The following is a 72089-nucleotide window of genomic DNA, read 5'->3' as shown; positions in this document are numbered from 1 at the left end:
GAACCTCAGGCTTAGACAGAACACGTGAATTGACCAAGTTACTAAGTGTCAGAGTCACTGAAATGAAGCTACTTTCTCCGTAGAGGAAGTCAGGCATCATGGAGGCCCTACCACCCACCAGAGCTCCATCCTGGATGGAGAAGCATCTTTGGGGGATCCAGAGTGAGAGCCCCAGCTGAGTTCCCAGCCAACAGTCGCTCTCCAGTGCAGCCACCTGAATGACCTCTGGGACACCTGGTGCAACTGGGCCCCTGATAACTGTGGCCCCAGCTCATATCTCGGCCACAACTGCATGGGTGGTCCCCAGGGAGACCTGCCCAGCCCAGCCCTTCCCAGGCTCCTGATCCAGAAAGTCATGAGAAAAATGAAATGAAACACATTTAAGACCGGGGATCAGCCCTGCTGGCGTGGCTCAGTGGTTGAGCATTGACCTATGAACCAGGAGGTCAGGGTTTGATTCCCATTCAGGGCACATGCCCAGGTTGTGGGCTTGATCCCCAGTGTAGAGGGTGCAGGAGGCAGCCAATCAACGATTCTCTGTCATAATTGATGTTTCTAATTCTCTCTCCCTCTCCCTCTCTGAAATCAATAAAAATATATTAAAACAACAACAACATTAGGGATCAGTTTTTACACAATATTGCCAGAACAGTAACTCCAAAATTAATTTATGGGAATCTTAGTAAGGCTAATGTACGATTTTCAAACAATCAGAGTTTCTGTTCCTAGTTGTCCCTTTCATTAACCTGTGGGCTAGCCAAGAGTTGTGGTGATGTGTTTTTCCTTTGTCTACACCATAGGATTATCCATTTTTAGAGTTATTATAAACTTTAGGTGAAAATTCCTCTCAGAAGGAAACATGTGTAAAGCTTTACCATTATCCTAGCCTTAACTACTAAATAAATGTTATATAAATACTAGCGTTCCCGTTGCAGGAAAAATCCTGCAATAGGGTTTCCTGCTGCACTCTACCTTGCCCCGTCTCTGCTCCTCCCTTCTCCCCCCGGCCCGCCTTCTCCGCCAGCCCACCCCGCTCTCCTTCCTTCTCCTCCGGCCCCACCTCCGCTCCTCCCTTCTCCTCCCCCTGGCTTGCTTGCTTCTCCGCAGCTTTGCTCCCTTCAGCATCTCTTGGCTTCTTTCTAAGCTGTCTTGATATGCAAATTAGCTGTCATCTTTGTTGGGGTATTTTGCATACTCGTCCTGATTGGTTGGTGGGCGTGGCTTGGGTGTAGCAAAGGTGCGGTCATTTTGCATATTTGTCTATTATTAGGTAGGATCTTATAAGATGGTATATTCGTTTGTTGTTGTTTTTTGCATATCTATTTTTCAAGGAGATATTTAAGATATTTTCTTATTTCCTATAATATTATTTTTAAAATATCTTTTTAAAGATTTCAAAGAGGAAGAGAGAGAGAGAGAGAGAGAGAGAGAGAAACACCAATGATGAGAGAGTCATTGATCAGCTGCCTCCTGCACACCCCACACTGGGGATCAAGCCTGCAACCTGGGATGTGCCCTGACTGGGAATCAAACTGTGACCTCCTGGTTCATAGGTTGATGCTCAACCACTGAGCCATGCCGGCCAGGCTCCTATAATACTATTTATTGTTGGATTGAGGGCATAGTAGAAAGAACACAAATTCAAGTCAAAGTTTCATTTAAAATTTCATTTCCTTTTCCCTCCTTATTGTGACACTGCTCAGCAGGAGGTATGATGGACTTTAGAGGTGATTTGTACTCAACATAAAATTCCCCTTCAGAGTCATGAGAGCCCATTGCGGGCTGTGCAGGGCTGTCTGGCAGTCCTTTATCACTCAGAATGCATGATAAGCCCACAGTGAGACAGCTCTAGACACTCAGTCATGTTTACACTTCCGGAGAGCTCCTAGCGAGGCACATGTGGAAGTGGCCTTGGTGCTCTGAGTGTGCTGTCGTGATAAATACCACGGATACTGGAGCTTTTTACCATCCATCTTCTCGAGAAGCAGCTGCTAAGATGTCTTAAAAGCTACACTCCCACGTTTCATTTCTGACGAGTTCCCCTGGATAACGAATGAGCCGTGTCTGGTGAGTGTGGTCCTTGGCGAGGCCTTGGACATCATTGGTGTTTAAGGAGGTCTTTCCGGATGAAGGCTGCATGCTTCAGCCATGTTTCTGGGGATTGGAATAGTGAGCCTGGACTTGCTTTCCTGAGGGAGGCAGAGCCGTGCCAGGCAGAGAACCAGGCTGCCCTGGGATAAGCCTTGCTGGTTAAAGAGCTGCTTGGAAAGGGAACTTGTGTTTCTCTGCCCAGATAGGTATTTAGAATTTTCTAGAGTCACAGATTGGGGCGAAGGAGAGATGCTCTGATCTCTCCTCATCCCAGGGATGTCACGTATGTTGTCTGAAGGGTTGATATCACAGTGATGCCCTGAAGTCACACAGAGACACGATGACACCATCCATAGGGCAGAGAACCCACATTTCATGCTCAGCAGCCACTTTCTGCATCGTCCATGTAAATCGTCACTGCGTTTCCTCGTTAATCTGACCTCTGTAAGCGGCCATTTCACCTTACAGAGCTTGGTGGGATGTATCCTGGCCTCAGAAATAGGAATAACATTGCCCGGCTGGTGTGGCTCAGCAGTTGAGTATCGACCCAGGAACCAAGAGGTCTTTGGTTTGATTCCCCATATGCTGGGGTTGCAAGCTGAACCCCAGTAGGGGGTGTGCAAGAGGCAGCCAATCGATGATTTCCTCTCTTATCGATGTTTCTATCTCTCTATCTCTCTTCCTTCCTCTCTCTCTAAAAATCAATAAAAAACACATTTTTAAAAAATAAGAATAACATTTTATATTTGAACTGTGATTCAGATTCTCTTGATGTGGTAAAAAGGCAAAGGTAATGCAGCAGGGAAAACAGAAAATGGTATACATTTATGAAATAATAATAAGTGATTGTGAAACAAATCCTATATAATAAAGATATAATATGCAAATAGTCCTTACACCGTGAAACGTAAAGACCGACTGTGTAACGACCAGATCACGGATCAGCAGGAGGGTGGGGCAGCGAGCCACAAGTGGGCGGCGGAGAGCTACAGGAGGGGACAGGGCAGCAAGCTATGAGGGGGACAGGGGAGCTACAGGAAGCTTCCCCTCTGTCATCACCTCCCAACATGGGACAGAAGCGCAGAGACGCGTTTTCAGCGGAGGTGACCCAACCCTGGTCTCAGGCCTCTCTCCCGGCGGCACAGGGATCTGGTCCTCCCAGGTGATGACCGACTGTCTGACAAAATGGAAAAGGGGGTTCAGGTGTCACGAGGAACCCCTCCAGTCTACTGAAATGTAGAATGAAATCAAGTAGAACACCCTGCCGACTATCTCAATTTACATCATCTTTTCTGAGAACAACAAGTTGACATGTGCATGGTAATCTTTCAGCAAATTGGGCCGGAAAAAAAGACATCCAACTCAAATATTTCAAAAGAATTCTGTCTTTTAAAAAAAAAGTTCTTGGAGACTCATCAATGACAAGAAATTCCTTTCAAGCCCTCCCTCAAACACTGTCACGTTTGCAGGTGACATTTCCTTCCACCTCCCATGATTTATCTGACACAGGCGCGTATCAGCAATATACCACCGGGAAGATAATTGGAATCAAGAAAGCTAATCCGCCTTTCTGCTTCAACTGTCAGAGGGGGGAAAAAAGTGAAGTCACAGCAAATACTTTTAAAAGCACAACAGTAGAATGTCAATGTCCTGACTCAGCAGCCCCGACGAAAACAGCAAGTCTATTCCCAAAGAACCCGCCGCATCCGGTGTCAGGGCAGACTGCGCTTCCACAGCTGATGGAATGGAAGCCTTAGGAAGGAAGGAGGGGGCAAAGCTCTCACTCCAAGGTCTAAGTGAGGGTGCTGTGCAGGCTTGAGAGTTGACTGTCCCCAGGTCCAGCAGACTTCCAGCCACGCCTCCTAAGGGTCTCTTGCTTAGGGTGGAAGTTTCAGAGAGGGGCTCTCAAGGGCAGCCAAGGAAAGTGACTTCCCAGGAAATCTTATAGGAAGCAGCACCACTAGGCCAGAAAGTTAACCAGGGAGCAAGGCAGACTCACGCCAAAACTTAACATGATGATATTCACAGGCCACACCTTCTTCTGCCCCGAAGCATAGAGTTTTGTCTAATTCCTGTGCGTTAGAAACAAACATGCTGATGATGGACATTTCCATATCTGGAAGAAAAAACACACACTGATGACCATATTCCCGTTTATGTCATGTCAAGAGTGAATCCTCACCCAACAGGTGTGGCTCAGTGGTTGAATGTTGACCTACGGACCAGGAAGTCACGGTCTAATTCCCAGTCAAGGCATATACCCAGGTTGTGGGCTCCATCCCCGGTGTTGAGCTTGCAGGAGGCAGCCCATCAATGATTCTCATCAACAATGTTTCTATCTCTCTCTCCCTTTCCCTTCCTCTCTCAAATCAATAAAAATATATTTTTTAAAAAAGAAGAGAATCCTCGAAGATATAATTACTTTGCCAAGGACAATTCCTAGAAGATTTTTTTCCCTCTTCTCTCCATGGACAGGAGGCCCCTGGCTTAGGAACATCTACTCACCTTACCAGGCCATGGGACATTCCATTCCAAAAGCTGAAGAATATTCTCTGACAGGAAAGAAAATACCTGAAGGTGCCCTGGGCCAGCAGCCAGTGTATGAAGAAATTCCTTCCCTAAAAGGATGCAGGAAGCTGGGGGTGGGCTGGGACCTACAGCCAGGTGCTAGGCAGCCGGAAACCCCCTCACATTCACCCCCTCCCACTGTCCTGCCTGGCCCAGGAAGAGAGAGGTAGTTGGATTCTGGAGTTGTTCATCAAAGTCCAGAAGTTAAATAAAAAAGAAAATTCAAATTCTTTATTTTATTTTATACTTCGATGCTACAGCACTTAAAAGGAAAATACCTGGGGAAAGGATTTTCACATGGAAAGTTGAAACTGAGTAGTACATTTTTAGAATCCTAGGCGGCACGTTATGACACTTGTACAAAGCACCGAGGGCCTGAGTTACTGCAGACAGATTCACAGCCTGCCTCATCTCACCACGTGACCGTCATATCCCAGTGGAAACAAAAGACCATTTTTCGTCACTAGTAAGTGGGCTTTTATTATGAAAGTTTCAATGTCATTAATTCTACCTCTAACTTTAAGCCCCAGAAAGCAAGATCTGTTTGCCTCCAGGCACCAGGACTGGTTAACAAGTCGGCCCTGTCCCGCCTTTAAGCTTGAAACCACCCTCATCGGTCTTAGCATCCTACACTTCTGCAGAATTCCCTTATGGCCAATTCCAGCATTACTCTCTGTAAGTTTTACTGCTTCTTTCCTTGCTTCTTTGATATGAAAATATCTATTGATTTCCTACTAAGGTCAAGGCATTTTGCTTGCAGCTGGGGAGATAGTATTTAACACAGAAATAGTTCCTGTCTTACCACGCAGGGAGGACAATGACACATTAGTGCAATAAACATTCTGATGAGAGTGATCCCATAGGAGAGACTCTATCTAGAGTAAAGGAGTGAGGAAGCACTTGTAAGAGTGGTGGAGGGTAGAAGGTGGGGGGGCGGGTACAAGAGAGAGTGGCAAATAAGTGGTAGCATTGGACAGAGTGTGAGGACTGGGGGTTGGGGTGGAGAGTGGGTCTGGTGAGGTCAGCAGGAACGTGTTAGAGATAAGCCCTCTATCCTAGTGCCAGTGTAATTGCTAAAAGTATGATATTTGTTATCACATTTGGGTTATCGTAAGATTGCTCTGGCTGGGTTCAGAGAGTGGATCAGAGAAGATCCATGAAGAGAAGTTAGAAGATCAGGTAGGTGGCTGCTGGAATAATCTCCATGAGAGAAAATGATAGGCAATCTACGGAACTGCTGGTGAGGGTGGTGAAAATACCAAGATTTGAAACACTTAGGAGGTGAAGTGGGCTCTGTGATCAATAGGCTGCTTGGTGGCAGACGAGAGAGTTCCAAGTTCTTAAACAACTGGATGGATGGTGTTGCCATCCCCTGAGACAGGAAACATGGCAGAAGGACCGTATTTAATGAGGGACTAAGTTCCGTTTGTATCTGATGAGTTTGGGGTGATTGTGGGATAGTCCAGTGGAGCTATCCAGCAGGGGTGTTGATCTAAGAGTCTAAGTTTGAGAGAGAGAGAAGGAAGGAAGGAGAGAGAGAAGAGGGAAGAAGAGAGAGAAGAGGAGGAAGAGGAGGAGGAAGAGGAGGAGAGAGGGAGAGAGAGAGAGAGAGAGAGAGAGAGAGAGAGAGAGAGAGAGAGAGAGGAGGAGGAGGAGAGCGAGCACTGGGAGCCATTACTTGTAGCTAAGACTTGGAGCTTTGGTGCCATGGGAGTGGCTGAGACAGCAGAGGGAGGGGAGTGTGGAAAAGGATGAAAGGGATCCTAGGGCCCGGGACGGAGCTGAGAAAGGCAGTCATTCAAGGTAGAGGCTCGGGGAGATCTGAGAAGTGTCAGAGGAGCAGCAGCAAACCAAGGGAGTCTCTCACGGACGCATCTGGGTCTGGCAGGTTCTCTTTGCTTCATATTTTAATGTTCCCCAAAGGAGACAGAGAGGAACCTCGAGTAAATTCAAGATTATAGATGTAATAAGAATCCATCTTTCCACTCCAGATACAGCCCAGTGAGAGCCTCCATGAAACTCACCAATGCCATCTGTGACCCGAAATTCAATGGATATCCTTCATTTCTCAGCAATACATCATTTTCCCCCTTAGTCAGGTGTAAGAAGGAAAACCAATTAAAAATAAGAGGCTTAATTCTCCCTGTTGAAGATGAGATTCGGCCCTTCTTTTCCTCAGAACATTTGCTTTAGGAAACTCGTAAGCACTTTCTCCTCGCTTGGAAATGGCTGTAAATCTTTTTGAAGAGCTTGATAGACCCTTTGTCAGCTTACTGACCCAGGAGTGCCTTTCTCGGTGCCGGAACCAGCTCTTTGAAATGTAAACATCTAGAGCAGATGGCAGCAGGTCTCCCAGTGCCGGGGGAGGTCGGGCCCTATGTCAGTGGGCTCCTTCCTCCAACTTGCAGGAGAGGAGAGGTTTGTTTTTCCTCCGGATAAAGCTAACCAGCTCGCCCAGGTGGCTGCCCCAGGGACCAGGTAAGGTAGGAGGAACTATGTGTGACCAGTGTGCACTCAAGCCCTCGGGAGCCTCGTGATTTGTCTTGGAAGCATGTGTGTAAGCGGTTACCAGGTTGGCCCCTGTTGGGAAAGACCGTCTCCTGGAGTCCTTCTGACCTCGCTCGGCAGGATAAGAATGGGCCTTGGGCCCGGACACTTGGTCACCAAGCGATGAGGAGCTCACACAGGCTGTGCTGGACTCGCCACCTCCTGTGAGAACCGCTTCCCTTGGCGTCGCCCCTTTTGTGTGTACATAACGCAGGTGCACCACGTTCACCCGGCCAAGCCCCCTGGGCAGCCTCCTGCCTCTGCTCCACACGGCGGGTGCACGTGGGCCAGGTGCCCTGTGGCCGCCACCCGGGCGCAGGGGGCAGCGGTGTGTGGGTGTGTGTTCCCGGTGGCCGGCACTGCGGTGACCTCGGTTCTCCTCTGTGGAGCTGGGACCCCCCTGGGGTGGGTGAACGGTGGGGGTTGCCCTGTTCTCTCGGGACTGGTGGCTGGTGCCCGGCACTCCGCTGCACGGTTGGACACCAGGGTGAGTCTCCTCCGTCTCCGCCGTCCCTTAGCGGGTGGTTCGTGATGGGCACCGCATTCGGGCTTAAGGCTCACTACGTGATGCAAGGATTCGGTCCTCGCTAGCCTCTGTGGACAGGACTTCTAGGTTGGAAGACGACTTTGTTTCTATTTCCCCAACAATGATGGGTTATTCCCAACCCTCTCCTTTCCCATTCTGTGTGGCCGCCTGCTGCCACCCATCGTCTGTTCCAGACCACGGAGTGGTTTTCCAAATGGGAATCTGATGCTGTGAGAGCCAGGGTCCTTCTCTCTCCCCAGCCCACCTCTTAAAATCCTTCGCGACTCTCACGATCCAAGCTTAATCAGTGAGACAGTTGACGAAGGCCCGCCTTCTCGGCCCTCAGCTTGTACTCGTAAGCGCTTTCCCCTCGCTTTGAAATGTCTGTAAATCTTTTTGAAGAACCTGATAGACCCTTTGTCAGATTATTGACCCAGAAGGTGCCTTTCTCGGGACCCGGAACCAGCTCTGTTCAGCCACACTGACCTTACAGGTTTGCAAATGGATCCTAGTCCCAAAGTCTGGAAAATTCTCCTCTCTTTGGCACCCCCACCCATTTTGCCTGGTTACCTCAGACCCACCATGGCCGGATTGACACGTATCGTGCAACGGGCCTCTAGTAAGTATATAAGTTCTTTGGTTAATCTCTTCTCATCCCCCAAACCCCATCAAGGTATTTCCGTCTGGTCCATGCTTCCCTGCTTTGGGTGTTATTTTATTGGCCAATTCATTTTGTTCAGTGAACAAGTATTGATTTGTTCCACAAATAAATGAAATCAGGTAATATTTGTCTTTCTCAGATTGGCTTATTTCACTGAGCATGATATTCTCCAGGTTCCTCCATGCTGTCCTGAAGGGTAAGAAATCCTTCTTTTTTTTTTACAGCAGCGTAGTATTCCTTTGTGTAAATGTCCCACAACGTTTTTATCCACTCATCTGCTGATGGGCACTTGGGCTGTTTCCAAATCTTAGCTATTGTGAATAACGCTGCTATGAACATAGGGGTGCATATATTCGTTCTGATTGGTGTTTCGGGATTTTTAGGATATATTCCCAGAAGTGGGATCGCTGGGCTCTATTTTTAATTTTTTGAGGAAACGCCATACTGTTCTCCACGGTGGCTGCACCGGTCTGCATTCCCACCAGCAGTGCACGCGGCTTCCCTTCTCCTGCGTCCCTGCCAGCGCTTGCTGTGGCTGAGTTTGGGATGATGGCCTTTTGATGTTCCCTGCGTTCCCTGGGAAGCACTCGCTTTTGGACGTGCGGGGCCAGAGGGCCGGAGGGCTGCATTCAGAGGCCTGGCACCTTGGCGGGGATGCCGGGAGGGCCGGGCCCTGCTGAGACAGTGACCACAATCGCTGACCTGGCTCTCAGAGGGATTCAGATTTGCCCACACACACTGTGAGAAAGGGAAGGCCTTTTCCTCGGGGACAGTGAGTGTGGGCTCGGGCGGAAGAAGGGTGCTGGGCAGCGGGAAGGGGCACCGGGGTGCCAGTTTCCCAGCTTCCGCGTAAGAAGGTGCTTCTGCTAATGCAGACCGTCAGGTTCGGTGCACCTGCTCGCTTTTCATCGGATCGTTTTACTTTCCTTCATCCTTTAATTGCCTTCCCCTTTCAGTCCCAAAGCAGCCTGCGGGGGGCACGCCGAAGCGTCATCCTGTATTAATTTATGGGCCGTGGTGTGGCTTCCCAGAAATAAAAGGCGCCGGTCCCGTGAAATCCCAATCGCTTTCCCAGCCGGCAGGAGCCAGAGTTAAAGCACTTCCAGCGAAGTGAAAAGAACATTAAATAAAGCGAGTGAGGGACCGTGGATGCATTTAAGTTCAGAGAGAGGAAAGCGCCCGCCACCCATCAAAGCCGGGCCGGGGAAGCAATTCTCTTTGGCCTGAACGCAGTGAGAAAGGCAGTCACTTCAAACCCGTGGTCAGTTCAGTTCAATCTATGAGACTTGCCCCATGGCGTCTGCATTGCATTCCAAGCAGAGAGCTCCCGCGCAGGCTTGCGAGAGATCCCCTGGCGAAGGAGACACTTAGTACGTAGACAGCGTCCCCTATGCTAGTTCCTGACCCCTTTGAGCCATTCTCCCAAAGCAGGTCAGCATCGCAAAAGCAGGGAGCGGGAGGCCTGGGGGGCCTCTGTGTACAGAGTGCCCAGCGCCGGCCCCAGGCCTGAGGCGAATTTCTCTCTGATGTACAGAGTGTTGGGAAAGTCCCTCCCACCCCCCTTAACTACTGACCAGGAGGTGCCTGAATCAAAGCAGGTTTGGGAAAAATGCAAATCTTTGTGCACTGAGATTAATGAATTTCCTGAATCTATAAATGACTGGGAATGATTTTCTTCTAAAAATCTAAGAACAATAAACTTAAGGACGTCTTCAAATACGTTGCAAATCCAAAACTGGTGGACCCTGACATTTGAATGAAGTGATACAATTAAGTTTGGTTGTGATGATCAGTCATGCCAATGCAAGACAGCTTCTCAAAGCTGGCTAAACGTGTGCATGTATTCTAAACAACAGAGGGTGTCGCGTCTGATAGAATGACGGAGAGAAATAGAACAGGAAACGGACGAAAATAGATGATGAAAGCTTTGCCGATGCAGTGGTAGGCGCGGAGAGCCTGCTAGGAACACTCTGGCAGGAAATGTATCTTCTTAATGATGTTCCACTTACAGGGATATTAGAATTTGCTTCCCCTGAGTTCACCTTTTGGAGCCATGCAGAATATTGCCCATGGGGTAATTTTTTTTTTTGTTTCATCTTGAGTTTGAATGCTAATTATAAAATGATTTTAAAAGCAATGTAAAATTAGCTCTGTTCATACGTAAGTACAATGGTGTAGAAATTTTAGAATGAAAATAAGCATCCTAACATTGATTGGATTACCACTTCTAAGTTTAATACCATATTTAGAGACACCTTTAATTGCAAATGCAGTGAGAGTCCTATTAGCCAGCCAGGGCCGTCCAAAGATATATACATCAAACCCAGGAATCACCCATGCGTGTTGTGATAGGAGCAGAGGAAGGATCGGGCAGATATTTGTGGGTTTGGGAGAGAAACGGAAGGAAGAGGGTGGGGGAAGGTTTTGAACGAGGTCCGTACATCGTCAAGCATGGGTTTGACAAGAACTCTCTGGGCTAGACAAGAACCCAAGGAGGAAGGAGAAGAGAGGAACTGGCATCCCTGAGATGTGTGTGTGTGTGTGTGTGTGTGTGTGTGTGTGTGTTCCTTCCCACTGGGTCATGAAATTATTGTCCAGATTTGCAAGATGACAGAGGCGACCCTTCAGAGTCCTTGGCATTTGACACCTTCTGTTAGCCTTCATGAAACAATAGCTACAAGAATGTTTTCTTAGCCGAGATCCCCAAACTCCTTCTTCTTTTTTTTTTTTTTTAAGCAGTTTTGTCAGAATCAGAGCACACACAACTCAGTTTCTGAAACAGAGCGGGGCTGGAATATGACGCTGACGGAGCCCTTGAAAGCGTTCCTTGTTTTGACAGGTCGGGTTCAAACAGCACCTGTGGGCCCGGGAGCGTGATTGGTTTTCATCTGCGTCCAGGCGGCTCATCTCAGGGAAAGTTTGGTGCCGTGACTTTTTGAAAGAAGTGCCGAGGGGAGTGTTGGAAGTGTTCTCTGTTGATAATCCTTAACCAATTAAAGAGGGCCCACCCGAGACCATGTTCCTGAAAGATTTACGGAAAAGTCACGAAGTGGCTGAATTCAGAATGAAGAGTGCTGAGGATAAGTGAGCGCTTTTGAAGAAGAACATATTCAGTAAAAGATAAAACACATCGCCTCAAAATGCAATGGAACAAACAGCATTAAAAAAGTTATTCTGGGAGACATTCCTGTCCCCGAACAACTCTTTGAAATAAACAAATTTCTTCATGGTTCCTCAGAAAGACTGAAAACACTTAATAGGTAATTGGGTCGACAGCAGCCCTGTTTTGAGACAACACTTCAGGGATACACGGCTTCTTGCCCCAAGCAACGGCATCGTTTTGATAATTTGTAAAACAAAAATGTTAGCTTGCTTGTCTCTAGTTGAACTGACACCTTGTAGAGGAAGAAGCTAGTTTATTTACTTCTCAGGGATATTGCACAGCAAGGTCTGCCTTCATTCTATTCACCGCCACCTGGCAATTACTAGTTTTTAGAATATGATGTTACTTCTGCAAGATTTGATACTTTACGTGTATTTTCTTCTCACTTCCTGGCAGTAGGAAATGAGACCCACAGATTCCGAGTACTCGTTCTGGAGAGAGACCAGGCAAGGGAGCGGAATTTGCAGACATCCAGGCCCCGCGGTGTGCCAGGCACTGCGGTGGGTGGTTCATAATGTAGGAGCACCACTACAGCCTGCTACAGCATGCATTCACACCGCAATCACCACCACAGCCTGCTACAGCATGCATTCACACCGCCATCACCACCACAGCCTGCTACAGCATGCATTCACACCGCCATCACCACCACAGCCTGCTACAGCATGCATTCACACCGCCATCACCACCACAGCCTGCTACAGCATGCATTCACACCGCAATCACCACCACAGCTTGCTACAGCATGCATTCACACCACCATCACCACCACAGCTTGCTACAGCATGCGTTCACACCGCAATCACCACCACAGCCTGCTACAGCATGCATTCACACCGCAATCACCACCACAGCTTGCTACAGCATGCATTCACACCGCAATCACCACCACAGCCTGCTACAGCATGCATTCACACCGCAATTACCACCACAGCCTGCTACAGCATGCATTCACACCACCATCACCACTTCAGCCTGCTACAGCATGCATTCACACCGCAATCACCACCACAGCCTGCTACAGCATGCATTCACACCGCAATCACCACCACAGCCTGCTACAGCATGCATTCACACCGCAATTACCACCACAGCCTGCTACAGCATGCATTCACACCGCAATCACCACCACAGCCTGCTGCAGCATGCATTCACACCGCACCTGGACACGTGGAAAAGGCGCAGAGAAGCTGAGCAATTTCTCCAGAGGTGCGTAGAGAACGTGGAAGCGGAAGAAGTCCAAGTTAGGGCTACCGAATTCCAAGGTCACGTGCTGTCGGGTTCACCAGGCTGACTCATCAGGGAGAGACCGGGGCATTATCTCGCTCACAGCTGCTCAGATGCCAGCCTGTGACTGAAGCTGCGGAGGATCTCGTGAAGGTGCAGGCTCAGTAGATCTGAGGTTCTGCTTCTTCTTCTTTTTTAAAAAAATATATTTTATTGATTTTTTTACAGAGAGGAAGGGAGAGGGATAGAGAGTTAGAAACATCGATGAGAGAGAAATATCAATCAGCTGCCTCCTGCACACCCCCTACTGGGGATATGCCCGCAACCAAGGTACATGCCCTTGACCGGAATCAAACCTGGGACCTTTCAGTCCACAGGCCAACGCTCTATCCACTGAGCCACACCGGTGAGGGCAGGGTTCTGCTTCTTAATTAGTGCCCAGATCACGGGCTGATGCTGGCTGGGGAGCACCCAGAGCAGCCGGTCTCCAGTTCCCCTCTGCGCTCTGTTGTGGGAACGAAGGGGTCAGCGATTAGGAGCCCAAGACGATGGAACCAGAAAGCAGAGAAGCTGAGTCTGAGTCAGTGTGAACCCCAAAGATGGTTTGGGAGCAGCCCCTTGCTGCTCCCCGTCAGCCCCGGGGTGGATGCGTATGCAGATGCAGGTACTTGCTGTGCACACTCGGTACCCGTACCACGCTGTCCCTCCCTTCCCTGAGGAATCTGGAGTCACCTTGCTGGGAGCCCTTGTGTCCCGACTGCCTCGTGTCACTCAGCTGTAACAGCTCCAAGTGCGACACACAGAGGAGGGATGGGAGGGCCCCCTTACACCCCCTCTACACCGGGGTCAGAAACTCAAAGGTCATGGCAAGCACAGGAAAGGAAGAGGCTGGCCGGGCAGGTGCCTGCACGCCGCCATCCTGAAGGCGGCCCAGGCACAGCTCCGGAAGGACAAGGAAGGAAGTGGGCCGGGCTGCTAGGCAGGTCAGCAAGGGCCTGGGCCACCCCATGGCGGCCTCCAAAGCCGGGATCACCGTGGCAGAATAGCTTGGTTTCCAAGCTTCTAATGCACCCAGAAAGGGTAGCGTAGCCCGGACTCTTCCACAGCTGGGTCTCAGCAAACAAACCTCCCTGCATCTTCTTTGCGTGATGGATTCCTCGGAGAACACGGGGATCTTGCAGGGCACGGGGGTGTGGGGTGTATCGGTGATCTGATAAGGAGGTGTTCCCGCTCTTCACATACATACCTCCGCGGTGACATCAGTGGCATACTATCCTCCCAGTTTACGTTTGCCCCAGAACTTCTCATTGGCCGGTGCACTGTGGCTTCACAATGCTCCACGGCATAGGCAATGGGCCTGTTGGCAGCAGACTGCCGGGGAGTCTTGTTAAATAACATAAGCTAGTGGCTCTTCCTGTACCAGCACGGCTCCGAAAGGCACCTGGGGGATTCCGATCTACTCCAACGTTTTCCTAAAATGAACCAAACCTAGGGAAAGAGCTTAAGTATTTTCATGGTGTTTGCACATGATTTTAACTGTCAAGGATATCAGCTAATTCAAACGCAGCGTCTTCTTAAGACAGAATGGAAAGTAACATTGTGGAAGCTCACATATTTGTGCAGATCATTATTTTAGCTCTTACTGGTGCTTGATAATTTAAAATTTTTGATCACTTCCCCCCCACCAGGGGATAAAATAATTGTCACATTGTTTCCCAGCATCCAGTGTTTGGTTAATGAGAGGGTGGGCACGAGGCTGATCTTAATTTCCCATATGCAAATATGATCTTTCTATGTGAGACAAGTCTCCCACCCCAATCCTGTAAGGTAGGTCTGTATTATCATCATCCCCATTTTAGAGCAGATAAAACTCAGGCACAAAGAAGGGGCGTTAATTGCTCCAGGGCTCAGAGCTAAGGGACAGAGCCAGGGTGTGAACCCAAACAGTTAAGTTCCAGAGTTCCTCTAAAATGTGTGTGTGTGTGTGTGTGTGTGTGTGTGAGAGAGAGAGAGAGAGAGAGAGAGAGAGAGAGAGAGAGAGAGATCTACTATATCTCAAAACACTTTTTGTCAGTGATGTGCTGGGAAACTCTCTCCAGGAGGAAAAACAAGCCCTAATTAGTAATGTTTGCTGACATGGGAGGCATAAATATTCCCACCATGGCTACCTTCAAGGTACTAATAATTTAACAATTGGCCTTGTTGGTAAAAGCAGGCTCTGTACAGCACTACCATAGTCTCGTTAGAACTAAATTGAGTGAACTTGGAACTTGGGTTGTCTGATATTGCTTTTATTCCGAACTTGCCTTTGGTTTAATTTTCTATTCGCCTTAATTACCATGAACAGAACAAGAAAGCAAGACACATGATCCTGGCTTTATTTAGGAAAGGAAAGACGCGTTTTGACATTTGTGGTGCTTGCGGGGGCCGCACGCCAGGAAGAGATAGATTGCTGGCCATTGGGAGAGACTGGCTTTTACACATTTACTCTAACATGATTTTCTAAAAACATGGCGTGTCAACACCCACTCCACAGAAAGCGAATTTTAATTAACGGGAATAAATGAGCAACCACATCTAGTGCACAGCCCAGAAAGTTCACAAGTTTAAATCAGCGATTCCTCAGTGCACGGTCCAGGCCTGAGCACTGTGAGTGGCTTCCTGCCCCTCTAACGCAGAAGCAAATAGGTTGATCATGGGAACTTTAGCCTCCGTTACAGCCATGTTACATGTGACAGTTATTTTATCCTCCCCATGGGCTGCTTTCTCCACATACTGAGAGATGGCGCTTCCTTCCGGCTGAGCTGGGCTGCACAGAAGCATCCATCGTGGAGCCCATGGGCCCACAAACAAACAGTTCGCATTTTTCCTAGACCTGATCGCCTCATCTTTTTAACTTCCTAAGCCAGGGGTTGGAAGTGTCCTGAGTAACATAAATTGCACAACACTCAAGAAAACAAGCAAAATTGTTAAATATGCCTTTTTAGAAGCTTTTCAAAGGATCCAGAAATCTTTTGCAAAAAATAAGTCAAGTGGCATAAATAGGCCTTAATTTATCTTTGTAATTAGCATGCAATTAGGACATATATTTATATTGCCATTTTTTTCAAATGAATTTAATTAAATGATTAAGATACTAAATGAGTTCAATTATGTGCTTAGCTCCAAATTCAATCACCAAGCATCTGATTTAATGACACTTTAAAAAGAAGTTTAACAATTAAAAACTATGGGATTTAACAATATACATATATATAGTCTGTGTGTAATATCTCAATTAAGAATACATTATAGCCCATTATTTGCCCTCTGTAACCAAAGGAATCACTTGCTGATATTGGAAATAGACATTTTTTTTTTTTTTTGTTTATGTGTATATAGAACACATGTATATTTCTAAAAACTTCTGGTCAGCTTTTTTTTTTTTTTATAAGAATGCTATTTATGCCATTAAAAAACCAATATGTTTTTATTGGTTTCAGAGAGGAAGGGAGAGGGAGAGAGAGAAACATCAATGATAGAGAATCATTGATCGGTTGCCTCCTGCACGCCCCCCTTACCTCCTACTGGGGATGGAGCCCACAACCTGGGCATGTGTCCTTGACCAGAATCAAACCTGGGACCCATCAGTCCACAGGCTGACCCTCTATCCACTGAGCCAAACCGGCTAGCGCAAGTCAGCATTCTTTAAGATTAAATCAAGATCTGTCAGACTGTCAAACCTCAGAGGGAAGGCAGGGGAGGGTGGAGGAAAGGGGAAGAGATCAACCAAAGGACTTGTATGCATGCATATCAGCCTAACCAGTGGTCACGGAAAACAGGGGGGTGGGGGCATACGTGGGGAGGGGTTTGGGATGGGAATAGGGGGATGAGGACAATTATGTGACACCATAACCAATAAAGAAATTAAAAAAAAAAAAGATCTGTTAAAAGTTTGAACAAGGGGAGGGAATTTTAAGTATCATTTGAGATTCCTATCCATTGTTTGGTATGCATTGTTTAGTAGTGCAACCTGGTAACATTTGAATTCTATTATCAAGCATGTCAAACTCAAAGGCTAACACGGGCCAAATAAACAAAGTTTAACTTCATGTGGGTCGCAAAATAAAAAAAAAAAAGCTGGCAGAAGACAAGAGATACCTGGGTGACATACAAAGCACTTCACTGCTCACAGCACAGCCAGCAGCATGCATCAGCCTTCTCCTAGTCCCCTGCGGGTAGAGAGGTGGACTCTGGGGAACCTCAAGCTTATGAAACCCAAACCTATTATAAGGAGGCTGCAAAGAAACCTTTGGCTCAAAAGGAGAGATTTTCTTTATTACACTGAACAGCAGCAAAGAAATTGCCCCGTGCCCAGGAGGAAGATGCTCTCTCAATCTTCAAGACTTCTATAGAAACATTCTTGGAAAGAGAGTCCAGAGAAAAAGCTAGCACCATACATGCCAGACAGGATCGCAGCTGCTCCGTGTGAAGTATCTGAACTGAGGGTACTATTACCTACCTCACTGGCTTTAGATGTAAATGAGATCATACATGCAAAAGTGCTTGGTACTAGTAAGTGCTCAATTAATGCAGACTATTATTATACTACTCCAGCACTCTTAACTTTCCTACCCAGGCATACCTTTAACCTTTGGTTAATTTCTAACCAACATCTTTCTAGGTCTCTTTGCCCGTTTTTTAAATTCCTTTTGTTCCGCAGAGAGTTCACTGTCATTAGGTCAACGACCTCCACAAAACTTTTAGACTATTGCGCGTATTTGGTACATCCATCGGGAGAGGGGAGTCTGTGCACTGTCAGGGGCACACTCGTTATGGTCACGTGGGGACTCAGGTGGATGGGGCATTCACATCACGTGGGAGTCGTGCTCAGAAAATGAAAGCCCGGAAGGTCTCACACTGTTGGAGACCAGGTGGAAGGTGACACGGTCCTTGCACCTGAAGGGGCTAGCAAGGCTGGGACCCTTACCCACACAGCTTTCCCAGACTTGTTTGGATGGCGGTTATCAGTAGAATAAGAGCAAGCATTCAGGCATGCCAAGAAGTCTGTAACTATTTTCTGAGATTTGCTGTACTAAGAATCTGCCTGATTTACTGTACCGAGAATTTGTCCTTCTACTCTATCCCTCCTTTAGAGATTAAGAGGAACAAAGAATACATTCCTCTACACAGACCTCCTATTCAGTATTTTGTGTATAAAAGGCATCGCGTAGTTAATAAAGCCGCCTCAATCTCTCGAAGATTCGCCGCCCTCCTGATTCCCGCTGTCCTGTCTTTCTTTCTTTTCTCAGTCTCACCTCCCTACCTCAGACCGGTTCAACCCCTCAGGCTGGACCTGACATCACATCCTTCTCTCTGCTTAACACTCCTATGAGGGCCAGTCGCGTGGCTGCCCCAAATCCCGGGGCCAGGAAGAGCAGTCCCACCGCGGGCAGGGCAGGCAGAGCCGCAGCTGCTGGGTGAACAGGGTTTACGACTCCAGGGCTTACACGTGGCTCGTAAAATATGACTCCTCCCATACTGAGTCACTGCTGCCCCGTGTAAATAAAGTGATTAAAAATCTTGTTCTAGGGATATGTACTAGTAAGAATATATGAATGTACTAAATGCTTCTTTTTTTAAATCCTCACCCAAAGATTTGTTTTTATTGATTTTCAAAGAGAGAGGAGGGGGGTAGAGAGAGCGAGCGAGAGAGGAGAAACATCCATCGGTTGCCTCCTGTAGGAGCCCTGACTGAGGACTGAACCTGCAACCTGGGTATGTGCCCTGACTGGGAATTGAACCTGAAATCTTTTGGTGTATGGGATGATGCTCCAATTAACTGAGCCACCCTGCCAGGGTGAAATTACCAAATTCTTTATTGCATAATTTGTGGTAAAGGTTTCTCCTTTTTGCCTATTGTGCTAAAAATCCCAAGCCCTTGAGTGCAGTTTGTCTCTGGAGGTGATAATAAATTTTGATACTTCTGATACCAGAGTCACTGCCTTTTCCCAAGTGTTGCTGTTAAACTGAGCTAAGATAATGCTCCAACTAAAGCCGCCCAACTTCGCTATGTGCGCCAGCCATGTTCCAGCTGGAAGGCGTGAGCTGGAGAGGCGAGAACTGAATCAGATGGCATGCACTGTGTGTGAATACATGTATTCAGGCGACATGTTGATGCTGTACGAATCTCTTAAACTTGGTTAATCTATCTGTGGGGTAGGGCCATTTATTTTATTTTTTAAATTGAGAGAGAGAGAGAGAGAGAGAGAGAAACATCCATTTGTTGTTCCACTTATTGATACACTAATTTGTTGATTCTTATATGTGCCCTGATGGGGATCAAACCCACAACCTGGCATATTGGAATGATGCTTTAACCAACTGAGCTACCCGGCCAGGGCTGCCAGGACAACTTAATTTCCCCTTAGTAGGCAAGTATAAAGAAAAACACATTTTCTATCACGTGAAAGAAAAAAACCCAAAAACCTGCACGATTGGGGCCAGGGAGGGACGAGGGAGGTTGGCCAACTGGGGAGGGACCAGGGGAGGGCTCCAGAGCGTGTCCGGCCCATCTTGCTCCATCCCAATCTGCCGGATCCCAGCAGCAAGCTAACATAATAGTCGGAGTGTCTGCCCCGTGCACATCATAGGGAGCGGTTGAGCGGCCTTAGCATATTACACTTTGATTGGTTGAATGGACGACCAGACACTTAGCATATTAGGCTTTTATTATATAGGATTAGTTTCTGGGCAACCATTAGTAGCTGCTAATTCCAGCTTTCAAGTTCTCATTCGTGAAGAATCTGACTGGGGATGGAGGAGAGGGCTCCCAGGCAGTGAGACACAGCAGGGTCTGAGAACAAGGGAGCTAACGCATCCTCAAAACCACAGCTTTCTAGCCCTACGTGAGAAAAAACATTAAATATTAAGATGAGTAAAGGAAAAAACATACGTTGATACACTGACGCCTGAGGACCATATTGGACATCCGGCTTCCTGACCGACTCCAGATGGTAAAGGTAATGACTCTGAAGGAACAGAAGGTGCTGAGAAAGCACACATACACCTCTGTATAGTTATCAGCCGGACAGGGACCAGCACTTAGGAAAACCAGACCGAGCTAGACGACTTACTTCTAATTGCAAACACCGACCTCAGCACAAGAGACTAGTGAAACCACGGGTGAGGTCCCATTCCCTAGATCGTTTTCAGAAGGAATTATTATAGTCCATCTTAGCAGCTGAAAGAGCAGACTTCTGTGGCTATGGAACCTCCCACATGAAGAACCTGCCTGCACTGAGCACGTCAGAGGAACAAGACCAGCAGGACTGCTCGCCCGAAGATGGCTGGACTGCCCTAACCGGTTTGGCTCATTGCATAGAGCGTCGGCCTGCGGACTGAAGGGTCCCAGGTTTGATTCTGGTCAAGGGCATGTACGTTGGTTGTGGGCACATTCCCAGTAGGGGGTGTGGAGGAGGCAGCTGATTGATGTTTCTTCTCATCGATGTTTCTAACTCTCTCTCCCTCTCCCTTCCTCTCAATAAATGTTCTGTTTTTACTTGCCTGCTGGGCTTTCTAACACGTGCAAAACAACAGCACCTTCATTACTAACGGCGTCCTTTTCTCTTCAGACGGGCAAGGGGCAGTGTGCAAAACTGAAAAGCACTGAGAAGAGACGCATGGCTGGGACACACTGAAATTCAGTCAGGACTCAAGCTTGGCCTCGTCCTTCCCTTTTCCTTTGGGTCTAAAAAACGTGGATACTCTAGTTACTTCAAGTCTCCAAATATAGATGATTTCTTTGGACTTTAAGAAATCACGATGGAAGGAACTCCTCAAAGTAACAAGGCCTTAAACCACTGAGGACAAATCCAAACATCACCTTCAATGTAAACATATAAAAGACACACATACGTGCATACTCATTTCCAGCAACACGCAAAGCTTAAATAAAGCGGAGAAGAGCAGTCTCACGTGTGAACAGTGAGGTGCGACTTCAGCACACGTTTATTTTGGAGCTTATGTCACAGAGAGCTTGGGACAGGAGGCCCACTGCGCAGCGGCGGTGAGCCACCTCCCGGCCTTCGCTTCCCTCCCCTCCGAATCCCGATGCTGACAGACGTGGCTCAGACGCAGTCCACCTTCTCCTCCACGGGCCGCTCCGCGAGAGCGTTATAGACCATGAAACTGAACTGAGCAAACGCTGGCAGCTTATTGCAAGCAGCACCTGTGGCCGAGAAAGGAGAAAGTCGCCTGGTTACAGATGGTCCTGTTTACCACGGTTACAGACCCGCCTGCTGTCCGACTAGGCCCCGCGGCGGGGTGCCGCCTCGTCTGCCTCAGCGCCCGGGACCCGACAGTCCCTGAGGAAGAGACCAGTGGGTGAGCCATCTCTTTGAACCTCAGAATATAGGCTGTTTTCCCCTCTATCCAAGTGCTGCCATGGCTATTACTTACTGTTTTCATATTCTTTCCTTAGCAAGGAAAGGTATTTTTGGGGATATCTAAAGATTTTATTCCCCAGCCACTAGCACGTGCCCATCTTTCACCCAGAACCCTCCCCTCCCGGCTCCCTGTTCTTTCCTGCTCTTGTAATCCCATAGAAAGTGCGGAGTTGTTGGTCAGACACTCTCAATCTCAAGTCCATCTCACTGACGTGGCTTCCAGCCGCCCTACCTACTGTGCAGACACGGAGGGTGTCCTCCTAACGCCCTCACTTTCACTGTAAGGGGCCAGACTCATCTACATTATATAATCATCACCTACAGTTTTAAAGTCAGCCATCATTATATAATCATCATTTTACATCCTATTAAATCCAACTCTGAGCCTTTTAAGGTTTACTTTTTAAGAGGAAATCAATGAAGCTGACTTATTTTATACATAAAGCCTTTCCCTCCCATAAGTTATATTGACTTTTGTAACTTAGTACTTAAGAAACGAGTAAGGAATTCTTCAAACACCTTTTTCAAATACAGAACTGTGGGAAGTAAAAGATCAAAGCACAGTAATAAGCAGTCTAACCTAATAAGTCATATTGATCAGTCAGCTGTGTATCTTCCCCATCGGAAAACGCACTAATGAGAAGCTGGGGCGCCTGATCCTGAAACGCTTTGAAAGCACGCTAGGCTCCGACAGAAATTAAATGAAGCAAAGGACCTGCTCAGTGCAAAAATAACTCCGCTAACTTCTTTGGCTTACTAATTAGTAATACGTTTTGTACCGTGGCGCCCCAAGAAGATCTAAATGACTAGGACATTTAAATAATGGATGGGGAAGAAGCAGGGAAGGTAAGTTACCCCCTTCTACTTCTAGTTAACAAAAGCATCGGACTCGATCCGCCCATCTCAGCATGGACTGAGCAGAAGGGCACTCAGGGCAGAGGGCAGAGGACAGAGGCGGACTCAGAGCGAAGACCGCAGCGCAGCCCCGTCGGCCACAGCGGGGCCCAGGTGTACTGCTCACACTGTGATCCTGACAGATCCTCCCTGAACATTTGCCCAGTGCCTCAACATCCTCCCCATTTCCACTGTCTAGGAATAAAATGCACCCGGATGTTCAAAAGGGTAGGTTTTCATCAACGTTTCCAAGTTCACACAAAGACCAATTCCAAATACGACTCACCATAACTCCCGCTCACGTTGGCACAGATGACAGCCCCAAAGAACTTTGGATAGTACTTCTGGATTCTAGAAATCACTTTCCGGCAAGCGGTGGTGGGACTTTCTCCTCCTCTCATGTATTCTACAGCTTGGTAGCTGAATGAAACAGAGGCAACACTTGAGAATCAAAAGTTAAACTGACTCTAAATGTAGTTACTTTAGGAGAGGACTCTAAAACTATCAAAATTGCCAAGTTTGATAGAATAAATGAACAGGCGTTGGTAGCAGCAGCGGAAAACACATGCAGACCTTGACACGCTGCCTGTCCATTCATTCGCCCATCAGTTTCGGGGGACTATTATTTTGGAGTAACTGTTACTCGATAGTAACAGCCAGAGGTCATAAAGGACAGAGGTCATCTGTAAGCAACAGGCCACGATCAACAGGAAAAACACTGGGCCTGCGCAAAGCACCTCCTGCTCATGATTATACTCCAGGGGTTGGACACAGCGACTGCATTTCTGTCTTTTATCATCAGTTACCACAGCTCCGGTATTCAGTGGCCTTACCTCATTTACACGGACCATGAGTACCCTCCTCTGTGAAGTCGAGTGAGAAATACTATTTTATTTCAAGAGGACCAGGGTTACTCAGTTTGAGTGATTATGCTGTCAACGAGAGAGGGACAGGGTTGCGAGCAGACTCTCTCAGAAGCTCCTGAACACACATTCGGGTTACGCGGCAGGAAGTTACGATCCACCTTGACAGACAACTGTCCTCTAAGGTGTCAGAAAGTCGCACCTGGGCAGGAAGCGCATCAGTATGTCCCCGTCCCCAGTGGCCGCGGCGGCGCCCGCAGTGTCGTCAGCATACGCGCCGGCTCCGGGAATTGGAGAATCTCCGATTCGACTGTGCGAGGACACAGCATAGTAATTTAGGACAGGAAATCAAGTGGAAAAATGAAATCATTTAATGAGCTGTTTCAATAATAGCAGATATTTCCACTTAGCCATGGGTAACTGTTGTAAGTAATTTCTTCATCAGAACACAGAGAAAAGGATTTTCGCAAGTTTCAACTTAGATTTCCACAAACCTCCGTTAATTCTATAAGAATTAGATACCAGCTTATTTATCAAGATGGCACAGACTTATAGCGACTATTCCATTATTCCCATCCTTGGTCATCTAATATCCGGATTACCTCAACAGGTTCAAAGTCATTTTCCTCACCTACTATCAATTTCTGCTTTCTAGCTAATGTGCCAAGACTGGACCGAAGTAGTTCTTTGTCATAAACTTTCAATGCTTTTCTATGACTCTGAAAAAAAAAATCCAGAAATCCTGCACTGACTTTAGACCCCTTGAAATCTGACTCCTCTTCCTCCCCTGCCCCCAACATACGCAGTTCCCCTTCCAGCCAGCAGAGCCCTGCACTGAGTGAAGGACTTCGGCCTTGTCAGTACCTTGACCTGGCTGTCCCCTGCCCTTCCTGAGGCTCAGGCTCAGCTCCCAGCATCTCCCTCCCTACTGGCCTCCCGGACTGCCCAGCCTAATCAGCTCACCCCCTTGCCCCCAGCTCTCAAGCTCCAACAGGGCCACCTTCTCCTTTGGCACTGAGCAGATACTAACTTCCTCTGTCACAACTGTTTATCTCAGCCGTGATAGGGCTAGGCTTTGCTTTTGCACCTCCCCAAGCAGCAAGCACATACGGGTTTGCACTCAATGTATGCTCGTGAGAGCTGTTCTCTTAGAAACACTGACCCATGTATTTTGAATTTTATACCATTAGTAGATGTACCGGCAGCAGTGTGTCCCATCTTATGGATTGCAATCATGCCTGGAATTAAAACAAAAAATTCTTTGTAGGTATCAACTATAAAGTTTACCTCAAATATAACCAAATATTGAACAGTTGGTGATATAAATTTCCTCTTTCGTGAATTTCAGGTAGAAGAAAATAGGACATTTGGGAATACTGCAAATGATACCAACTATAATTTGTGCTTTTAATGAGCTGGTTTCACAGCACCAGTTGGTAGACACCCCATATTCTTATTCTTCCATTTCCTCAGTTCCTTTCCAAGGCTTTTTCAAAAGTCATTCCAGAGAAAATCACTGACACAGACTAAGAGAATTTTTCAACATCATAGCCTGGAAAGATCACGTGAATGTGGCAAACGTCCAATTATCACAGAGCTAAATAGAAATAAACATTAAAAAGCCACAAGTGAATAGTCATTAGATATTAGGGTCTTGTATAAGGTAACTTGCCGAAATGTGTACAGATGCTAAGGAAAGAATGCTTGTGTGTGTGTGTGTCTGTGTCTATGTGTGTATGTGTGTGTGTGTGTGAGTGTGCTGTATGTAGGTAACATATCTTTAAAGTCTAACTTGCCAGTTAAAACAATCAAAATCACCTTCTGCCATGTGAATAGGGATGAAAAAGAACCACAGAAAGGCAATGAAAAATGGCTTAACTTTAACCACAAAACTGTATCAAAGGCAAATTACCGATAGTGTCATGACCGGAATGAGCTCCTGTCTCTCCATAAGCGCAGCCATCCTGCTTTAGGATACTGGGTGGCTTATAGGGTCCACAGTATTTTGAAGCATCTGGGATAACATTCTGTAAACAGATTTAAGTTTTCTTTCTTAGAAAGGGTGATTTTAGAAATCGGCAAGTAGTTACGTACAATCACGAACATTAGCAAGAACTCAAAAAGACATCTGGTACGTGAAAGATAAGAATTAAAAGCCAAAGATTAACTGAGCCTTCTGTGAACAGATGGATATAATTTTACGGAGTACCTCGTGGTCTCAGACGTACACTATGTGGGGAAAAATCTACTCAGTCTGGCAAAGATCCCCGGCTTTTCTCTTTCTGTGCCTAAAATTCTCAGCATAACGGCAGAAATAAGTGAAGACTTTGTGTTAGCTATTAACCCTCAACAGGATTAGGTCTGCAACCTGACCTCTAAATTTCATGATTTGTTCTCTGGGCCAAAGAAGAGTTATCAATTCAAAGCAAACTCAATTTTAAAACCATCTTTTTTTTTCAAAGCCAGGTTCAAGTGAACACAGTCTAAATTTTACTCTCTGATTCCTTTATGAACCTCAAAGGCTCAAGAAAATAACCCAAATTCATGACGTTGGTGGAACACGTGGATGAGCATTGCAGCGAGGAGCGTACTCCTCGTGTCTTATCATTAGTGCGCTCAGGGCCGCCCTGACCTGGTTTTACATAGCAGCCTCTTTCACGCACTAACCCCAGACGCTCCTGGGACCCTCAAAAGTAATTAGGATTTGGGGAAGAAACAGATGAGCGACTGGACAGCCCCCAGTAAAACCCTGAATGGCAAAGTTGGACTGATCCAGGCCCCGGTGCCACAGTGGAAAGATCAAGTTCGCCAACAGTAACATACCAGATATCTAAAAGTCTAGAGCCTCCAGCCCCACAAGGGCGAGACCCTGGGGAACTGCACAGGATACCAGCTAAGGAACATGTTAGACCAATGGTTTCCAAACTTTGACATTTTAGACTTGGAAAATGTTGTTCTAAGGCCGTGGTCGGCAAACTGCTGCTCGCGAACCACATGCAGCTCTTTGGCCCCTTGAGTGTGGCTCTTCCACAAAATACCACGGCCTGGGCGAGTCTGTTTTTTTGTTTTTTTATTATTATTATTATTATTTTTTTTTTTTTTACAGAGAGGAAGGGAAAGGGATAGAGAGCTAGAAACATCGATGAGAGAGAAACATCCACCAGCTGCCTCCTGCACACCCCCCACCGGGGATGTGCCTGCAACCAATGTACGTGCCCTTGACTGGAACCGAACCTGGGACCTTTCAGTCCGAAGACCGAGGCTCTATCCACTGAGCCAAACCGGTTTCGGCGAGTCTGTTTTGAAGAAGTGGCATTAGAAGAAGTTTAAGTTTAAAAAATTTGGCTCTCAAAAGAAATTTCAGTCGTTGTGCTGTTGGTATTTGGCTCTGTTGACTAATGAGTTTGCCGACCACTGGTCTAAGGAAATACAAGCAGAGCCGTTCCGACTGAGGCAGGTCCCTCTCCCCATAATGGAACCTTCCAAGTCTGACAACTACTCAGCTCTCTCCTGAGGACATGCCTTAGGCACAGCGAGAGGGCCTTTCAGGAACACAGCAGGGAGTAAACTTAAATCATCCATCGGTTCTAGGGTGTGACCAGGGTGCTAACCATCGCCTTACGCAACAGGTAGACAACAGGGAGCAAAAGGGAGGTCACTTCATACTTTGAAAGCATTTACTTTTTACACATATGTATACACACCCTCCAATAATTCGGCTGGCAATTCCGAGCAAGCCAATCTGAATGAAGCGCTCGAGACCTATTGGTAGACAAGTCCTCATTGACAAAGCCCATACTTTCCGCAAACTTGGTGGCTGGAGATTGGGAAGAAGAGAAAAAAATGCAAGTGAGTTAATGACTGTCTTCTACATAAAATCTACGTGCGGGAAGTGCTGTACGTCAGCCGTCTCTTACATGGGGCACACCATCCCAGAGTGCACAGAGGAGCATTCCGACACGAACAATCGTAAGGGCATCAGTTTCTCGACGAGCTTCTGAGTATCCTTCCCAAAAGTGATCGGCTTGAGGCCGCGGGGGTGTGTGTTATGACGGTGGTCCCCCCACCCCCTTTCCCCACAACCTCCCTTCTCCTACTTCCAGAAAAGAAGGCACGCCTCCCACCGATGAAGAACCCTATTGCTCTAGCTGGGGCGCAGTGCTCAGCGTGGGAAAGCTTGGAGACACGAGGATAACGGGAGCCCACGAGTGACACACCCTTCGCCTGTCAGGTAGTTTCAACCAAACTGGAGACCACCTGTTGGAGCGGTGAGCTGATGCTCAAAGTTAGTCTCGGTTGCATGAGTTTTGGTAAGAACTGGGAATGCCACAGCACAGCTCCTCCTGTTCCCGTCATCGCATGCTAATCATGCTCCCTGGCTCTTACGCCTCTAACAGGTGTTTCAGGGAGAGAACTGGGGCTGAGTCCTCTTTCAGGCCAGCAATGCCCCATCTACAGACAATACACTAACTTTTTAGAATCCCCTTTTAAAGGGGAAGAAAGTGAGAATTTAGAAGTAACGAAACCCAAAGTTAGGTATTAAGTAAACGAGCTGGAATTTGAACTTTGGTCAGCTTTCATCCAGTTTCATACTGAGCCCGTTTCCACAGTGAATACGGACAGAAGGCTAGATGCTTCAGTCGAGTGCAAACATACCTGACTCTCCTGCTAGAAGTGTGTGTGTGGTGTGTTCCAGGACCCTCCGGGCCACGCCAATAGCATTTTTAATGCGTCTGAGGTCGCCTACTGCTCCTACGTTCATGGTAGTGCTGCAAGAGAAAACAATGCAGTGGGAGTTATTCGGCATCTCTACAGATTCAGAGAGGACAAAAGCACTGCTTTACTTTAAGCCACGGTAATCTGCAGAATAAACACCAACTTAATGCGGAAGTCACGGCACATCCCTGAAGTTCACCCAAATGCCCACAACTAGACACATGAAGTCCATTTCCCATAAGCGCTTGCTCTCCCCTGGCTTGTTCTAACACGGCTGTGGAAGGGGTTTTAAGGCTTCAGGCCAGGCAAACCTCAGCGTTTGGGATGGCAGGAGGATGGCTGTTCGCCAGGTCAGGGACAGAACTCTGTAGCCCGGGGCTCTCCTGTGCTCCAGACTACCTTCCTCCACGGGATATTTCTATAATCATGGCTCTGCTTTAACTGAGAGGAAAACCCCTTGTTTGCAAAGGCCATGCCACAAGCGAGGCGTTGTTACTGGTGACAAAGCTTCTATAACCATCCGTCTTGCTCTCAGTGGAAGACTGGTCAGCTCTGGTGTTAGCGGCGCATGAAGCCAAGGTGCAGATACATGGGTCCTGGGAGCGTCCTCACCCGTCCATGATCATGGCGTCCAGCGTGGTCTCCCCAAACTCATCGGGACTTCCTCCAAAGCCCACGGTGCCGTCACACTGCTCGCTCTCACACACCGCACAGCCCCTCTCCACGGCATCCAGGGCGGATCCTCCGGATACTAACGTCCTCCAGGCTGCTCAGCAAATCCAACAGAGTTTGTTTGTTTCAATCCAAATGCAACAAACCAGAGATGTTTTGGAAATCATATTTTTAAAATTATTTTTCACATTTATCTTTAAGTTAAACTGAATTTTTAAATTAGTGTATCAAATGCTACAAAGGAATCAGAGTGGTATATACACAGTGGTATAGACAAAATTATTAATGCAACTACTTACTGTGCAGAATTCAAAGATTTTGGCTACTGATGAAAAGAGGGTTTTTTTCCCCCACTTATTAAAACGTATTTCTACTGAGTGCGAGAAAAGAAATATCCTCTCCTTCAATTTAAAGTTATAATGGAAGCTGTGAAAAACATTATCTGTACCTTGAAAATTAATTAAATCATAACCTTAAAAATGTCTGTATCATTAGATCATTAGTAGGGGAGGGGGGGGAAAGGAGGAGAGATCAATCAAAGGATTGTATGCCTGCATATAAGCCTAACCAATGGACACAGACACCAGGGGGGTGAGGGCATGAGCCAGGGGGAGGGGGGGCATGGTGGAGGGGACAAAGGGGGGATAAGGACACATATGTAATATCTGTTTTTTCAATAAAGAAAATTAAAAAAAAAACAAAACTACTACCATAGCAAGTCTCAATAACAATACCACAAGAGCACAGAATTACAGTGTGGGCTCCACACGGACTGATTCATTTAATCTTCACCACAGCTTTCCCGGTAAGTACTGGACAATTATCATCCTCATTTTAAACAGGAGGAACAGACCCAGAGAAGTTGTTACTTATTCCAGGTCACACAGATAGAAGGTAGCAAGCCAGGATTCAAAAGCAGCCATTTTGGCCTGCAGAGCCCATACCTTGAGCATTGAAAAGGAAACAAACACGTCTTCAAAGGTCCATTTCTTTACTAATTAAAAAAAAAAGTTCCTTAAAGGGTGGGTGCTACTTTGGGTAAATAATTTAAGTATCACTGCTGGCCATACTGACTTGAAAGCGTGTTTTGAGAAGCTACATGCGCCATACGCAGAATTGTCCCCTGCCTGGGCCACTGCACTTCCTCTTTCTCATCATCGCTGGCGATGTGCTTCTCTTGGCCTGTTTCCTCATTTTCTATGAATGTATTCTCTGCTTATGACACACAAGCCGAGCTCCACCAAATGCTGGAGCCAATTCTGCCCCCAGGAAGTCAAATTAGCAACCTCAGGAGGAAGGGGTCTGAGGTGACTCCGGGGGTATTAAGTCTTACAATGAAGGAAACACACAGTGCAGTAAGGAAATGGCAAGAGCATGGTCTGCACAGAAGATAGGCACCTATACTGGGCAGCACATCAGGGGAGGCTTCCTGGAAGCGGCAATCCTTTCGTGGCTCTCAATCCTGGCTGCAAATCAAAATTACTTGGGGAGCTTTAAACACACACACACAGACACACACACACACACAGACACGCCCTGGTTCTAGCAGTTAAAGCAAAACTCTCAGGAGATGGGGGACCAGGCACTGACATGTTTGACAAGCTCTGCAGATGGTGTCAACATGCAGCTGAGACCGGACCCTGCACCGCAGGTAGCAAGGACTCCTCCCTCCCCTACAAGCTGAAGTGGCAGAAGGGTGAAAAGAGTAACAGTCTTCCTTTGGGAAATCATCAGCCTTTCCCAAAGCAGGAGAACAGGGCGTTTCCGGGAGAAGGGAGGGCGGGGAGGGGTTAGAATGGCGAGGCGGAGAGGCAGACGGGAGGCGGCCCGTGAAGAACCCTGTATCCGGGCACACAGCACCGTCCGCAGCCTGGGGCAGGCTCCAGGCCGGGGCTCAGCAGGCAGTGCGCGCAGCGGTGGCAGGAGCGAGGGTGACCCCGCGGTGGGCGCGGCTGGAGGGGGAGCCTGGCCCGGGGGGGCCCCCGCCGGCCCCCGCCCCGCAGCAGTCCCGCCCCGGCCGCCGCCCCGCACCTGCGTCGGTCGCGTTCTTAAAGGGCCAGGTGTTGAGGACCAGCGGGAGCGGCCGCGGGCCGCGCGCCACAGCGGCGCCGAGCAGGAGCTGCACGCAGAGCAGCAGGAGCTGCACGCAGAGCAGCAGGGGCCACCTCCGCTCCATGGCTGCGGGACCCCGCCGGCGCTCGCGGACCACGTGACTCCCGCCCCCGCCCACCTGCCGGGCCGCTGCTTCCGGGCGCGGGCGGAGCTTCCGCAGTCTCGCGAGACCCGCTCCGGCCTCACTTATATCTGCCCGCGGGAGGCTCTGGGAGGCCGCCCGAAGCGTCCTGCTAACGCGCTTCGGTTCTGTGCTTTGCTCCTTGATAAGAGCAGATTGCGCTTCATATGGAACATCCCCAGGAAATTACGCAGCCCCGGGTGGCGTGACTCCAGGAACTTAAGTTTGATTTTAACTTTTCCGTTTCATTAAAAGTTGAGGCGGAAGCTTGACTCCTGGCCTGGGGTCCGGGATGGTGGTGGAGGGCATGGAGCTGTTGCCTGCAAGCCATTCGGTTCGGCTCTCCCTCCCGCCAGAGCTCTCTGTGGGCCGTTCTCCCTTACACAGGTCTGCCTGACGGGAAAGGAGGGGATGGACACGCAGAGGTTACCCCCACGGCCTCCTTCAAACCTCCTGGTCCGGTCCCGCACCTGGAGGCTGGGCCTCTGAGTTCTAAGTGAACGCCTGACCGTGTGCACCTGGATAGAGAAGAGGGAAGAGGCTCGGCCAGCCGAACCTGACTGTGTGCACCTGGATAGAGAAGAGGGAAGAGGCTCGGCCAGCCAAACCCTTTATTCAGGACGAGCAGAGGGACTGCAGTAAAGACTGGGAACCTGGAGAACCACGGGCAAGTCCACAAGACCCAGGAGCGCCCTTCCCGAGAGGAAAAGAGGACGTGGAGGGAAGTCGTTTTGAACAAAAGTTCTCCAGAGGAAGATGGGACTGCCACATGGCGGCAGCGGCTGCTGATTGGCTGGCACACCTGAAATTGCTCACTGCTGATTGGCTGCCACACCTGACTTTGCTCACTGCTGATTGGCTGGCACACCAGAAGTTGCTCACTGCTGATTGGCTGCCACACCTGAAGTTGTTCACTGCTGATTGGCTGGCACACCTGAAGTTGCTCACTGCTGATTGGCTGCCACACCTGACTTTGCTCACTGTTGCCGGGCAGAGAGGAAATCTTCCTTTTTGCTGCTGTACTGTGCAAGGTACCTACCTGCAAGAGTGCTTTCCTCTCCCGTCTTCCTGATTCCATTCTGAATGAGTTTTCCTTAATTATTCCCTTTCCCAGATACAAGGTGGAATGAAGATTTTAAATGTATGATAGAGCTAAACTTTGTGATAGTTCGGTTGTCTGGGCAGATGGGCAAGCATGAGCCAATCATCCATTATTGAGGCTCTGGAATGCCTGCCTGTGTTGCCAAGGGAAGATACGGAATCAATGTTGAAGAGCATCGATAAGTCTACCCAGACTAATAAAATATTAACTTGGTGGGAGTTGAGAGGTTTACAAAACCTCCGGATTATGAGAGTGCATGCACAATTTACATAGCATAATGCAGCCTATCCAAGGCAGGGAAAAAGTTAGAAGTTTTGTAAATTTCTACCATGGGATTTTGGAGAAACAAGTCATTTATGCTGGGTTAATCAGGATAAACTAATGCCAAGTGAAATTGACAAGAGGGGCAAAACAGGGTAAGGAATCAAGCAAAACATATTGTACTTTGATTTCATTGTCATTAACACCTGAACTAAGCCTTAGTACTCTTGATACAACCGCAGGAGCCAGGCAAACAGCTGTGCAAAACAATACATCAAAAGTTAGTCTCAGCGCCCACTGCTCTCTAGGTAGCCGCTTCCTGTTTCTTAAAGCATTTGCATTTCTTCCGGCTAAAAAGAGCCTGGACTTTGTTAGCCTACTATTGACCCTAACAAATGGCCAGAAATTTCTCTAGCAAAATGGGTTTATTCAGGAACAACAAAGAATTGCTGTTTTGAAGTTCAGGAAAACCAAGGAGAGGAACCCATTTTGGTGGCCTGGGGCAGGGCTCCTGGAAACCAATTCCCTTGGAGGAGATGTAGAATTGGAGGTATACTGGTTTCTCGTTCCCTGAGTTCTGGCAGCCTCCCATTGGCTGACCGTTCCTGGGCTAGGAGGAATCTTTGCTTCCTGCTGAGTAGTGATGTACCACTTCCTGTCAGAGATGTAAGGTGTATCTCTTCCTCTTGGGGTCAGTAGTGTGTGTTGAGTGGCATGTGCATGAGAGTTCTTTCCTGGAGCCTCTGGACTTTGTTTTAAATGAGGTTTCTGATTATTAATTTTTATACTAATAAGTCCACTCTTTTCTCTAAAATTCTGCTCTCCTTACTTGGAATCAAAATTCCTATCAGAGAAGTTTAACTCATCTGCTGGTTAGAAGAAAATAGGCAAATTGTACTAGAGTAGAAATGTTTGAGTAAAGTTCAATATGTCAGTTTCCTCAAGGGTATCTCCTATCCTATCTAATAAAAGAGTAATATGCAAATTGACCATCACTCCAACACACAAGATGGCCACCCCCATGTGATCAAAGATGGCTGCCCCCATGTGGACACAAGATGGTGACCAACAGGGGAGGGCAGTTGTGGGTGATCAGGCCAGGAGGAGTGGGAAGTTGGGAGGGACCAGGCCTGCAGGGGAGGGCAGTTAGGGGCGATCAGGTCTGCAGGAGAGGTCAGTAGGGGGGGGGACCAGGCCGGCAGGGGAGGGCAGTTGGGGGGACCAAGCTGGCAGGGGAGGGCAGTTAGGAATGACCGGGCCAGCAGGGGAGGACAGTTGGAGTCCACCAGGCCTGCAGGGGAGGGCAGTTAGAGTTAACCAGGCCATCAGGGGAGGGCAGTTAGGGGCAATAGGGCCGGCAAGGGAGCAGTTAGGCGTCGATCAGCCTGGCAGGGGATTGGTTAGGGGGTGATCAGGTTGGCAGGTGGAAGCGGTTAGGGGCTATCAGGCAGACAGGCAGGCGAGTGGTTGACGGCTAGCAGTCCTGGATTGTGAGAGGAATGTCCAACTGCCCGTTTAGGCCTGATCCTGGTGGGATCGGGCCTAAACAGGCAGTTGAACATACCTCAAGGGGTCCCAGATTGGAGAGGGTGCAGGCTGGGCTGAGGGACACACACCCCCCATGCACAAATTTCGTGCACCGGGCCTCTAGTATATATATAAAAGCCTAAGCGACCGAACGACCGAATGACTGAATGACTGAACAACTGGTCGCTATGATGCACACTGACCACCAGGGGGCAGACACTCAACGCAGGAGCTGCCCTCTGGTGGTCAGTGTGCTCCCACAGCAGGAGCATGGCTCAGCTGACTGATGGGTGCCAGACGCCGGGCTCATGGCTGGTGATTGCAGCTGCAGTGGCCCAAGCCTCTCCCGCCTCCCAGGCAGCACTACCAAGAGGCAGTGGCAGGAGCAGTGAGGCCAGGATGAGCGGGACCCAGGCTCAGGCTCCTCCCTGGCTGCCTGCTGCTTTGTGCACTATTACATCCCTTGGGGGATGTCGGACTACTAATTCGGCCTTTGGGGATTGGGCTGATATCCTTCGAGGGGACCCGGATTACGAGAGGGCACAGGCCAACCTGAGGGACCCCACTGGTTCACGAATCCGTGTACCGGGCCTCTAGTTTGTATATAAAATAATAAGTCATCTCTAAGGAATCAAACTTTTTTGATGCTTTTTTAGCATCAATTAAAATACCCAGTGGGTCTACTGTGTTTGCCTAAACTTAAAGTCAGCTCTACAGCTGTCTTAAAGATGTTAAATTATTCTGGGTATTTGAGTTACTTATGGGATTAATTTTTCTTTGACTAAAACTTGGAGAGCAGTTTGAATTTTAGCCCTGGAAGTGGCCTCATGTTATTCTCAGGTTTTCATTTGGGCCTACATATAATTGGATGCATATGCATAATTTTGAGAGCATTCTAAATGAAAAGGAAGATCTGTTCATCAATTAGGTAGTAGACCTTTAAAAAAATGGTCCACAGTTTTCCCAGAATTCTCTCCAAATTTGTATTATTTGAAATCATTAATTATACATAACAGAGATATGTAACATTGATGAGAAATCAAAAGAATTAGTTATGAATGATTTTTACTTAAGAATGTATTACACACTTTTCTTTAGTAAAATGTTTATGATCCTAAATAGAAGTTCCTCATCTCTACCAATACTTCAGGGGGATTCTCAAGGCCTGGACTTTACAATGTAGGGCAAGAACATACTAGCTGTGGTTGACTGGTATAACCTTCATAAGCCACACTTTCCTCATCTATAGAATGGATAAAACAAGTCTTTTTCCTTATCTTATAAAGTTTTGTGAATGAGTTAGGAAATGTGAGAGACTGGTAGAGGACTATGCACGTTAAATAGACTTCCGTTGTTTAATTGGAATTTACCAAAGCATCCATCAGTTAATGCCAGGGAGGAGGCAGTCCAGAAACATACAAAGCAGCCAAAGGAATCAAGTTGAGTTTCAGAAATTCCCACAGGAAGAATAAAGAGTTGGCCAGATACCTATAATGCATTTTATTTTTTATTTCTTTTTAAAATATTTATCTTTATTATTGAGGGTATTACAGATGTCTCCCATTGGCCCCCTCCACCAAGTTCCTGCCTTCACTACCCTATTGTCTGTGTCCATGGATTATGCATATATGCATATACAGTAAGTTCTTCGGTTATTCTCTGCCTCCCCCTTCCCTATAATGCATTTTAAAGCAAGCAGTTAGAATTTCCTTGACTATCTTAAATGGGAATTGAAAATAATGTTTTCTGTCTACTTTAAGCTGTCTAAAAGTCGGTTTAAATGTTTGTAAGATGGCCCATGGCAGGGCTGTGAAATTTCTGAATGTTTCAAAAACAGCATCCTCAAGTCTTCCCAAGGAGCCAGTCTCAAATGGAAGCTTAAATGATGTTACAAATAGAGCCTTCCTGTGTGGAGTGAGGCAGGGGCAGGCTCCCCTCCATTTCCTCTAAACTTCACGGCTTTCAATTTATCAATCTCAGAAGGATGAAGAGTTGAGTCTGTCCTGATAGCATTTGAAGCTGTGGTTCCACAGAGGATTTAACGCTGTAGTTGCAGGGAGTCTAGGTATTTCAAATCCGAGGCTTAAAAAACTAAGCTATCCCCTCTGGCTTTTGCACTGATGCTGTGAAATCCATTTGAGAAACATGCCATGTTTTGCTACTTGTTCAAAGCTGTAAGCGTGACTTGGCATTGGAATAATTTTTTTTTCCCAAAAATTCTCCAGTGAACTACTACCTGGGCTATCTAAATACAAGTTATTTATTTGATTGGCATTTGCTCTTGTTAGTTCAGAAAACTGTGAGTACTGATTGTTACTAATGTTAGATCATGTGGTTCCCTGTTTCTCTTTTAAATAAATTCTTCATTAATTTGGGAACACTTGATGTTACTACCTAATTGTACATTCTGACTGTAATTAAAGTAATTATACAGAAATAAGTGTTATCTTATTATCGTATTATTCTCTAAATGAGAAAAGAAAGGAGTCTTCCATTCTAGAATATATTTTTCTGGTTCATGTTCCTGGAATCATTTGTCAAATCGATAGAAGATTCAAATCACGATTTATTTTATTTTATTTTTTACTTTTTAACCTTTAAGAGTCATCTTGGTGACTTACAGGACCAAGATTGTATATTTGAATATTGGCCTATTAGGTAATTTCAAATAAGTTATGTACAACATATTTTCAATTTGTAATTTTAATACTGGGTCACTGTTACAGTAAAGTTATTGTAAGGAGGATATAGTAGAGCATTTTACATGGTGGAACTTGCTTTTTAGGACAGTTATTTATAGGGTACAATGTCTTTGTGAATGTGATTCATTATAACAGTAAAGGCCTTCGGGCAACAGAACCAACATCATGTCTTTCTAACTTTAAAAATCACTTTGACGTTGTTAGCTAGTGTCACAGTCAAAGTTTTCACAGTACAAGCAAACTTCTAAAATAACAATGACTTGCAGCAAGTACTCTCACCATTTAAAATAATAATTAATATTGATCATGATTTAAAAGGAAAAATATTCTAATGAACAAATGTATCCCATGTATAACTTTTCAACTAGTCTATTATTTCCCAGTGGTTCATGTAAAGATTTAAAAGGGAAGATTATTTTACATTGACTTAGTATTCTTTTTTCTCTCATTTTTTAGAAACAGGTATGTGTTCTTCAATAATTTCTACAAGTACTCTAGCCCTTATGAAGATCACCTCTCTTAACATTTCTATTTGGTGAAAAATCTCAACATTATACACATTGTTTTATAAACTGCTTTTTTAAAAGATGTCTTTAACCTCCTTGCATGTCACTAATATTGTTAATTATTTTAAACACCTTTTAATTGTGAAATATAATGTAAATATAGAAAAGGACAGGAAACACAAATATACACCTTAAAGAATTTTGCATAAAATGAACAGCCAGGTAATCATCACCACTCATGTCAACAAATGGAATATGTTGGGCACTGCAGAAACCCCCTACCTGCTCATGTGGCATCATTTTTAATGGGAGTATAACATTCATTTATGAGTGAACAAAAATTATTGTTTTCTACTGTGTTTTAAATTTGGGGTTTTTGTATGTAAATATATTTTCAGAATGAACCTGTCAGGTATTCCATGGCATTTATAATGAAGGTCTTTTAGGAATTCAGGACTCTTAAATTGCTCAGGTGTTACTAACATTTAGGTTTCTGAAGAGTTAATTTGGGAACACTTGATGTTACTACCTAATTGTACATTCTGACTGTAATTAAAGTAATTATACAGAAATAAGAGTCAGGGCAGACTTAGAGCTTGGGCAGGTCTCCAGATTCTGGGCAAATTCAGACACAGGGGCATGGTATCACTTGAGCTCTCATTCTAAGGGAGGGTTTTTTCCAACCCTCCTGCCATCTTTGTCATTTTCTCCTTGGTACAGAATCGAGTAGCTGGGAAGTGACTAGCTTTCAGTCTCATCCCGAAACCTGGATGGCACTCACTAGTTGAAGTGCCCTAATGACCAGATTGCTCTTACAGAAAAGGCTTAGATCGTACATCTTTAAACTCTTGGAATTTCATAGGTTTAGGGTTATAATGACTGTGGTTCTCAAATTTTGTATCAGCTTTACTAGTAAGTGAGTGCTTTCTGTATCAAATGAAAGAAAACTTAGTGGTGGTTTAAAGCAAAAGGGTTCTACATTTTTGCCCAAAACAAGAGATAGAAAGCTGTTGGCATTCAGAACTTACCTGTTGCCTTATGGCCACATGATTGTTCCTCCAGATGTATATCCACATTCAAGCCATGTGGGATCAGTCACACCTCTTACTTCGTAACAGGGACACAGAAGCATTCCCAGACCCTCCCAGAAGAATACTACTTCATTCTCATTGGTCAGAATTATGTCACTTGGCCTTTTCTGTAAAGCCTACAACACACATTTTTTTCTTCTCTCCCAACCCCCCTGCTTTTTTTTGAAGGAATGGTTTGGATGTCACTTCTGGGTGAATGTAGTACATAATAGGAATAATACATACAGAAAGCGGTCAGATCCTGGGGAACCTTGAAAATTCAAGAAGTTTGCAAATTTCTAGAAAGTTTTTGAAGGACTTTGAACTTCATTAGTGTGTAAATTTGGAGTTTGAGCCAGTTTTATTTATATCTCAAGGATCAAGAAGTCTTATTCAACATCAGAATTTTGACTATGGTACTTAGTGGGAGATTGAAAGGAAAAGAGCAATTCTCTCTCAGGGATAAAAAGATGGTTATTTGGAGGATAAGAGATTAAAGGAAAATGGGGGACTTAATGCCTGATAACCTTGATCTTCTAGGAGTAGTAAAAATCGTATGCCAAGATTACAGCACAATTGAAATGGAATTGGTGACTAGAAATTGGTGAGGGATTTTAGAAGATTCATCTTGGGAAGTCTCATAAAGATGGGCAATTGGTGAACAATAAAGATGGAGGAGCTGCCGATCCATTTGAAGTCAAATAGCCTGGTATTGCTGAATCCTAATTAATCACAATCTTTTGCCTTTTTTCTAAGATCATCTTAAAGCACCCCAAATTATAATGTAAAAACAGAATTATCTGCTGCTTGGGAGGGAGTCTACTTGGTTGATGGGAAATTTATCAGTTTTGTAATAGTGGCAAAGTGTAGACTGGTGTGTGTGTGTGTGTGTGTGTGTGTGTGTGTGTGCGTGTTTAATGGAGAATGGAGAGTTCATCTGAGTGGAAGGAAGGCTTTGAGTGGCTGGAAATTCTAGAGAAGGCAGAGTGCCCATTTTAGTGCATGTCAAGGGCAAAGGCTAGAACATTGGAAAATAAGAGGCCCTAATAAACAAGAAATCCCTTTTCACATACTGCTGACTGTTACATTTTGGCTTCAAAGGCACACTCAATCTTCAAATTAAAGAGGGACAAATTTACAATCTGGGATGTCCTTAGCCTTAGAAACTCCAACAATTGTTGCCTTCCTTTTTCTTTCTTTATTTCCTTGCCTCTTTTTTCTTTCCTCTCTCTTCCCGCCCTCCCTCCCTTCTCTCATTTCCCATTTTCTTCTTTTCAAAAATATTAATTGGTTGCTTGTATCATGTTTTTATGTGGTATAGGTACAGTGGTGAACAAAACAGACAGATTCCTACTCTGATGGAACTTATATAAACCACTAAACAAATATATAATATGTTAACAAGTAGTAGAAAGCCAGAGAGGAACATAAAACAGTGTATGGGATTGCTTGGATGGGGTGCTCATAGTGAAGGTGATGAGAAAGGGTGAGATTCTAGCTTGGTTTGGAAGGAAGAACCTATAGGCTTGATAATGGTTTGGGTATGATGGAAATACTATTTCTCAAGACAATGAATTCAACAAAGGTAACATCTAAGTAGAAGACAAGTCAGAAAATGAGGTGACATCTGTATTGCTCTGAGCGGCCTCAGGAGGATGTTCTCAGGAGTGTTTGCTGCTGTTGAGAGATTGGCTCGGTGCCAGTAGAGTCCCTCTCCTGCTGCTCTCCATGTCTTCCTCCTAAGAGGAGAGTCGGGTCCCCGGCCGCCCAGACACTAATGTTTAGGTCACTGAAGGGAGAGAACAGGAGCTGAGAATCGGGGAGAGATCCTTTCCCTAACTCCTTACGTTTCCTTTCACCTTGAGAGTATTCCTTGAACCTTTGGACTCTCTTCTCCTTTACTCTGAGTGACTTACTTGACTGATAAATTTGGGAAGACTGAATGCCGCATGCTGACCTTTGCCGGTTCTCCTGGGGGCCTGAGCGGCTCACCGGCACTCCTCTCCTTGCCTCTGCTTTGTCATGCCTGGCTAGGTAGGCTGGCATTTGGGGTTTACTGCCAGGAAGCCCTTTGACTCTCACCGTGAGGCATACCCTCTGACTTGGTCTTCATTAATCATGAAAGTGATGTGCAGGCCTCCGTCGGCCACTCCTGGATTTTATGTTTTAGCTTACTCAGAACCCTGGGGAGGGAGAGGAGTGCGAGTGATTGAGCCCCTCAGAGAAACAAACAGAAAAAATACTCCCACCACCCTCTTCTGTATCATGTTTACAAGACATAGTCAAACGTAACCTCATCTATGGCTCCCATTCTGCAGGGAAGCAATTGAAGTTTATAGAAGTTAAATGACATGACTGAACTCAGTTACGAAAGTAGCAGTGAAATATAAATCCAAGTTTCCTTACCACTAAGCATGCTTTTTCTTATGTCTACAACTACTTTGGATATATATTATGGATAACTTTTCCTTGAGCCACTGGGTAGTGTATACATTCATCAAAGTTTGAACAGCAGCATAGGGAATGTGTCAGATTTTTTATTGTCTGAAATGTATTCAAATGCATTTTCCTTGACAGTTGCCCTTCATGGAGTTTTAAAAATTTTATTTTTTATTTTTCAAGTGCTGAATTTTGGCATTAAGGTTGTTATGTATGTGATTCTGGTGATATTTGTTGCTCAACTAGGAAATGAATAACATTCCCAAATTGTTGAAGAGAGTTTCTATAGCAGCTGCTTTCTACCAAGTACCTTTTAATTCCTCCGTCTTGGCAGAATGCATTATCTATTAATTATGGAAAATTTTAAAAGTCTCTCGCTTCACAATGGGAACTCTGTTGTGCTTATTTTTATGTGAAGGAAATACTAACATGGTGAGTACCCAGGGGAGTCCTTATGGACAGAGAGTGGCACAATATGCATGGCAGTGGAATGCTTCCACATGGCAGAAAACTCAGATAGCAGCCATGGCCCATCCACCCGAGGAGAGGGACTGGGAATCAGTCATTGAGGCTGTGTGTGTGCCATTAAGAGCAACTGTGCAATCTATTTTTCAAGACCTGTGCTACCCAGGCACATTTTTCTGCATTACATAATGTTATCATTTAAATATTGTCATTCAAATGTGAACACCAGCTGTGCATATCAGGACCCAGCTGTTGGGTTGAGGTACAGATAAGCCATCTGGTGCTTGGTTCAGGGTAGTTAAATTCCAGCCGGGGATTTAACTTCATATCCAGCTGTGATAAAGTAAATTGAAGGCTGCATATTATTCCTCAGAAATCACTCCTTGGAGATATGCCTCGGGAATAAATTTTAAGTAGAGGTGCCATTGGTTGGTTCTACACTTTCAATTAGAGCATTTGCCAGAATAAAACCAAACAAAAATTTATTTCATCGTTTCATTTTTTTTTGGAGGATATAAAACAAAATAGTTAAGGAGAATGAAGCTTTTTAATCTTCTTCTCATTATTTGTTTACAGGGACAATCTGCAGTCTAACAGCCTGGCTTCACGCATCTCTCTGAACAATGACAAGAAAAACCAGGTAATTGTAAAGGCGGACACCACAGCGTGGAGACCAGCCTGGTTTCCAGAATCATCCTGTCTGTAGGTACGTGAAACAGGAGGAAGCAATCAGGTGTTCACAGCATCCCTGCCGTGCTCAACACACCGCTTTCTTAGTCCCAGATGTTTTCAAAGGAGGGACCTTAAAATCCTGCCTTGACCTCTCTCACATCCGGTTACTCATGGAATCCTGAGGAAGGAAAGGACCTCAAAATATTAAACCAACCCACTGTTTTCAGGCATTCCTGTGTATAAGTAACTGTATGGAACCATAGAATTAATCTTTATTACTTTTTTAAAGGAGTAGATTTTTACTATAACTTATTGCAATATTTCCCTCAGAGAATGCTCTGTACATAATTTTATCTAAAGCAGTTAACTCTAGGATATATTAATTACTGTGCAGAATAGAGTTATGGTTTATATTAATAGATGTTACCTGTCAACTAATTTAGCCAATATCGAGATAAAAGGGTTTTATCTTTCTAACAGATTTACTTAATTCTATCTTGTGGCTTCTGATTGGAAAAACTAACCTTTACCTCTAGATGGAACTTTCTTCTGGGAGCTGCAATTGCTAATTTAAACACACACAAAAAATGAATGCGGTGTGTATAGGTAAACTACTCAGTAAAGACACTTTATTTTCTTTTCAAAATATGTTTAGAGAAAATGTTGTATGGGGAGTGAGTAACCATTATTATTATTATTATTATTATAATTATTATATTATTATTATTATTATTTTGAACACATTCTCCCAAACTTCTTTTATTGAGGAAGAAAGAGTATTCAAGACAGGAATTAGCTTATGCAGAGACAGTACCAATAATCCTAGGCTCTTATTCACTCTGAGCTCTGGCTAGACTAGTCTCCTGGACATGCGATTAGTTAACATTATGGCCAATAAATTAAAGGAATGGGTGTGAAAGGTCTGTGACCCTAGGAGGGACCCTGTTTAGTGTAATGCCATGGATATGATATATTAATGATTTTGTTAGATTGAAAAAAATACTTGGAGAGTATTAGGAGGGAGAGAAGATTTCTGGCTAGTGATAGAGGAAGAGAATGGAGGAAGAATTATTTGATATAGGCCTAGAAATATGGGTGGGGTTTTAAGCAAAGAAAAACCATTTTTTCCCTTTTATCCAAAGCTTATCTTGTCTTTTCATCCCTCAGTTTAATAAATGAAACAGTGTTTTTGTGGTGGAAAGCATGTAGACCAGGGGTGGGGCATGTCTGGCCCGCGGGCCGTATAAGGCCCACAAAATCATCTGGTCTGGCCCTGCCAAGGCATTAGGGGTGAGTTAATGAAATGTTTGACCAAAGATAGCAGGCTGATTTTTAAGTTGACAATTTTGTATGGCCTGCAAATGATGTTATAAATATCCAGTGGCCCTTGGCAGAGTACAGGTCCCCTACCCCTGATGTAGACTTGGGAGCCATCCGACTGAACACTGTCAGTACGTAGCTGGATGACCTTGGAAAATCAGTCTGCGGGCCTCTGTAAATCATCATGACATCCATCTAACGGGTGAGAGGATCAAATGCTGAAGCATACATGCAGCACCTGAGTCCTGGGGCTCCCACCTGGTAACAACTCACTAAATGCTACTTCCTTTCCTTTCTTCCCGAGTCCAGGGCTTGAATGTAGCAGTAACTTAAGGTGTATTGGGGATCTGGATGAAATTTCCTTTCGGAACCAGATTCTATAAATAAATACTTTATAGTAATAGTCCACTTTCTCTTGGAAGGATCAGCAAATGCAAGAGTTTATTGGTGTTGGTAACCTAACCCAAATTTGTAGGATCATAAAATATAGCAAAATAACTGGTGATATACAGAGTCTAACAGAGAAATCTGTTCAATTTACAGGATTTTTTAAACCTTTAAATTCTGTAGAGAGCTATTTTAAAAGGAAGTACTGCTGCAGAGCTAACATACAAGATTCTGCAAGTGGCTGCATTTAGAGGAATATATCATGTTTTTCTCCCAATTGACCCCTGAAGAATTAGGTCACTGGGTATACTCTGTTTCCCCTAATTAGGCTTTGATAACATCTAATTGGACAATTAACTTTCTTTGTTAGATCATTTTTGTTCTTATTATGCAAAAGTTTACCCCAACTGAAGAAGAATGAGACATTATAAGTGTAGGGAATGGGAAAGGGCAAAGAATAGCTATTCTCAGCTGTTGTAGGCTGTTCTTTTAAAAAAAAAAAATTTGAATTTATAGGGGTGACATTGGTTCTCCAAACCATACAGGTTTCAAGTGTACAACTCAATAAAACATCATCTGCACACTGTATTGTGTGTCCGTCACCCAAAGTAAAGTCTCTCTCCATCCCTGTTTCCCCCCCTTTGCCTATCTTCACCTATCCTCCTCCCCTTTCCCACTGGCTATCACCACACTGTTGTCTGTGTCTATGTGTTATGTTTATGTTTTTTTTTTTTTTTTTTGGTTAATTCCTTCACCTTCTTTCATCCAGTCCCCCAAGCTGCCTCCCCTCTGACAGCTGTCAGTCTTTTCCATGTATCCATGTGTAGGCTATTCTTGAAGTGTAGAATTCAAAGATGGCTGCATAAAAATGTTGAGTTGACATGGAGAAGAATTTGCAACCTTGGTATTGTTGGTGTTGGCTTGGAGACAGAAAAATATTCATTGTAAATGTTGAGAAAGTCAAAACACAGGTCTATAAAAAGTCTGATTTTGACTTTTGCTAAGGTATAGCCCTTTCTAATTATTCTATCCAGTCATATGCCTGAAATAAGTTTGAAATCACAAATAGGCAACATTTATAGTGAATGAAAATCATCCTGGATTAGCCTTAACTAACAATATTCTAGGAGAGCAAATGATTTTATCTGAATAAGTTACTCGTTAATGATGTCTACACAGCACAACTGAGTTTACGTAGTAATGTTATCTCAGAAAGAAAATTGTGGTTGGATTGACTTTTGACTTGGTTATTACCCTAAGTAATTCAAATCCATTTCTCCTCAGTATGATTTCTTTCAACAATGGTATGCACCTAGCTTATTTTGTACTGTTTGACCTGGCTTCTCTATCAAGCATCTTCATATAACTGAACTATCTTTTTTATTTAAATCTGGCATATTTAACAATTTGGAGGAGGATATGGGTGCATCATTATTGTGTTGTTTTTTTTTTAAGTTATTTCATTTAGGAAACTATAGCGAGGCCGTTATTTTTGTGTAAATGCTTTCAACTGGTTTGCATTTCATCTTGCCGGCATTAATTCCTTGGACACTCTTCTGATGTTTATAGTCGATTGAGAGTGGTATCCTTAGGGTTCATTTCCTGCTACGTTGCACGTTTACTCTGGTGCCTGCTCTGTCTGCTTCCGCCTCTTCTCGGACATGGCACTCCTGAGTTACCCCCATTCCTCCTGTCAGATTGTGTCCTGCTTCTGAGTAACAGGCAGACTTGAAAATTCTTTGGTGGCACTAATTTGTGGTACTACATGTACAGTTAGTCCCACATTTTCACCTTACTAAAAATATTCCACTAAAGTTAATCATCAGAGTATGTTTGATGGTTCAGAGTATGAAATGATACTTTATACAATTTTATTCATATGCCCTTTGACCTTTGACCTTTCCTAACAACTTGGACATTTCTTATATTACCTTTTAGCCTACTGTTTCCTCTGCATAGCTTTCCTCTCCTAGTAGTTACAGATACTAAACCCAATTTCTCTTATTTTCTAAAAGCTGGGGTTGAACAGTCCATGAGCTAAGAGTAGTATTTGCATTTCTAAATAGATGTTTTGAAATACGTAAAAATTATGTGAAATAAAAATTTCAGTGTTTGAAAGCAAGTTTTATTGGAAGGCAGCTACACTCATCGTTTTATATATTGTCTATGGCTACCATGGAGGAGCTGAGTATTTGTGACCCAGACTGTATGCCTCACAAAGCTAAATATCGATTATCCAGTCCTGTCCAGAAACATTTTACAGGCCCCTTACCTGAAGTCTTAGACGATGTTTTGCATAGTTGTTGGAAGCCTCCTTAAAGACCTCAAAAATGAATAGGTAAATGTATATTAAATGGGCATTATTATTCATGAACTTAAGCATTATAGATAATTTAGGCAATATAGACAATATTAAATTAGATGATTTTATTGGCATGAAACTTAGAGCTCAAATCAGGTCCTCTGTTGCTTCATTATTCCTGGGTCAAGGTTGGCAGTCCAGCCATTTAGATTCTGGAAAAGATTAAGAAGACAGATTTGAAGAACAATAAGAATTTCTTGCTTGGAAATGAAATTAAAATTTTTAAAATTAATTGAGAAAGCTCAGACGCCAATTTCAAGAATAAACCAATGAAAGGAAACAGGATTTCATTTAGATAAGGTGATCTCTCAGGGTTTGGCAAATAAATAATTCTCATTTTTAAAAAAGCAGACATCTTAATCTAAAACTCACTTCCTTATCTGTGGATTAAAAAAGGAGTGTGCATAGAATAAAACCTTGTACATGTGTGTGTTGGGGGGGAATGAGTTGGACAAGAAAACTTCACAAGGACCCTAATTAAGAGGTAGATGGGATGAATGTTCCTTTCCCTAACAACCTTTGACTCCCAAGGAGGGCTGGCAGGAACTGAAAGAAAAGTAGAAGCCATTTCTGAGGCCTGCTACTGACCCACTTGCTTATGATGAGAAAAAGGAACTTGCTTTCTTTTTATTTTCATAGGTTGGGTAGCCGTTTCTGGTATTCAGAGAGTCTTAACACAACTTTGGATGTCTAATACTGATTTTAAATACAAAATACCACTTTTTCTGCTTATAATAAATTCACAAAAGAAGATGTAATTTTTCCTGAAAAAAATCACAATTTTTAATTACTGGCATTTAATTAGAAATATATACGAAAATGCAAACTTTCTCTTAGTTGCAGAACACAAGGTTACTTAGTGGTTGTGTATTTAGTGCCTACTGCTGATGAGAGAATATCACCCCTCTTCTTACCCCTGCTTAATATAATTAGCTTGAAAATAAATATCCAAATAAATATAATAAGTAATGCATGCTGCAAGTGTGGTCCCCAAATGCTACACAAGTCCAGAGCAGTTGAAGACTTAGCAGATAACCTGGCTCTTGCAAGATCTCGCATGTGTAAAGATCGGGGACGAGCAACCCAAGCAGAAAGAATGACCGGGCAAATGCCACAGGGGCATCAAAATCTGAGTTGTTTTCAGATAATGATCTATACCATTATATATTTGTTAGGATATATAAAGGAAAACTCAGGGACTAAGTCCCCATGTGAAAATAAAGCCATCATAGCAGATAACATGAAATAAAGTTCACGCGGTATACTTTCTTTTGAAAAATCTATACAGATTGAACTTTGGTGGACATGAAACACTAACACAACATGGCATGGTAGTTCTGATAGGAAAAATAACTCCATTAAGCATCGGTGCTGGGGAATGGGGTGACGTGCTGCTTCTTTAGATGTGCCCGGTGACATGTACCAGGCTGGGGCAAAGGCATGTTAGCCAGAGGCTGTCTCAGCGCTTCCACATCTTTGGATTCTTTCTCTGCCAAAGAAGAGGGGTGTGAGGATCCCAGGCTTCATGGGGAAATGCCTTCACAGAAGGAGCACAGCACTTTTCATAGACCTGTAGGAGTTTGTCATCACTTGCCCACTTTGGCAAGTACTTAAGACTCCTCCTATTCGCTGTGGCTTGTAGGCAAAGTCATAGGTATTATTTGGCTACAGAAACATGAAATTTGTGCACGTATACAACTCTAACTTGAGGATCTCTGAGAAGGTGGCCAGAAAAGCAAAAACTTTGGAGCACAGATTTTTGGGATGTCAATATCAATCTATCCATCACTAACATAAAATGCTCTGGTAGTTCTGATAGAAAAAATAACTACATTAAGCATCGGTATCAAGTTCATCTTTATTATAAAATAATCTTTTTGCACATAGGACTCTCCAAGGCCCAGGCTACAATCACCATGATTGCTTGTTACTTCATGAGCTAGTCTGCTCTGATTTCATAATCAAATTATAAAGGTTTTATGATAAGGAAGAAAAAAGATGAAAGGAGCCACTACTTATGTAGCCTAATTTAGGGGGTGAAATGTTTTTAAATTTTAGAAAAGTAAACGTGCATTGATAATGAAAAAATGCCTACCAGTTTGCTTTTATGGGAAAGTGTAACATTTTAGAATAGTTGGGTCAAATCCCAAAATACCTTCCGACTTTATGACACAAAAATGAAAACCATCTATTGTATTCAAACCATGTGTTCAGGCTAAAGGGTGATGCTAACGGGATTTCCTGAATGCAGCGAGGAGCTTTGATATCCTCCTGTGCCCTGTGAGGGCTTAGAGCCCCTGCCCACGGAGGATCAGGCTGACTTGATGAGTCTCGGCTGCCCCTCAGCCAGTCTTGTTCCTGTTCAGTTCTGTTGCAACCTCTTCTGTTATAAAGGGACAGAAATTAGATATTCTTTCCTTTCTATCATTTTTACAGTTACGTGGCTCAATCTGTGCTGAATATTTTAGGAATAAATAGGTATTATGGGCCAAGGAAAGAAAGAATAGAATTATGAAGTTGACTAGCTATTGGTGAGTGTTTTTCTCCATTAGTTTGGAAGAGCATCTGCTTCGATATCATGTGATGTTGGAGGCCTGGGTTCACAGGTCTCAGAACCACTGAACGACAGTCAGATAATACAAAAAAGATTCGAAACGCAGATCCTAAAGCTCTGTGCCTGCAGATCTTCATCTCTTCCTGTTACGAAGCTAAACCGATGGCCAACTCTCTTACCTGTGCAAACTGTAAACGTTAATTGATGGCCGCTCTTCCTGAATTATAGTCCATCTACTGAGGAAAACCAGTGTATAATCAGTTTAGAAACAGAGTTAGAATGCAATGTCACAGATGGCAGTGGAACTTTAATTTCTAGCTTTATGATATCCTACTTGGATTACAGTAATTCTCTCCCCACAGGTGTCCCACCGGAAAAGGAAAAGGAAGAGAGCTTGTACAAGTATGCAGCCCTGAGATTTTAAGCATGCAGAGCCTGGTCCAAGCACAACTCTGCTTGGAGATGTTGGTTCTGGCTGCCAGTTAGGTCTGGGATTGATTGTAAGAGGTCCTAGCGATGTGTTTTTGAAACACTGCGTGAATCCAAATGAGTTTTGGGTTCCCTATTGTCCAAGCCCAATTTTGTTCAACTGCAAAAGTGTTGGGTTTTCACTTGCTCAGAACTACTATTATAAATCACTACGCCGCAGAGCTTCGCAAGCAGTTGTAGAATATATTTTTTCCTGGGCAGATTCAGAATATCAGACCTGTCATTGAATTTAGGTCAAGACTAAAGTAGGCTCGTTTAATTTGCTTTCTTTCAATACTGCTGTATTCTTCCTGTGTGTTCAATGTGGCTTGGCCGGAATTTTAAAAAAGCCCTTTGGCATTCTAACATTAGGACTTAGATCTTAGCATTGGAGTATTTAGGACTCCTGTTTAAAATGGACAGAGTTGATAAAAATCTTATTTAAAAGCATACTAATTTATATGCATGCTTTGCTATGCCTGGGATCATCATAGCCATCCTCCCACAGGTTTCTTGTTGGTGGAAGAGAAAAACAAATATTCTGTTATGTTCCTTATAAATTTATTCTATTTTAGAGGATATCTTATATAAAAATACTTTATTATTTTTCACAGGTATTATTTTTGCAATAAATTCTCAGATCATCATATTTATGTCAATCTTATTTGAAAAGAAATCACTAATATGCATTTCCACTTTTTTTAATATCTGGAAATTGAAACAGCAATAGGGGCATTTATTTCTGAAAACTTTGGTTTCTTTATCTACTGGCATTTCCCTATTTCTTTTAAATGTGTTTTTTTCCCTGCTATCTAGGCATACATTTACATTTATTATAGTCTGTGTAATTATTCTCTCTTTTACCCATCGGTCATATTTGGCATATAATAGCAGTTTTCTGTGAAGTAAATATTTTATCTGTTTTAAGAAAAGGATATACTCTTAGTGACTATCTACCTCTGCTTTATTCCTCCTGAGCATGGGACAATCCTTAGCTATATGATTTTAGGCAGCATGGAATGAGAAATAAACATTAGATTTGAAATTGGAAAATGTGGTCGCCCTGGACAAGTACTTGGTTTGATGAGCTTCTTTCCTCATTTAATAGAAGATAGTTGTAGTTCACATCTCACATGGCTTTTGTAAGGATTACAAGAAATATAAAAGCACTTCAAAAGTTATAAGGCTATTTACAAATATTAGTTATTTATAATGCTACTATAGAGGAAACCTTTATCAAACAAGAAGCGAAGTGCTTAGCAGCTAACTGCAGTGTTTACATTTGAATATCAGAATAACAGCAGATCTCCCCCTTTTTCCATATATTCTTCCACTTCAGAGGTTTATTACTTGTTTAAAACAATGTATATGAGTAACCTCAGTATTGTTTCTTAGTAAAAATCAGATAATAAACTAAATCCTTGAATATGTGCCAAAATATAGCAGTAAATATAGAAAGTAAAATATATGTTTTACTAGGGCACCTTTGAAATATTTCACTCTAAGTTTATGATAATGAAAATAATCTCCATGTTGCTAAACAGTCACAAGATACACTAGTAATTATGTTGGGACTAAGACACAACCCATTTCGGCATTTTCCTACAACGTGTCTTTAACATTAGGAAGACTAAGCATCAGATTATTATTTTTCAGGTGATTTGAGGTTAATTTCTGAACTTCCATCCAAGCTCTTTCTGGTAAGGGGAACTTGAAGTGCAAATGCTCGGGTGTGCAAATGGTACTCCGGGGAGTGGGACGGAGACATGCAATCCCCTTCCCCTCTCAGTTTCCCTGGTCTCTACTCTGTTTTGTGAAATTGCTCCCTTTCTCTGAGGAGAAAGGCAAGCATCTCTGCATCTTTTCTTAGGGAAGCCCAGTGAGCTTCTTAAACTCTATGGACCAAGTCTTTCTGCAATCCAAACGCAGCCGCTAACCTGGTGACTCAGATCCACGCGGTGGACATCCTTCCCCATGTACTGTCTGAAGCTCACAGGCTTCTTGGCTTCCTGCTTCATTGTGTTTTCTCCCCGGACTTTTCACTGTTGAATTGTGTTCTTTTCTTTGGTTACATCACAGCCAAATGTACATGCATTCGCTTTTAGAAAAGGAGCATTTATGAGTGGGGAGACTTGTCTCAGGGATGAACCGCTGACGTACGCATGTCCAGGCAATGCTTGCAACTGAGAGTGGCTCTGTGTATTAACCGTGAAACAGCCTCATGAGGCTTCACCCAGACCAGCTCTCTTAGCTTTAAAGGAGAATTCACAGGAGACATGGCCTAGCACGAATGCTAATAGTAGAGTAAGGTCTGACAACACCCAGCGGAGCTTTCCGTGTTCCCGATTACTTCCCGTGCTCATAAATTACTTTGTCATCGACCAGTTAAGAAATCTTTTCTTCCAGCTGGTGCAGAACGCAAGTAAAGAGAAGAAGCTAGAAAATGAATGTATGCAAATGCATGGTTCACTTCCTTCCACCTGCTAGGTTGAAATAATGATAGGGATGACCTGCAGTGAAGTATTGCATTTTACATAAAATAAATCTTCTCTGCCTGACCTTACTGCTGTCACAACCCGAGTCAGTACTTTCCAGTCGGTAGTTTCTGAGCCTATGCTCTGTGGTATGTGCTACGGAAGAGCTGGACTGCAGATAGAGTCCGTGGCCTGAGGAACTTCTAAGCTAACCTCACATTCCAGTTGTAGGGACTCCATCTGGGGGGAAGTTTCTGTCTAAATATTGAGGCAGCATAGCATAGTCATTAAAAGCTTGGACTCTTTAAGTTTTACCACTCAAATAGCTGAACATTAGAAAAGTTACCTAGTCGTTCTGAAACCTGTTTCTTCACCTACAAGAAGTAAATAACAGAATCTCTCTCATTTGGCTGTTATAAGGATTAAATGAATGGATATTTATCAAGTACTTAGAATGGGGCCTAGATTCAAATAGTTGTTAAAAAAAATGAATAAAATACCTTGCTTATCCCAAAGACAAATCTAACATTAGAAATTTCAAGATTATACTTGTCATCTGTGGTTGTGTAACAAATTAGCCCCAAACCTAGCAGCTCAAAACAAATATTTATTCCATCATCTCGGGGGTTTGGGCACCAACATGATTAGCTCTGTGTCTCTGGCTCAGGGTATCTAATGAGGCTGCAACTATGCTGCTAGTGGAGGCCGAGGTATCAGGACTTGAGAGGACAAAGATTGGCTTCCAAGCTCACCCAGGTGATCCCTGAGTGGGCCTCCGGTCCTCACCGCTGTTGGATGGGGACATAAGCTCGGTGCCCTGTGGGCCTCTTCATGTGGCATTTTATAACATGGTAATGTGCTTCCCTGTAGAGCAGGGAAGACCCTCGGGAAACACAGGTATTTACATGACGATTCATAACAGTGGCAAATTTACAGATATGAAGTAGCAATGAAAATAATTTTATGGTTGGGGGTCACCACAACACGAGGAACTGTATTAAAGGGTCACGGCATTAGAAAGGTTGAGAACCACTGCTGTAGAGGGAAGGATGGAGTGAGTGAGAGAGGGTGCCAACATGGAAGTCACAACTTTTTGAGGAAATGACAATTCATCTCGTTTACTGTATCCTATTCATTAAAAGTCAGTCATTAGTCCAGGCCACACTTAAGTGGTGGAAAATGTACGTGCCAGGAGGTAGATTTCATTGGGCACCATCTTAGAGGTAGCCAATTACTGGGACAATTGATTTCTTTAAGCCTGTGAGTGCTAAATATAATACACTTCCATGAATAGAGAACCTGAAGCCTCTTAAAAGCTCCAGAGACGTGGCAATTTTTGAGTGTCCTTCATTTGGCCAAATGATATTTTGTTTCTGATGGCGGATCGTTCATTAAATGTTCTCTCACTCCATTGTCTGTCTTGGAGAGACACAAAGGTCCCTGGTGACTTTAAGGTTGCCACACAGATGGCTTCTAGCACTGGGAGCTGACACCGTTTCTTTCCTCAGACTCTTGTGGGGCACAGTGCAGGGCACTGGTGGTCAGTCCCAGGGGAGTGGAGTACCTGGCACCAATTTCAAAAAGGTACGGAGTGGCTCTGAATTGTAATTTTAGGGGATGGCTCTGACTGCATGAACGACAGCGAAGACCATCACATGCCAACCACCCGAACTTGAAGTCCAGACACCTCTGATCATTGTGTCTCGGTGTCAGGCTCAGCAAGGAAGACCCACACAGCTGAGCACTGGATGCGACAGCTGTGCTCCCCCAGAGAAGGGACAGAGCAAGACCCCCTTTCACGGTGGCTGTGCATCCCCCAGTCCAGCGGTTCTCTTTGTCCATCCCTCTCATTCCACAATACAAGGGACCCGTCCCCTTCCCATAGAGAGCAGATGCAGCAATGCGGTTGGCCAGGCACCAAATGTTTAGGCTGAAGCAGAACAGGGAGCACTCACGGAGCCCGAGACAAGGAACGATATTTCACCCAGACTGAGGCCAGCCAGGCTGTGGCCCGTTCTTCCTCAGCTCGGCACGTGTGAGGCTACTTCCCAGCATTTCCATTCCTGTGTGGCTTCTTGTTGCTCAGCTTTTTATTTTTCTTCCTTCTTTCTTTCCTTAGAGAATTTAGTGAAGACCACAGCTTTTGGAAGAGTTCTCAGGGAAGCCCTAACACAATGGCTTCTTTGTCCTCAAGGCCCCAAAAGTACGATTCAGAGAGTACTTCTGCCCTTAGGAGAAGCTGTGTTAGGTTCCAGATCGTTCACTTACAACTAAACCATAAGGATGGATCATGAAACGAGGTAAAGAAAAGTGCATTTTGAACTTTGTAAGGATCATCAACCTATATCCTTCCAATTGCGAAGAGGGAAATCATGTTCTAAAACAAGGGATACTATTGATTTTATTGGGTCTTGACACGGTGGTTAGGGGTGCCAGCCCAACCTTGCAGTAGAAAATCTTGCACAACTTTTGACTCCCCGGAAATTTAGTTGCCCCTTGGCATCCATGGGGGATTGGTTTCAGAATGCCTCTCAGAAACCAAAAGCCATGGACGCTCAAGTTCCCTGTATAAAATGATGTAGATCAATGCATACTGCTGGTCCTCTGCCTCTGCCGACTCCAATGATCGGAAACAATGCAGGTATGTATTGGAAAAGAAATCCATGTATGAGTGGACCCATGCAGTTCAAGCCCATGTGGTTCCAGGGTCAACTGTGTTATGTTTTGCCCAGATCAGTTCCATCCATCACACAAAATTGGGATTTTACTGCCAATTAACTTGTGTGAACTTAGAAAGTTCTCCTTGAACCACATGCTTTATGTGAACTATTTCTGAAGTGTGTTTGTAAGAGAAAACACTTTCCTTTTTTTATGGTTGTTTTTCAGTTAGAATTTCTTGTGCCTGACCTCTTTTAAAACCTTAATTTAAATGAAGAGGAAAGAATTTAACAGTTGCAAAGCCCATTCTAGATGCAAACATTCTTCAGCTCAGTGTTTCAAAAAGGTATGGAGTGGCTCTGAATTGCAATTAGAGTAGCAATGAACTCTGCTCTCCAGGGCTGAGTGGTGAGGCACAACCTCCCAGCATCTTTGTGACAACAGCGACAAACAGAGTTCTGTTCCTCTATTCCTTTTGAGAGCAAAGTAGAGAGACATAGTCTAAGAGGTTCACTGGTTAATTTTTAAAACCTATACAGTAAGTGAATTTTTGTTGGAGGAAGTTATTATTTCTCTTGTCTCTGTTTACATTATCTGCATAACCTCAGCTTCTCATCCTAATTCTTCCTTACTACTTCTGAACCCTTTTAATAAATTAATTATCCACTCTTCAAGTGCGTCTTCAACTTCTCCCTCCCCATTGCAGCCCATTTTCCTTAGTGTCTATGCACATGCCCACATCTTCCCAGTTAGAAAGAGAAACGAAGTAGAACTTTTCCTTTGGCCATGCCATTTCCCCAGGCAACCGACCTTTGGTGCCCCTTTTTAATAAACTTTTTGAAAGAGAAAAAATTTCCAGCTTCAATACCTCAACTTCTACTTTATCCTCTCATTCTTTAACCCTCAATGATCTGCCTTCCGCCATAACTCTGTAACAAGTGACCTACAGTCTTGCAGGTCACACGTGACTGCATAGTAATATGAGCAGGGGTCCTTTCTCAGGGTTCATCCTCCTGGATGAGCGGTGGATACCCAACACTGGTGCCCCATCCCTTTTGCAGGAACCAGCCACTCTGGCTTCGGGCACACAGCATTGGGTAGCCCTTGTGCTTTAGCTGTTACTATTCATTTCCCCCTTTGTTACTCCAAAAAGTCCGCCGTGGGCCATCTTCTTATCTCTGTGGTCTTCTCATGGACTTTGTAGCCATTTTCCTAACTTCAACCTTTTCTTTTTCTGTCATAGCCTGAATCTCTCTTTTCAATTCTATACCTGACACTTCTGATTTAGATAAATCTTGACATTAAAGCTTTCTTAGTTAATATAAGTTACTTAGTCAAGTAAAATATCAAAAAGGAGAGATGGTAACAAAAAAAAATCATAGTACTATTATAAAGCCACTTGCTTGGTATCCACACCTGAGCTCTACAGACATACAAGCAGAATTAAACTAGGAGAGACACAGCACTATGAAAGTGAAGTGCAGCGTTGGGCTCCCATGAATGACACCCCCTCCCAGTGCCTTCTGCAGAAGCTGCTGCCTTGCCAGTGTCAGGAAGCCGTCCAAGAGGACATCCCGTACCTGTGGACCAGGATGCACCACTGCAGATTCAGCTCACGAATCCTTGGTTCTACTGGAATCCGCATCAGCTCAGTGGGTGATCCGCATCGCCCTACAGACATCAGTTCCTAATTACAATCTTGAATGAGGTATATCAATTGATCATTGATCGGCATACCTTAAAGGACATGGAGAGCTGTAGGTGGAAGGCAGGCTGGGAGGCAGGGTGTGGGTTTTCAGCTCTGGCAGGGCAGGGAGGGATGCGAGCAGGGCGTTGAGGTCAGCATTGAGTGAACCAGTTCATGTTGGCTGTGCTCTTAGTCCAGCCAATGACAATACATTCCCTGCTTCCCATTCTCAAACTTCTGTAAAACAATAATGGGCACTAAAGGAAAATGCTCTTCCCTAACAAAAGGCAATCTTTCTCGTACAAACAACAAAATATGCTCTATCCAGAGGGAGATCCAAAGTCTCATCGGTTCCTACTTCTGCTTCTGGTGATACCCCTTCCTTCCTGCCAGCCCGTAAACTGTGGGCAACATTATGAAAGTTAAGCACCACTTGCAAAATGGAAGATCCTCTTTAAAGCAGTAGTGAAAGGGAGGAAGGATAAAGAAGGAATATTTCATACTGCAGCGATTGAAATATTTATAGTTTCCACAGCCCTATTTTTCTACAACTTTCATGAGAACATAGGAGGCAGTTGTAACTTCTTCCCTTTACTACCTGTATTAGCCTGGGTTGTCCAGTGAAAAGGAACCAGTATGATCTGGTTCTATCTATCTATCTATCTATCTATCTATCTATCATCTATCTATCAACTATCAATCATCTATCATCAGCTATCTAAGCTGTTATAAGGAATTGACTTACCTGATTATGGAGGCTGAGAAGTCCCAGTATCTGCAGGCAGCCAGCTGCAGGCCCAGGAGAGCAGATGGTGTAAGTCCCAGTCTGAGAGCCTGCAGCTTCTGGACCCAGGACGAGTCGATGTTTCAGTCTGACTCTGAAGGCTGGAAAAGACCGATGTCCCAGCTCAACAATCCAGCAGAAGTTCCCTTTTAGAAACAAAAGAGTCTTTTTGTTGTTGTTGTTCCAGTCAGGGTGATCGGATGAGAGCCACCCAAATTAGGGAGTGCAATTTGCTTCACTGAGTCTACTGATTTAAATGTTATTATCATCCCAAACACCTTCAGAGACACAGGCAGAATACTGTTTGCCCCAGTTTCTGGGCACCCTGTGGCCCAGTCAAGTTGGCACATAAAGGTAACCATCACACCACCCCTTTTAAACTGCCTTTTCCCTCAGATGACAAAAAGCAAGTCAGGATTTATTCTCTGTGGGTGACTCAGTTCCTCCCAGTCATAGGATTGGAGGTAACCCAGAGGATCCCCAGATTTTGAATCCTATACTTCTCTATCTTCACGATATATCAGTTACCCTATTTCCCTTAAACTGTACTGATTACCTCCTTCCCTGTGTCGGCCCTGTGGCATGTGGACCGCCGAGTGACCTGCTCTCATCTGCAGGCGCAGCGGGCCATTTTATTTTCTCAGCTGCGAGCCTTTCCCCTCGGTGCTGTTTGAGCCACAGACAGGCTAACCTGCCGTAATGAAGAGATCTGAAGAGAAGAGTGGCTCAGGCAAGCTGGTTATTTCCCTCTCACAGGCGTTCAGAGTTGGCAGGTGGTCCAGGGCATAAAACCTCTGCCTAATGAGATCTTCCCAGGATTCCATCAATCTTGCCCCGTCATGTTGCTCTGCTATGCCTCAGGGTCTTGTCTGCATGGCCAGAGAGGCTCACGTGCACTCACCCCGTGAGTTCTGGTCCAAGTGAGTGTGGGAAGAAAGGAAGTGAAGTTCAAGCTCGTCCATTATAAGGGATATGATCTGGAAGTTGCACACCTCATTCTGCTCACACCTCATTTGCTAGGACGTAATCACATGACTGTATCAGATATAGTGGGAAACTGGGACTTGGGGTCTCTAACTGGGCAGCCATGTGATAAACAGATGCTCAGGGTGTTCAATTCCCTTATTATCAGGCAGAAGGGGGCATTGGTATTGGGGAAGTGATCAGTCTATGCCACCATACTAAAACCTCTGAGTATCGAGATGCCAATGGTCCAGGGATGGGATGCAAAAATATGATGAGAAGGAATTAGGTGTAAGAGTAAGTGATGCCACCTCCGCTGCTTGATTCCAAGGCCTGTGTGTTTAGCATCACAAAGTGTACATCACACCCGGAAGGACAGTGTTTCGGCCACACTGGACCTGGAGCCGCTGGGCAGGTAAACCTTCTCCCGAGCCCAGCAGGGCCTCCCTGGTCGTCCTGCAATGCTGTGCCCGGCCACCTCTGCGTGGTTCTCACACAGCGTGCGTGTGAAAGTCCAGGCTCATGTTTTCTCCCTCAGCATCTGGCAGAGTACTTCTCATTAGATTCTATGAGGGAGGGCCGGAGGCAAATACAGTCAGCGTAGAGATGGTGAGAATTTGAGTCGTCTGCTCATGCAGCTTACCGCTGCTTGTATCCACAGGTGATAATAGCACTCTTCAAGAATGCCAATACTTTCCCTCACCGATGTATGTCTGAGTGTCCTAGTAAAGGGACCGACTTCTGAGCTCTTAGAAGACAGAGTGAAAGGTGGTTTGATGGGTCACTCATTAAACATGTAGCGGAAGTATTTATGCTCTCTAGTCTTTGTTATATATATTTCTCTTTCTCTGGTTTAAAATCCTCCGAATTTTGAGGAGTGTGAGTTCCCCAGCCAGATTGCCTAGTGTTGAATCCTGGTTTTATACAACCAGCTGTGCGATCTTGGATGCGTTGCTTAACCTCTGTGTGCCCTAATTTCCTTAGAAATCGAGTTATTGTGGCTCCTAGTAATGGATTAATTGTGAGCACATTTACAGTGGTTATAAGGGTGTATAACACAAAATACATGTCAAATCAATGATACCTATTATTATGTTTTCAACTATAGGTCAATATCTCTAGCTTGCCAATAAAAACCCTCCTTCCTTTTGCTCTAGTCTTCACTTCCCCTGTGGCTTTACACCAACCACGTGCTTCATTTCTGCTGAGCTGGACTGCATTACGTTGCCTGACACGTCTCTCACTTTCACGTCGGCCGTCTTCTCCTGACATGTTCTTTCATGGACAGTTGCTTATTGGATTTCACACGCATTGAAATCCAATGATGTTCCTACCAGGCGCCGCTGCCACTGTGAAACCTCTCCTGCTCTTTTCCTGTCTGAATATGATCTTTCCTCTCAAAATCTTTGCAAGACGTGTTTTCCCAGGATACCTTCTTAATGAATTAACTGCTTATAGAAGTAGACGCACCTTTAATGAATACCTGCCACATTTAAGAAACCTTTTTTCTGCTGTGAATGAAGCTTTCAAGGAAACAGACGTAGAGATAGATGGTTCCAATATAGTGCTTTTATGTTGCTAGAGTCATGCTTCGAGTTACCTAAGAGTTCAGAAGATAGGTAACTTAGCTCCACCTTGAGAAGCCAGGCAAGGCTTCCTGGAGGAAGTGATGCCAGGGCTGAGTTGTAGAGAAGGCTGTGGAGGTGACCAGGTGAAGGCCAGCAGGAGGGGATCAGGTAGGTAGTTCCGGGAATGAAGTGTAGTTCAGCGTTTCGGGAGTAGACTCAGCCCAGTGGGGCTGGGGTGGGAAGATGGTGAGAAACAGGCCCTGGAAAGGGAGAGCCCAGAGGACTCTGTGCGGGAGTCAGGAGCTGGTCCATGTTCTTCAGGGTCCTTGAAGGCTCGTCAGCATATTTTTAGTTTAGATACTTCATCTTAGCAGCAGTATGGCGTGAGGCTTTGGGAGCAAAAAAGGCCAATTAAAAATATATTGTCATCATTCAGGTGAGTGATAGAAAGGTTAGGACTAAGTAGAGGCAGATGGAAAAGAAGAATTTAATTTGAAAGTTATTCATGGGAAAAATTAGAAAGACTATAAGGATAAATTAATTCTGGGAGATGAGGAAGAGGAAGGGGGTAAATGCATCTTTCAGGTTTTAACAGGAATAACGGGGACATTGGCCATGTGAGAATATCGCTAAGTCTGAAATTACTCTGGTCCAGACACACAAGAGCAGGCTTACTGTGTCTGCAGTGTGCCCTTGGTGGATCATACACCGCCCTCTCAGTTCACTCTCAGAGACCTCACTATCCGACGGAATGAAAATGACAAAGGCGGATGCATGTTTATATAAGCCCCTCCCACAAAGCCTGTATCCACCTGCCTACCAGTTGTTCATCCCATCTTATTTGCCACTGCAGGAAAAACTGCCACGGTGACAAACATCTAAAATAAAAGAGAAAATCTTAAAAAATAAAACAAGAGAGAAGAAAAGAAAGAAGGGGAAAAGAAGGAATGAAAGACAAAGGAAAGCCAAACATCCATGTGGAAGTTGTGTTTATTTGAAAGTAAAATTCGATAAAAAAAAATTGACGTTGGTGAATAAAAGGTGGGGCAAACGTAGGTTTACAGACATTTGTATGGAACGTAACACAATAGTTAATAAATAATAAAATTAGAATAAACTCTTTGCTTCTCGTACTCACAACTGTAAACCTATGTTTGCCCCACCCTGTATGATAATGTGAAGAGTGGACACCTAATAATGAACAATTACTTTTCACTTAAGGTCAATAATCTCTACTTTATTCTGTAAAAAAATAATTTATGTAAATGACTGCACACTATAGACACTCTATTCTATAGGGACAATTAATGGCACGTGAAGTCATGGAAGACAGGCCAGGTGGAGACCTGACAGCTGGGTTCTGGCTCTACCAGGTCAGAAACTCCTGGACAAGTAAGCCCACCCTTTAATTTCATCTGCTCATAAAAGCGATTATTAGTTTCTTCTCTATGTTCTCTAAAACCCTGTGTATGTGCAATATGTTGGTCCTACAGCAAGCATGTCAAACTCAAAGGCCAACAGGGGCCAAACAGGTTTAAGTTTATGCGGGCCACAAAAACACAAAAGCTTCAATTTTCATAGAAACATAGGATTATTTCAATAGACACATGCTGAATACAAAGGGCTGAATTAAATGAGTAATCATGGAACATCTTAATAAAAATTAATATTTTTTCTTGAACATTAACTTACCAGACACTGAATAACTGCACAAATTAATAAGCATAATGCAAATAAACCCATTTTTCTTGTTCTCTGAAAGTGAAATATTTCCTGTTGCGCACACCAAACAAGTCAATCCAAGACTAATGACGTGGCCATCGGCTGCTAAAATATTCGCTGCTAGTATTAATGGGGAGAAATGGTGCACCTGTGAGTAAGGCGTGTAAGGGAAATGAATGCAACATGATTAGAGTAACCAGTCATTAGCAAATGTTGTAGTTTGTTATTAATAACTAGAGGCCCGGTGCGTGAAAATCATGCACTCAGGGGCCGGGGTGAGGGGGTCCCTCAGCCTGGCCTGCTTCCTCGCAGTCCAGGAGCCCTTGGGAGATGTTGGACTGATGGCTTAGGCCCGGCAATCGGACATCCTTAGAGCTACTGCAGAGGTGGGAGAGGCTCCCGCCACCGCCACTGAGCTTGCAAGCCGCACGCCCAGCTGCTGGCTGAGCGGTGCTCCCACTGACCACCAGAGGGCAGCTCCTGCATTGAGCATCTGCCCCCTGGTGGTCAGTGCATGTCATAGCGACCGGTCGTTCCGCTGCCCTGTCAATTTGCATATTAGCCTTTTATTATATAGGATTATGTATAACAGGATGCTGTAAAAATTAAGTTATGAAATTTTTATTAAAATGTTTCTTACACACCATTATGTCGGCTGGGCTGCAAAAATATTTGCTGTGGGCTGCATGCGGGCTGTGAGTTTGACATGCTTGCTCTACAGCAGGCGTCCTCAAACTACGGCCTGCGGGCCACTTGTGGGTGTTTTTGCCGTTTTGTTTTTTTACTTCAAAATAAGATATGTGCAGTGTGCATAGAAATTTGTTCATAGTTTTTTTTAAACTATAGTCCGGCCCTCCCACGGTCTGAGGGACAGTGAACTGGCCCCCTGTTTAAAAAGTTTGACGACCCCTGCTCTACAGTGAGGCCTAGGCTCTCCTGGTGTTTTTTCTTTTCCGTTACTCAGGCGCCTCTTTGAACATTTATAATATTTTCCACTGTGGCTCAGAAATATTTGCCTTCTTGTTCAAAAATGCTTGTGAAAACAGAAGCAGCACATGGAACTGCGTTTAGGCATGGTTGCCCATCAAGTCCCCAAATCAGTCAATGACATAAAACGATACAGTGGTATAAATTAACACTCTGGAGTATATACTGTTAATTTCCACCTCTGCTAACAGGAACTGTAGAGATAAAAAAAGGTTATGAGTCAATTACTAGTCCATTAAGGCATCTCAGTAGTAGATTCAAGGGTTAAGACTTGAGAAAAAATAATGCAATAGTGAACTTCATGAAGTGGCAATGGGTTCCTAAGTGAATGTAATCAGAGAGCATTCACAGAGGAGGCATTTTATCAATACAGGCTGAATGTACAAAAGAGCCCAAAGCCTTGGCTTGCTGTTTGCCCTACATTTGCATTAAAATGTTTTTACTTTTATTGTTCTTCAGAGGTTAATAGTTGTACCTGCTTTTAGCAGTTGAACAGCCCACATTTCCTCAGTCTCTCATCTGTAATTAGCATGTGGGTAATTACACATGTGCCTGTGATTACAGGTGTATGAAGAGCCCAGTGTTGTTCAATTTTAGCTGCTTCTTACTAACAGACTCAAACTGTTGATTGAAGAGATTAATTTCCAGTTAATCTTACACTACATGTGAATGTTCAGTAATGTGAGCTTTAAAATAAAAGTTTTGAAAAGAGGAAATTATTTCTATTTAGAGGATATTTATATTCATGGAGATAAAACAGTAGTTATGCTACAATATGCGTAACACACTTAAAATTAAGAAATTTGTAGGTACTTTGTGGCACCTATATGTGGCTTTCAGGATTCATCAAATTGAAACATTGCAGATCATCTGTTTTGCAGGTTTTTTTTTTCCTTTTCCTTTTTTTTTTATGTAGAGTTTCACATACAACCTTTATAGATACAAGTGAGGGAATAGGTTGTTGACAACACTGAAATTAGTTTGGGAACTGATTAGATTTGTGAGTTCATGTTTAGTTCCTAAATAGCTTTCTTCTTTCCAGACCACCGTGTCCTTGAAAAGTTAATTCTGTTTCATCTGTGGGCACAGGAGGCTGGCATGACAATGGAAGTTGAAAGCTTCCCAGGTAAAGATCCTTCAAAGAAGAAGCAACTCACGCTCGGGAAGGATAAAAGTCAACACTTTATATCACTCAGCTGCTTTTAAGATTTCCATCAAACGCATCCCCTGCAGTGGAAACTGACTAGAGCAGCCTCCCAGCAGAGCTGAAAAATCATAAAACAATGACAATGTTCCCTTTGTTTCTCGGCGCTTTCCGACTGTAAGACAGCAGTCCAGAGGCGGTCCGCTTCCTTTCTTCCCCTCCTGGGGCCGGGAAAATCTCTCACCCGAGGCCAGGCCTCAGCCACAGTTTCAGCAAAAGATACTTGGTTTGTGTTATCAGCTAGGAAAAGTGCAATTTCTAGTCTGAATACGCCATGTAATTTACTCAAGGACAAAAATCTTTCAAAGCACAAAGGAGTTCATTGCAATTAAAAAAAGTATTAACTGGTAATTGAAGTTCTTTTTACTAATACTTTTCATCAGATGCCTAGAATTTGAATTTTTAAAATCTGTGTATATATATTATGACAGTGCCAATAGTGTATTTAAAAATAAGCTTATAAACTTGAACAAAAAGATAGATACGGAGGCAGTAAAGCATCAAACAGTCTGTCAAATTACAGCAGGAAGGTTAGGGAGAGGTGGGGAAGATAAGAGATCAACCAAAGGACTTGTATGCATGCATATAAGCATAACCAATGGACGCAAAACTCTGGGGGGTGAGGGCATATATGGGAGTGGGGTTGGGGTGGGCAATGGTAAGATATGTACACATATAATACCTTAATAAAAATAAAAAAACTAAAAATAAGCACTTGCAAAAATTGAGGAGTCTGTCTTTTCTTCTTTCTGGGATGTTGCCAATTAATCCTTGACCTCACACTGAGTTTGCTCCAGGCTACCCTGAGTACCTAAAAGAAGGCTTCCCTCCTTCCCCACATGTGTGTGGCATGTTTCTTCTTGGGAGCAAAGGTATGGAGGGAGCAATAGGACAGTATCCTCAAAATGCAAAGTACGGTTTTGAATGGAGAAGCTTCCTTAAAATCTGTATTGTAGCTGCTTCACCAAAAAGATAATGAATGGTCCTCAAGACCTGCCTTCTGTTATACTGCAAGCTAATAAAGGTTGATGTTAGTTCTCTTAGATGTTCATTGAGTAGAAGTTTTGCTGTTGATTTACCTTTTTGAGGTTTAGTTTTAAAAAAATCCCTGACAGTCCTAGCTGGTTTGGCAAAGTGGTTGAGCATCAGCCCGCAGACTGAAGGGTCCTGAGTTTGATTCCAGTCAAGGGCACATGCCTGGGTTGTGGACTTGATCCCCAGTAGGGGGCGTGCAGGAGGCAGACTATCAATGATTCTCTCTCATCATTGATGTTTCTATCTCTCTCTCCCTTTCCCTTCCTTTCTGAAATCAATAAACATATATTTTAGCAAAGATAAAAATAAATAAAAAATTCCTGACATTGGCACTGAAAAGACCCTGCCATAAGGTTCACTGGGACAAACTATACTAATCTGGTTATTTTCAGATGGGTTAATTGCCTTTTGTTCGCTTATATTTTTCTGGATATTTCTCTTTATTCATATAAATGCCATAATCTGCTGAATGATATTTAACACCTGTTACTTTTCATTTCTTTAAAGGTTCCGAATGTTAGGAATTGTCGCCACATCAGTTTCGATGTAAACGGTTTTGATTAGAATTAAACTTAAAATAAGTTATTACGCTGTTTGACGGGAGTCCCTATAGCATGGACAAACACATCCAAGGTAACTGTATCCTCTGCAGTCGCTTTGTCCACACTGAGGCGATAGTTTAAAAACTGCAGGAACAATGAACCATTTGGCAGAGGTGTTCAAGTGCACGCAATTTTTCACGAGGACAGATGCTAGGAGAGACCACATTTGAGGAAGCTGACATAATTACACTGCAAAGAAGACGGAACGTTCAGCGAGGAGCTGGAAGGCCCATCCATCCCGTTTGCTGTCATCTGTGGAAATTAAAACGGTGCTTGGCCTTCCATAGTGACGGTGGTGGCCAAGGAAAGGACCTCCCTCTCAGCCGCCATGTATCCATCCCTCCGCTTCCCCCTCAGCCATGTCGCTAGACTCGTCTAAGGTGGGTGCTTGGGTCCCTCTGCCCTGATGAGGATTTATAACCCCTACTTACCAGGTGCGCCCCAACTCATGGGCACTAGGTCATCACTCCATTTCTGTCCGCCAAGATGTGACCAGGCGGGGGCTCTGGGGACCCCTCCCAATATCCCTCTCCGCTCGCAGTCACCTGCAAACTGATGAAGAAAATGACATTTGGGGATCTAATGTAAAATGTGCTCTGGCGTGTCTTTGGACACTGACTGCCCCGTTTCTTCCGACCTGTGACACATAAAGAGTGTCAAGTCAGTGCACCTGCTCCTAAGATGTAGCTCAGGACAGCTCCGGCTCCTTCCCCAGCAGGCCCACAGCGCAGGCCCCGCCACCCACAAGTGCTGTGGCCCTGGCGCAGCTCCCAGGCGGCTTCGGGACAGGGACATAACCCAGGGGAGTCAGACCTGGAAAATGTTAGGGGGCTTCTCAGAAACTAATAGGGCACGTCCTCCAAGACTAGCAGAAGTGGGCAGAGCCTTGGGGGGATCTGGCAGATGAGTGAGGGAAGAAGTCCGTGAAATGTGGATTCTCACTGTTAAAACCATAATCATGGAGAAGAAAATTCCAGTGATCCCCGCCACGGATGTTCTGAGTTCACTGTCAGGGCATGGCTGGTACTGGCTTAGAATTTTGTTGGTTTTGTTTTTGGTGCACAGCTCTAAAAACTGACAGTTCATATTATTTTTTTTCATTTTGCTTTTAGCAGATCTAAAAAATTAATTCTTAGTCTTTGGAAGGTAGGGAAAATACTAACTTGTTTGAAATAAGGTACATATAATTTAATGTGCCTACTAATTAATATCTTTTTTTCTTTTGAAGTAGAAGTTATTAAAGAGCATTAAATATTATAATAGAATAGTTTAAAAATAAAAGACATTTTCTGTTTAGAAGGTATACTGTTCTCCAGAGACAGCTACCAGGTGTCATTCCTTTATTCATTTAGATAGCTTCCTTCCAAGAGTGATTACCAACAATTTAAGTCAAACTGACTTCTGTCAAAATAACGGGAAAATTAGGTGCAGTCAGCAAAGAAGGGAACAAAGATGAAGATATTACTTGAGTTTTAAAGAATAATGGGGAGAGAAAAAATGGTATCATGAATACATCATAACATAGATATCTGATGTTTAAATAATGAACCCAGATTTCATCAGTCAAGGCCAATAACAACCAAGATACATAAATTACTTTAGCTTGCTGCTGAGAAGTCACACTGTTACCATATAAAACAACAGTCACCAGAAGCCAGGAGCAAGACACGAGTCAGCTTGCACCCTGTGTGATCATGCTAGATTTAGTTACATGAGGCAATTGATTTTTAAAATGTGTTGAGTTGAAAGCATTTACTGATTTTTTTAAAAAATGCAAAACCTGCCTGTGAGAATTTCTTTTCATTAGACAAAAGTCTACTAATTGTAATAATATATAGCCTTTTTAGCTCAAATGGCCCAGACATAAAGAATTGCAGTAAATTATGAAACTTCAGAAAAACAAATTTGGATTGATTTCAACATTTTTTGTTATGAAGATTACAATCACAGGGTTAAATCACAGTGTCCATAAAATGTTCTGTGAGAGAAAATTAGTCATTAATTCTGAAAGGACATTTATGGAAATATCTATAACTCGTGCATTAAACAACCCTTTTTCAAGCTCTCATTATGGACACGGCTGCTTGCCAACGGATGGGCAGGGTGTGAAGTTGAACAAGACATGGAGGCTGCATTGAAGAGATATACGGTTTTAATGCTATAGCTAAGACATAAAAAATGGGGTCGCTAACATACAGAATGACAGCATTAACCAAGCATTTTTATAGATTTAATTTGTATGTTGAAAATAGCCTAAACTTATACACTACATCTGGAGTCTAGATCCGGACAAAAGCATCTATGAACACCCAAGATCACAGTCATTTATGCGCTCTCTGAAGACAACAAATCGGTCTCTACGTCCTTAGATTACATAACCGGAGCTGTGGCCATCCCAGCGCTGCCACTGCAGAGCATCCTCTGTGAGTTCACCACTAATACATAAACTGAGTTTAAAACAATGTTGGTGTATTCCAGGTGACCTTAGAATGTTCAGATGGAAACACAAACACACTTCGTTGGAAAGACGTTAGGCTACTGAGACCCTGCTGTCGGTTGACAGTGGGCTGAACTGTGTGCTTTGCAAAGAGCTCCTGTGGGCTGCATCCTCCCTGGGCGTGGAGAGGGGGCGGAGCTGCAGGGGCAAGTGATCCAAGAATCCTCTGCTGGGGACAGTACAGCGGCCGCCTGGAGGGGATGGAGAGGAGGTCCTGGTTACTATAATCCAGCCCTGCCGAAGCTCCACACAATACAGCATTCTGGTTCTCCAGCTGGGCACCCAGACCAGGCACTGATTCACTGGAAAATGCTTCTTCCTGGGAACTTTCTATGACTGCAAGACTTGGGGGTAAAGATTTTTAAAAATAAAAATAAATACTCATATGCTGAAGGAGAATGTACTCATAGCATAAAATATAACATTTAATTTAAAAACTTCAGCTCTAGCCAGTTTGGCTCAGTGGATAGAGCGCCAGCCTGCGGACTGAAAGGTCCCAGGTTCGATTCTGGTTAAGGGCATGTACCTTGGTTGCAGGACATCCCCAGTGGGGGGTGTGCAGGAGGCAGCTGATCGATGTTTCTCTCTCATCGATGATTCTAACTCTCTCTCCCTCTCCCTTCCTCTCTGTAAAAAATCAATAAAATATATTAAAAAAAAAAAAACTTCAAAGAAATGTTAGGCTCGCAGTGATCCTTTCCACTTGTCCACTCGATCGCTGTGGGTGCAGGTCAGCCTCCTCTGGTCTTAGGGGACTGGGCTGGCAGGTTTGAGAAGCACTGGCTGAAGGGTAGACTACCTCCCTTCAGCTGAGGGTGGAAAACAGGCTCAGAGAGGTTAGACCAGGTGTTGGGCTCAGAGCTGGGACCACAGCTACTGCCCTGCAATTTTGAAAGGACTTTGTGTCTGTAACTTTGCTTAAATATCAGAACTGCTGTTGAGTAGGTAGCATAACCATTTGCATTTTATAAAAGGTTAAACCAGGGCTTGGTTATGGCGTGACCTTCTCTTCGAGGTAGTTTAGCATCACAGCTAAAGGCAAACTCAAGGTCCTTGATTCCGATGACAGTGACATTGAATGCAGCCACTTCAGTGCTCAGTTTGGAGACTCCGATCCCTGTCAATGGACCAGACAGCCTTTTCCTGTTAGTGATAACAGCAATGGATGTCAGTATAGTGGTTTACTGTACATCCCTGTACAGAAGAACCCGCTGACGCCTTTCCTCATGTGATCTGTGGTTATATTTCTGTTATCTCTACAGTGCAACCACCGACTGATTTTTTAGAAGTGATTATTAAGAGCCTTTTCTCTTTAACACCCGACACTTGTCTTTGTGAATTCAAACCTCCAGAAAAAATGATGAAATTCATGTTAAACTTACTTGTCTTTATAAACAATCGACTCCTTTTGGTGGTCTCTGTAAACATCTGACATTAACGTTGGTAGAGGTCATTTCTGGCCATTGTGTTCTAGCCAGACATTCATTTTTCTTCCACATGAAGTAATTGAGAGCCATTTCACAATATGAAAGTCTTGGTAAGGACTTAAATCTAAGACAGCCCCTTCCTATGTAGGTGGGCAAGTGTGTTAGGCTAATGAATGGTTTCTGCGGCAATGAAGTGAGGATGAGGTCAGGATGATAGAAGTGTGGGAGAAGAGCTACTTTCAGGGCTCACTGAGGAGCCCTCGCTTTCAGGCATTTGTAACTGTTAAACATGAAGAAGCCAAACCCCATTTCCCTGATGCCAAAGCCCCTGTGCCCCTCCATTCTGCGTCTCTACGAAGATCGTGCTGTGCCTTCCTGGTAAGACTGTGATAAGATTATCCTACCTGTCAATTTAACTACATGAGTATGTCACAGTTTTATAATGAGTAGACAGTATATTCTAGGATAAGAGTACACCCCACACACCGTGACCACACAGATACAATGTAAACATATTATAGTGCATGCATATGTAACATGTGTGTAGACACAAATATACATTTCATTCATATTACATACCTATATATACATATATTCAAACACATATACATTCACATACTTGTATATATGTAAACTTTTAACTCCCTGTGTAGCAACATGCTTATCTCTGTATACACTTTGTCATCTATATGTATCTGTATCATCTATATTTATATCATCTATCTATCTATCTATCTATCTATCTACTTATCTATCTATCGAACCAAGCTCTGATCTAAATTTAGTGTTTAGAAAAGGAAAGAATGGTTTTCAAAGACTATAGGGATTAAAGAATAAAAAGGGTTGGAGAAAAATTAACATGTCTTAGACAAAAGGAAAAGAATATTTTAAGATAGAATTTAGGGTCAGATTCTTTAGCATCTTGTGAGGGGGTGTCATGACCTGTTGCTATTTTTCATCCCCTAATTCCTTACTCGTCAGCTCTTCACTCCTGCCTCCACCAATAGGCGCAGGGATGGGCTCCTGCTCTTGGCAGAAGGCACTGGGAAGCACGCTTCAGCAGGCTGTAGGTCTTTGCACTCTGCTGACACTCACATGTTGGCTTTTGACCTGCTGTGGGACATCTTGTTTAACTCTGTAATCTAATAATTCCTGGACTCAACCTCCTCTATTTTCTGAACCTAATGTGGGTTTCGGCTTCACTGCCCACCTGCAACTTGAATGTGCTACTCGCCTAAAATGTTTGATGGACAGGTTCATCTGCTGTCAGGATGAATTGCTGAGACTGACCTCATCTAGCCTCCTGTGCTCCTTAAAATTGGGCTATGTTTGCTCTCATCCTGCTTACCTATTCCCCGCCTTGGGTGTGTTCAACGTGTATGGTCTGGCATGGGATACAGAGAATGAGGAATAAAAAGGACAAATAAAATGTCATGGGTGAGCACTAACAATGCAATTTCAGGAGAGTGGAGCGACTAGAAACAGTGAGAAACACTTGACTTGTATCACATTCTAGATCATCTGAATAGGAAAACTAGAAAAACAGTAGTGATACTGCCTTTGTCTTTGCAGAAAACTAGCAAGGATAAATGGAGTGACTTGCTACATTTGTAGTATTACTAAAAACGTAAGAGATGAACACATATTTAAAGAAACCCCAATGTACAGGGTGGATGTAGAACTAGCCAAAAGGGAACACAGAATTGATTGCGTCTTGTCAAACAGGAGGCATATAATGCATGAGGTAGTCATAATTGAACAAGTCCCCCCCCTCTCCCCCCAGCCCAGCCTGCACCCTCTCCAATCCGGGATCCCTCTCACAATTTGGGACCGCTGGCTCCTAACTGCTCACCTGCCTACCTGCCTGATTGCCCCTAACTGCTCCCCCTGCCAACCTGGTCGCCCCCAACTTCCTTCCGCCCCCCGCCGTCCTGGTCGCCCCTCACTGCCCCCCCCCTGCCGGCCTGGTCTCCCCATGCAGCCTGCTGTTCAGTCATTTTGTCGCCCCTCACTGCTCCCCCTGCCAGCCTGGTCGCCCCACACAGCCTGCTATTCAGTTGTTTGGTCATCCTTTACTAACCCCCCTGCCGGCCCTGTTGCCCCATGCAGTCTGCTGTTCGGTCATTACTTGAGGGTGTTCTGACCAATTTGCATATTACCCTTTTATTAGTATAGATATGGTGATTTGTATTTCCTCAAAATGCTTACCTTTTGTGACAACAATTATCTGAAGGAAAAAAAGATGTGTTTTTCCTTTCGATTGGCAGACTCATGCCCCAACCTTTGTGTCTCCCCAAGCTCGCCTCCCGGTCACCACTCCCCTCTCCTTCTTTGTCTCTTTCCTATCAGCTACACTCTGAGGGGAGAGATGGTCCCAGCACCCCTTTGGCTCTTTCCCAACATTGAATTCTGATGCTTGAAAATACATTTTCTTAAAAAAAAAAAAATCCTGGATTGTAACCATTAACCTTGAAGCAGCTGTCCACTCTATCCATTTCAGCATCTCGACTCCTTCAGAGCTCTTAATTACCTTCTCCACTAATTACAGAGCTAATTAATACAGTTTCTGTCTATATTTTTAAAATTGAACTAAAATCATCTTGGCTTATTATGGGCCCTCTCACGTTGTAAATTGCACTCTCTTTATTACATTAAAGGTCAAACAGAAAAACCTATTTTTTTTTATTAAATTTTTTCTCTCAGATGAACAGACTCTGAGCTGCTACTCCCTGCCCCTCGATAGTTTAGCCAATTGCAAATGTGTCTCCACTTGCCATTTTAAAATGGATGTGGGGGAACCGCGCCTTTGTCAGAATGGCAATGGGAGGCCCAGGTGACAGTCCTTTCCCTCAGATTTGGGACTGCACAAAGCTGTCAGTTTTCAAAAGGTGGCGCTTCTCATTTTTGACTCCTGCTGTTCCTGACAGTCGAAATGGCAGCAGGAGGCAGCAGCTAAAGTAAGTTCGCTTGGCATTTGCCCTTAGGTGGAAATTAATAATAGAAGAAGCAGGCCTGTGCTTAAAAACAGTTAGTGTCAAATGTCACGCCAGCGACTGTGACCAATCCCCTAATGAGATGACCCAAACTGTCCACGGTTTTCCAAAGCCAGACTTAATTCTCCAGCCTGCTCACAATGTTAATCTGCGTTCTCACACTTGGAGGGCATTTGTTATGTTCTGCAATATCATGTTCTACTTCAAGACCTATGCATAAATTGCAGCTGTGTGTCTCACCAAACCCACAATTGCGTGGCTGCTTTGAGTTTTAGAAATTGTGCATCGTGTTTTTTCTCTTTTTATTCTGTTTCGGATGAATTGATATTTACGTTTTTTCATGTGACAGCCTCACCTGATACCGTATGGCTCTGCTGATTTCGACCCAGGCCTGAAGCCCACGGGTTCTACAGTCACTGGCGCTGTGCAGCCTCTCCCATTTACTCGTTTATTTATGAGCGGATGGAGTTCACCGTCTTCCTTCTTTGTCTGACGCCTTCCAGTTCTGCAGCATCAGCCAGTTTGTATGTAATATTTGCAATTCCTTTCTTTGCGGATGGATGCTCTATTCCCAGGGCCTGGGGTCTGGGCATACAATAGAATTTTGATGATCCGCTCCCAAACCCCACTTTGCTACTTGAATTCCCATCTTCAGCTCTGGGAATAAGCCGGGGCACGGCACTCAGCTATGTGGTTATGTGTGAGGCATATGCATTGTCTTTTTGCCCAATAAATTTTCACATCAGCTCCTCGGGTGCTTGAAAAATGCCTCGCACAGACTTTACACTCCCGCACGGTCTCCCTTTCCCTACCTGTCCCGGGGATGTTGACTGATGTATCACTCCCTTCACTTCATTTTATAATCTTTTTAGCTCTCCCAAGTGACTCTTTCTCAAACTTGATTACTTCTTGTTTTTCTTATGTATCCGTTTTGGTCCATTGTATTCAGGGTGCTTTGCCTTCTAGATGAGCCTCCTCACTCCGAGGAAAGATGAATTATCCTTTGACAATTCCCATTCCCTTTGGTTTTATGGTTACATATGTAGTTAATCCCACCCATTTTGTG

General features: G+C 44.3%; 1 protein-coding gene across 1 annotated transcript; it reads right to left on the bottom strand.

The window, feature by feature from the left end:
• Nucleotides 1–20735: 20735 nt before the first annotated feature.
• Nucleotides 20736–30530, bottom strand: AGA (aspartylglucosaminidase). Its single transcript, XM_054720171.1, has 9 exons — nt 30386–30530; nt 28295–28448; nt 27623–27735; nt 26671–26783; nt 24879–24993; nt 24129–24204; nt 23169–23276; nt 22390–22523; nt 20736–20992 (listed from the first exon to the last, which is right to left on the bottom strand). Exons 1-9 carry the CDS (start codon nt 30528–30530, stop codon nt 20892–20894), a joined length of 1059 nt encoding a protein of 352 aa, XP_054576146.1. The 3' UTR covers nt 20736–20891.
• Between the last annotated feature and the right edge of the window lie 41559 nt (nt 30531–72089).

This window comes from Eptesicus fuscus, chromosome 8 (genome assembly GCF_027574615.1).
Source record: "Eptesicus fuscus isolate TK198812 chromosome 8, DD_ASM_mEF_20220401, whole genome shotgun sequence".
Lineage (NCBI taxonomy): Eukaryota > Metazoa > Chordata > Mammalia > Chiroptera > Vespertilionidae > Eptesicus > Eptesicus fuscus.
The sequence above is the reverse complement of the archived record's forward strand: the minus strand, read 5'-3'. Positions and strand labels throughout refer to the sequence as shown.

Coding starts and splice junctions, on each gene's coding strand:
- AGA (XM_054720171.1), bottom strand. CDS start 30,530: ATGGAGCGGAGGTGGCCCCTGCTGCTCTGCGTGCAGCTCCTGCTGCTC. Junction 24,205..24,878: donor TTCCGGTCATGACACTATCG/GTAATTTGCCTT, acceptor TTTTAATTCCAG/GCATGATTGCAATCCATAAG. Junction 20,993..22,389: donor CAACGTGAGCGGGAGTTATG/GTGAGTCGTATT, acceptor TCTCGGCCACAG/GTGCTGCTTGCAATAAGCTG.